At 40.8% G+C, this 72089-nt stretch overlaps 1 pseudogene; it reads right to left on the reverse strand.

Annotated features, from left to right (window-relative positions):
- Positions 1–17434: 17434 nt before the first annotated feature.
- LOC147442207 (uncharacterized) lies at positions 17435–38799 on the reverse strand (annotated as a pseudogene).
- Positions 38800–72089: the final 33290 nt, after the last annotated feature.

Below are 72089 nucleotides of genomic sequence, written 5' to 3' on the forward strand. Positions count from 1 at the left end.
TACTCAGAGACACATCAGATACCGGGACAGCGTATGCCACATGTGAAGGGTTATTTATGGGAAACAGCTGGTCGACCAGACAAGAGATCTCTACAGGGTAGCCGGGGTTTAGGAGGAGTAGCAGTCTTATTTAAAGAGGAGCTGAAACCACTACTACAGATTATCAGGAAAGATGAGCAAGCAAGGTATATGTGGGTGAGAATGAGAGCCGAGACAGGTAGATTTCTATATATCGCTATATGCTACTTCCCTCCAAGTACCTTGGTCTACTCCTCACCTAAATGACATTCCCCTTTCTCCACATTGAATAATGATATATGGGAGTTCTCTAGAGATGGATACATCATTCTCTTAGGAGACTTTAATGCCAGAACGGCCAACTCTCAAGCAGTATTCTATGATACTTCAGAGGAAATGCTCAGAGAAGTGGATTTATCACAGAGGGGGCTTACTAGAAACTCACAGGATAAAGAACACACTGAATATGGGAGACATCTCATGGAGATGGAAACTATACATGGTTTGGCCATACTTAATGGTCTATAGAATTTCCCATTATCTGGTGGATTCACATGCTTCCCGCACAAGCATGGGGCCAGTACAGTGGATTATGTCATGACTTTACCAAGCTTTATTTCTAGTATCAAGGACTTTAAGGTGGGACCCAAACCGGTTGGGATTGCAGTGGATCATGCTCTGTTGACCTTATCAATCTCCTTCCAATACAATGCCTCTCAAGTACAAAGGAAGAAGACACACACAAGATATACTTTCACGCCAGAAACTGATTTAGTCTATGTGGAAAAGATCTATAATAGGATGTGGGCAACCGAGCCAATATATACTGTAGAGGAGATTACTTCTCAGTTAACAAAGATACTACATGGAGCAGCACAAGAGGCATACCCACATACTCAACCTGATTAGAAGAGAGGAGCTGGGAACATGCCTCAAAATAGTTGGTATGACGAGGAATGCACAGAGACGAGAACCCAGGTCCAGAAAGAGCTTACACTTGGGATCATCACATATAAGCAGTCTCGGATTGCTCTTCGGCGTATAGTACGTCGCAAGAAAAGGGCATTTTTAGCCAAATTGGAGAAGGATTTATATCAGCTCTTCTTGAGTCAGGACTCACATGAGTCATAGCGCTTATTTCAATAGCACTCACCGCCTCCGACCATTACTTCTCTTGAGATCTGGGGTCAATATGTAACATCATTATATATGGTATCTGGACAGCCTCCATTACCAGATCTGCTAGAGCCATGCCCTGCTACTAGTACTTTCTTTACTACAGAAATGGTGGGAAACGCCATTGATAAGATGAAGACAAGAAGAGCATATGATCATGATGGTTTAGTAGCAGAACATCTGATCCATGCCAGGGATCTACTTTCAGAAGTCCTTGCTCGTCTGTTTAATCGGGTCATGTGTGAAGGATTACCTGAATCTTGGAAATTTTCTACTATCGTACCTATTTTCAAGTCAGGGGATCCTATGATACCGGGGAACTACCGTACCATTATGGTAGGTCACACTTTGACCCGCCGGTACGCATCCATTCTTGAACAAAAATTGAGTAGATGGGCAGAGAATGAGGGCATAAGAGCAGCAGGACAAGCTGGATTTAGAAGGGCTTATTCCACTTTAGATCATATTCTTACGCTCAGAGCCATTATTGAGGAAGGAAGAGCAAATGGGAGAATGATGTATTGTTGCTTTGTGGATTTTCGGAAAGCTTTTGATACAGTACCAAGGGACAGATTGATGCGCAGGATGCAAGAGTTAGTGGTCCCCAAAGAGATTATTTGGGGGATCATGGCCTTATACGGGTCAGTAACTGGTTATGTACGTACTCCAGAAGGAAATTCCGACATTTTTCATTCCACCATTTGAGTAAAGCAGGGATCCCCTAATTTATTTGGTATGTACATAGATGAGGTATTAGATTACATTGATAGAGAGGGTGACAGAGGGGCTAAACTTGCAGGGTCATGGATCCCTTTGTTGTTGTATGCAGATGATATTGTATTGATAGTAGAATCTCCAGAGGGAATGCAGAGGCAGCTAGATGCATTACATAAATTCCTGGAGGACAGTGGACTGTCGGTAAACTTGGGTAAAACCAAAGTTATGGTGTTTAACACCACACCGCAGTGGGTTAGCAGATCGGCACCTACATTTGCATATGGCCAGGATACAGTAGAGTACACAGATGCATACACATACCTTGGGGTGGTACTTGCAGGACCAAAGTTTACTCTTAAGAAAGCAGCGGATGCTAGATTATCCAGAGCCTCTTCGGCCCTCAGAGGGTTGGAGAGGATATGTTCACAAGTGCAGTTTCAAGAACCACGAACAAAACTTTGGCTCTTTGATACTGTGGTGGATTCGGCTATGCTTTATGGGGTCTAGATTTGGGGACCATCTCTGGATCATGATAATTGGAAGTCAATGGAGAGACCTTTGGTATCTATGATTTCCTGAATGATTAGATTCAAGGCCTCCGTACCATACGCGATTACCCGGGCGGAACTAGCAGCCCCTCCGATAGAAATTGAAGCTCTTACCAGATCAGTGTCCTTTATACATGGTTTATGGGATACAAATAATGACCGATATACTAGACTGGCACTCGAATCCTCTCGACAATTGGCAATGAAAGGGGATACATCATGCTGGTATGCGCAACTGTCCTCGTGGTTTCAAAGACACGGGTTCAGTATGGAAAGATTACCCCCTTCCAATACTCTCTTGAGGCTCCATCACTGGCAATTACACGAACGGAGATTATTAAAATCATCCGACAGGATATTATACAGTTGGATACTAAGAGGACATGAGTAGACCCTACACAAGAATTGGGCACGAAGATGGCCGACTACAAAGAAAACTTCCTATAACTATCTGAAGATGGATTTGTGATTCGCCCGAGTTACATGGATACCCACCTATCTCATGGTTTGAGATGTGCTATTGGTCAGATTCGTACATCCTCACACCAGTTGGAAATTGAATTTGGTAGATTTAGGGGAATCCTACCTGAGAGCAGAATTTGCAAGTTATGCAGAATGGAGCTGGAGACAGAATTACACTATATATGCCACTGCACAATATACTATGAGATACGTGGGCGTTTTCATTGCCTCTTTAAAGAAGGATTTGGACCTCTAGATAGAATCATGCAATACCAATATCAAAGATGCTTAGGCTTGTACCTACTGGAACTACATCGGCACATGGATAATCTAATGAGAAGACAAAGAACACTACAGCCCTAGAGGCAGATCACAGATTTCTTCGGATCGAGAGAAGCAGGAGTGGAAGGGGAAGCAAGAGGCCAACAGCCAACACAAAGGATCAGAGTACCCACATTCATACCAAAGGCACCCTAATTGACAGAGCGATTGAGCTTAGGAAATCGAGACGGCCACGACCACGACCAAGATGCAGAAGCACACTTTACCGGAGGAGACTACAACAAAGGATTAGAAGCATTCTAGCCAGACACCTAGAATCCTCCTGGGAAGTTTATTCAATACTTTGTATTTAGTTTTTCACATTTACCTTCACACTTTTCACGTTTCACACTTAGTACTTTAGTACTAAGGTACCCAGACATTGTAACAGGTCCACCACTTTTGTATCTGTTTGGTCTCATAGGTCATTCTGGCCTTTTGAAGACGTTAATATAACATTTCATTTCTCTCTCTCTCTCTCTCTCTCTCTCTCTCTCTCTCTCTCTCTCTCTCTCTCTCTCTCTCTCTCTCTCTCTCTCTCTCTCTCTACCGAGGGCCAGATTGATGCACAGGCTACTGAAGTTGGGAGTACCCACAAAGATCATATGGGGGATCATGGCTTTATACGGCTCAGTGACTGGCCAGGTACGCACTCCTGAGGGGATTTCTGACATTGTTCATTCCACTATTGGAGTGAAACAGGGGTGTCCTTTGTCCCCTACACTTTTTGGTATGTATGTAGATGAGGTCTCTGACTACATTGACAGAGAGGGTGACAGAGGCGCTTAGCTGGCAGGGACATGGATCCCTTTATTATTATATGATGAGGATATTGTGTTAATGTCAGAGTCGCCATAGGGCATGCAAAGACATTTGGATGCATTGCACAACTTTGCAGAGGATAGTGGACTGTGTGTGAACCTTGGTAAAACCAAGGTTATGGTGTTTAACACCACACCACAGTGGGTCAAGATATCGGCACCTACACTCGTATATGACCAGGACACTGTGGAGTACACAGATGAATATACATATCTGGGGGTGGTATTCACGAGACCGAGGTTTACCCTGAGGAGAGCAGTAGAGACTAAACTATCCAGAGCCTATGCTACATTAGGAGGGCTAGAGAGGATGTGTTCGCAGATTCAGTTTCAAGAACCACGAACAAAACTATGGCTCTTTGATACTTTGGTTGCTTCAGCTATGCTTTATGGGGTCCAAGTTTGGGGACCATCTGTGAATCATGACAGTTGGAGGAACATGGAGAGACCCTTGGTATTTATGATATCCCGGATGATTAGAGCCAAGGCCTCTGTACCACATGCGATTATTCGAGCGGAGGTAGCCGCCCCTCCTATAGAGATTGAGGCTCTTACCAAATCAGTTTCCTTTATGCACAGTCTATGGGATACACATAGAGGTAGATATACTAGACTGGCTCTTGAGTCCTCTAGACAGTTAGCGATGCAGGGAGATGCATCATGTTGGTATGCACAGATGACCTCATGGTTTCAGAGGCATGGTCTCAGCATGGATAGATTGCCTCCCTTTCAGTATTCCCTGGATGCACCCTCCCTGCCAGTCACACGGACGGAGATCACTAGACTCATTCGTCGGGATCTTATACAGTTGGACACCAGGAGGACATGGGTAGAGCCGATACAGGAGTTGGGCACGAAGATGGATTTCTACAAAGATCACCTTCTCCGACTTTCAGGGGATGGGTTTGTGACTCGTTTGAACTACATGGACACTCATTTATCTCATGGTCTGCGATGTGCTATTGGTCAGATTCGCACATCCTCACACCAGCTGGAGATTGAGAGGGGTAGATTCAGAGGGATACCACCAGAGTCTAGGATATGTCAACTATGCGGCAGAGAGCCAGAGATAGAGCTACACTACATATGCCACTGCACTGTGCATTATGAGATACGAGAGCGCTTCCATTGCTTATTCAGGGAGGGTTTTGGACCCCTAGATAGAGTCATGAGGTATCAGGACCAGAGATGCCTTGGCTTATATCTACTTGAGCTAAACCGCCATAGAGACAGTCTGTTGGGGAGACATGGAGTACGACAGTCGCAGAGACAGATCACAGATTTCTTTGGATTGAGGGAGCCAAGAGACTAACCACCAGCACAGGGTTGTACCCGCATTTATACAATAGGCACCCACATTGACAGGGCGATTGAGCTCGGGAGATCGAGACGACCACCACCGAGACACAGGAGCACACTACATTGACGGAGACTCTAGCAGAGGATCAGAGGCATTCTAGCACGACACCCAGATTGTCATTGAGGGCCTATTCTACATTTTCACATTTCACATTTCACACTTCATTTCAGTTTTCATTTTTACTTTCAGTACTTTTTGTACTTGTACTTCAGACATTGTATTAGATTCACCACTTTGTATCTGATGGTCTCATAGGTCATTTTGGCCTTTTGAAGACGTTAATATATCATTTCATTTCTCTGTCTCTCTCTCTCTCTCTCTCTTACTTGTGGACACGTTCTCTCTCATCCATTTCTGTTTAGTTTCTGCAAGTGGGCACCCGCCGACACAGACAGTAGCGTAGGCGATGTGTTACATTGATATCAGAGCATCGCAAAGTTTATCGGCCGCATTCTGCAGACTTGCATTTTTAGAGTTTGGTGGATTGCATATTTGCACTTTCTTATTTTGATGGGCTACCCGGCCTTGCAACTGATTCCTTCAATCACAAGCCACTCCCACCCTTTCATCCATCGCGCATCGAGAGCGGTTCCGTCTTCAGTGCTCCACCTTAGACTCGGCAAGCCAAGCAGCTTGGACCACAGAAAAAAAAATTTGTAGCAAGTTTCAATCATCCTCTTATAATGGCCACCATTGAGGATATCATGATCGCCATCCAGGCGGCTAATAAAGCATTAGAAGAACCATGTCAACGGAGTTTGATGTCTTAGAGATGCAAATTGGTACTATTCAAGTTCGGATACAAGAACAATTGAGTATCATGCAAACAGATTTGGGAATGCTTCAGGAGAAAGGCACCGACTTCACTGCCCAAATGTTAGGTGCAGTGGAATGAATGTTGTATTTTTCTCAAGATTAGTGATCTTCACTGCTCAAGGTTCCTTTTAGTTCTTATGGAAAGAGAGAGCTTTCCGTTTTGTAAAGTGCAGTGGTCACGAACGAAGTGAGTGGATTGTGCATGAAAGTGGATGAGACTGAGAGAAGGAGAGAGAAGAGATACGACACTCAAGAGGTTGTAAAACCCTCCTCCGAAGACCCCACTCTCGTCGGCGAGAGTGGTCTACCTGATTGCACGAAAGAGTACAATGCGAATGCAAAGGATTGATACTATTGGACTATGCCGATGACGACGATGGTGACGACGACGACTAAGGCTGAAATCTGTGATCTTCTAAGGCTGAATTCGGTGGTCTTCTTGATGGCTGGAAATGGCTGTTTTCATGCAGGTTTCATGGATGAAAATGACTACTTCCTTCGGGGTTCATGCTAAGGACAAAAAAACACTGATCTTTTTGCACTTTAGGCTGCGTTTTCTTGGGGAATTCGATGGCTGAAAAATTGCTGGTATAGCCGTGAAGTCCTGGCTGAAAATCGCTGCCAAGGCTGGTCCCAAAAACGCAACCAAGGCTGACTGTTTGCTGGCGTTAGCATCTTGCAAAAACGATGGCCTGAGCAATCCGAAAACGTTGGTCCTTCCTCTTGCTGGCAATCTCTAGCATGGAAGAAAACGCTAGGCAGTCCAAGTATTGGCGATGGAAGATTTGGTAATGCCGGCGAGAGGGAGAGGCTCTGTGATGGAAACGCTAGGCTTGATGGTTGGGCGATGGGGGGTCATGAAGGGGGGGTACTGCTGAGAAGTTGCCTGTTGAGCGCGAAGCTCCTGCTGCCTTTTCTGCTGTGGAGTGCTAACTTGGGTTTGCTTATATATTAAATTACCCAATTTGCCCTACTGACTACCCAACAAAATTCACTTAATAAATAAGTGAAAAATGTCAAAAATAGGGAAAATGGGATAAAGTCACTTGAAAAATCCCCTAACTGATGCTAATGGATTCTGATGGGTATTCTGACAGTCATGCTGTGTGCAACCGTAGGATATGCATCTATGCTAAGTGACTGGGCATGCACGGTCTATGAATAGACTCACAAAAGTGCTAGATCACTGCTAATCTAGACTTGACTGAACTTGACTGAACCCTACTGTGGTGTAGATTGTCCACGGACACATAGGGTTGGGATGTGTCACGTGACACCAAATGGAGTTACTATCCCACACGCAGGTCATGACCTAGCAACAGGTTACAGCCCTGCAAAAAAGCATTCTAGCACAAGGATCGGGGAGAAAAGAACAGCAAATACCCCCGCACCATGCCAGGTTGTCTCACATAGTAGAGGGGATTGAAGAGGAGGCCGTGGATGAGACCCTCTTTGAGGCAGAGGTTGATGACAAGAGTTTGAACTTCGTATCGTACGATGGATGAGGCGAACCCTTTGCAGAAATTGCTGGAGTAGTTTGAGAAGGCACGTCTTCAAGAGAGGCACCTTCGAAAGCAGGAACTCTCGGAATTGGCGGCAGCCAATAAAGCTCTCCATACTCCCAATAGCATTACCGCAGCACAACCTCCAGTTCAAAACGCACCCAACTTTACCAAGTATAATGGTAAGATCCACCATGGAGCAGTCAATCAAATCATCCCCATCAATTTGTGGCCCACTTCCGTTGGCCAAAATAAAGGACCCACAGGATAAGGTTCATATGGTAGCCTCACATCTTACAGGTGAGGTAGCCAAATGGTGGCAGCATTGGAACGGCGAGCATACAAACCCCTTGACGCATACAACAAAGTTCAAATGGTACATCTTTCTCTTAGACTTCAACCAATGGTTTCTCCCTCCAGAGTACGTCAGTGCATTGGAGGATGAGTTTGCCAAACTCAAGCAGAAAGGCATGCCCGTTTTGGATCAGCAGATTGGATCCACAAAAAAGGAAAATTTGCGAGCCTTCAATCGAGGGTTGGATGCCTCAATCAAGTACGGTGTTAGACACCTCAAACCAACAACCTATGAGGAAGCATTGGCATTAGCACTAAACAAGGAGTTGGAGCTTAACAATGGTAAGCCAAAACAGCTAACCAACAGTACTTCCTTGCAGCAAACAAATGGGAAGAGTCAAGCCAACAAAAACGCTAAGCCAAACAATTCCAGTAAGCCTAAGATGACTCTGGACAAAAAGGAAAAATCCGGTGTCATCCGTGGCTAGCTCTCACTAGAGGAGCAGAAAGCCTATATGGCTGACGTAAAGATGTTTTGGGTGCCACGTCAAAGGGCATCAAAAGCAAGATTGTGCAAAATGAAGGAAAGGCAGCAAGCCTCTACTTCTGCAAAATGGAAGGGCGGTGAATGTGCATTATTATATGTTTGAGTCCCTTTAGCACATTCTACATCTCAGCCCCCAAGCCAGATATGCTCTATACATGGAATAGACACCACCCCAGCTCAGCCAGGCTTGGAACCTAGTATGTAGGCACTCATCTCCCGGTTTCAGCACATCATGCTAAGAGGCTTGGAACCTAGTATGTAGGCACTCATCTCCCGGTTTCAGCACATCATGCTAAGAGGCTTGGAACCTAGTATGTAGGAACTCATCTCCCGGTTTCAGCACATCATGCTAAGAGATGGCCTTCATCCAAAACTTCCACCCTCTCGAGCAGAGAACCATCATATTGAGCTCATTCCTGGCGCAGAACCGCCCAACCAATTTCCATTCAATTGTCAAAAGCATTAGAAGGGGAGTTAGAGACACAAATTGCAGACCTCTTACGAGCAAGAGTGACTTGAAGAGTGGCTACCACTAGATTTGGATTTTTAAAGCTGACATTTAAAAAACAAATTTCAAAATAGAGCGAGGGTCACTACAAGTTTGTCGTGATTCCCTTTGGCCTCAAAGAAGCTCCAAGATCATTCAACAAACACATGTCCTATGCATTAGCAGTACTTATTTAGAAGTGTGTCTTCATCTTCTTAGATAATATGTTGGTATTTTCAATTACATATGAGAAACATTTTTTGGATGTAGAGAAAGTTCTCCAGATTTTTGAGGACAATCAATTCTAAGTCAACTCCAAGAAGAGTACCTTTGGGGTACAAGAGATTTCTTACCTCTATTTCATCATCAGTAGTGATGGCATCAAATTGGATCTCGAAAAGGTCACAGCCATTTTATCTTGGGAAATTCTCCAAACAGCGCAATAGATTCGCTCTTTTGTGGGTCTTTGTCAGGCCTATAGTAGGCACATGAGAAAATTTTCAAAGTTTGTAGCACCACTTACAGATTTACTGAAGGGATGCAAGACTAAGTGCTAGAGAGGGACAATAGAGAGAAAGTATCTCGAGGATTTCTATGTTCAAAAGTGTCAGGTTTGTCAGAAGGTCAAGAGTTCGCATTAAAAACCTATAGGACTCCTTCAATCCTTACCTATCCCTAATAGTCTTTTTCAAGACATCTCGATGGACTTTGTTGGACCCTGTCCAGCCTCACATCCTAGCGGTGTGTTACAACAAGTATGTCCGACTCCAATCATATCCCACGTCCCAGTATAAATGGGAATATGAAGAGTCAGATGCATAAAAATAGGCACCCACCCATCTGGGCCCACAGTGACCAACCTCGCCCTACTCCAGTCACACCCCCAAATGCCTAGAACTTGGAAAATACCTCTTAAGGTTGGCAAAACCACGATGCCCTCACTCACCAAAATCTAGATGAAGACTCGGGAGATGACCTCCAAAACTCTATCAAGGGTTTTGGAGATGACCTCCAAAACTCTATCAAGATCATGGATAATTCATCAGCATTTAAAACCTATTTTGCATGATCACGAGGTCTTATGAAACTTTTTGTTTTAAAGCCAGCACAGAATATACCATAGGACTCGCACAGAACCCAACTTGTAGAATACGTTCAAGTGACAATACTTGTGCCAAAAGCTACAGATGTGTTGACACAGTAAGCATCCCTCTCAAGGGCCCTCCATCCCGTTTTCCCGGAAAGCTATTTGCTTTTCATTGCATAAAGTGAGGTACAACTTCCTGATGATTCATGTACAACTACTATACTTGACTTGACTTGACTTGAGAGTAGAGAGAGGGTGTTGCCTCTATTATGCCTCATAAGAAGCACCTTTGGGGCTGATCTGATATACTTGATGGTTGTCCTCGATGATGGCCTCGTAGGACCACCAATGGAGATTAATTACGTGACCAAAGCTTGCAGATGGAGAGGATCTTCCTTGCTGGAAACTGTCCGCACAAATGCAGCAGATCTCAAGCTAATTTGATGTCTTTTTACCACCAATGATGCCGACAATGATGGGCTGAATTTACATCAATGTGGATCTACCTTTAATTAAGCAAGGGAATGGGCTGAAAAGAGAATTCCAATGGGCTGAAAACCAAGGACAAATATCTAGGGCTGATGAGGCAGCAAAAGGAAGTCTCGAACCTCAAGCCACAAGCCATCATAATCCTAATCTCGCTATCATAAGCCATCAGAAACTTAACTGGATAATCTTAAGATCTCTAGGACATAATCTTGGACCTCATTAGCCATCACTATCAGGAGCTCACTAATCTGAAGCCTAAGCTATCTAAGCCGCCTAAGCCCAATCAAATCCGTAGATAAACCATAAATCCTAGCCGAACCTTCTCAGATCAACCAAGCGAAAGCCTGGATATCATTAAGCCTTGATTAGCTATTTGAATCAAACCAAGCTTAATGCGGATCATGATAAACCCATTCAAATTAGAGATTTACGCCATAAACCTTAATCCACATCAACGGGTATTGGAAGAGGGAAGTTCCTGAGCCTTACCGGGAAGAAGCGGAAGGCGATACAAAGCAGGTCATTGATAATTTCTTGTTAGCACCTGGACTAAGGCAAGTTTTATCTTGTAATGGGCATTAAGACTCCATTAATAGTTAATTAATGATGACTACTGTGGATTAACTAGAATTAAGAGTATCGTTTATTTTGAGCTCTGTCTTGTTAATTGTGCATGCTGCATCTCTTTTCCCCACACCTCTCACAGCCAAGGGCCCGGTGCCTTCCCCGCTCATCTTTCACACATTTATCCCCCGACAGCGTGTTCCCTTTGCTTGCTTCAGCTCACGCCGAAAACTCACATCTGAGATCTGAGTTTTTGAACGCTCTCAGTTATTTTTTTACCCCTGACGACGTTGCTATAGGCGTCACTATGAGCATTGCTAAGTTACGTATAACTTAGCGACGCCCATAGCGACGCCCATAGCGACGCCGTGGGTTTTCACATTTGAGCGTCGCTAATATTAAGTACCTCTTGTAGTGAATTAGATGTTTATGGAGTGCAAGCTACACAATTTCATAAATTTCATGTCTTTGTGGATAGTGACAAAGATGAGAATAGATTTGATGATCTAAGGCAAGTAGTCTTTATAAGTGTTTCCACAGTTCAAGGACATCCTGACATTGAGTGCATTAACATTGGGATACCTACTTGCTTTCCTTTTAAAACAATAATAATTGCAATCTTCTAGCCTACCTAGAGTGATATCAAATAAATCTTAATTAACATCCCAACCTTGTAAAAACATTGTCTTATCTTTGACCATTTTTTCAACAACATAGGATTTTTCCAATAGCTCGCACTCAACCAAGAAGACCACAACCAAAAAGGCAAGGGGTGTTACAGCAATTGGTGTTGCAGATGTAGATGAGACCATTTTGAGATTAGAGGACATAAGCAATCAACCCTTATTAAAGTTTTTGGAGGCTGAACGCTTAGAGAACAAGGTCTAGAAAGCAAAGAAGCATGCTACAAGAGACATGGAAAATATTTATGCATATTGATCTTTCAAGTATAAGGAGTACGAGATTCCTGTCACTAATTATTTTGTTGCTCCTGATCAATATAATTATCGTCAACTAAAGCCTAATCATACAAAATTGCATGCTCTTCTTTGAAGCAAGTGCAAATTGACCTTCATCGTGTGATTATCTAATTCTTGTAACTGATTGTTTCCAAAATTCCGTAGTTCCAATGACACATACTAAGGTAGAATAAGAGAGACTTGTCTAATACAAGTTTTGAATCATTGATGACCAACACTCAATTTATGAAGTGCATCCTATGTAAAGAGTTACCTCTCACTTAAGTAGCATTGCTATATAATTTTTTGATGCTCTTATCACTTTCTTCTTAGTATTTTTCTTTTTTCAGGTGATGAAAACTACCAAAATGATGTTGACAATTGATAGTGCTATAAAAATGGTGTTCTATCTTGAAGATACTATACTCCTTACACTTAGTACTTTATTGTACATGAGATAAAGTCCATAAATTTTAAAAATTGAGTTGTTGGAAATCATTGTGTACAACCCTTATAGATTTGGTGTATTCAATTCATATGCTGCTTATTAGTCATATCAATGGTGTTTTTAAACACCTCCTTTTTTAGACACCACCTATAGAAGCAGGTATTGATGAAAATATGGCATGTTAATATAGATTATTTGGCACAAACATATATTCTTTGGCACTATGCCATACATGACTAGTTATGGTCTTAGGACCATAGGCTAATCCACAATATTATTTAGGTTTTTTAATTATCAAATATTAATTTGAGTGTCGTACATACTATAGTGTAGTTGAAACTTTATAGTGTTTTAAAACTAGGACTAGCTATTTTCTTGTACTTGACTCTTTGAGGGTGTCAACCTCAAGTAGTGAACCTACAGAAAATGATATCTATAGCACTACCAAATCCATCACTCTTTACCCACGCAATTTGCCTATGTCTTTTCTCACCGCTCTAGGTTTTCATGCAATTTTGACAGTCAAACAAAATCCAAATACAAAAAAACATTAAGAGGCCGTCTAAAAGGTCTAGGGGCACTATCCTACCAAGTCTACTTGCAATCCAACAAGGTACCAAAATCACGATCCATCATTATCAAGGTCCTAAAAACTAAAGTAGAGCTATCTAGAAAGGTGACTCTATGGTCTAGGAACTCTCTTCTATGGTTGAAACATTAAAAGATACCATTTATTCACTCAAAACAACAAATTTATCTTGCAAACAGGCCATCATGAACCATATTGAAATTGAAATATTATACTTAACTTGAAGAGTATAGGAAAAGTAAGACAATGCAATTGTTGGAAATAAATTTGTATTACCAAAGTTTGAGAAAAATCAACTACAATGTGTAAGAGAGTAGCTAATCTCAGTCGTATGCTGAAAAGATCCAGAAACTTTAGATAATGATACAAAGCTATGTTCAATCTTAAATAATTGAGCTTTATACCTAGGGCTCTTTTGGTTAGTGACCCACTTACAAGGCTCAAACTTAGAATCAATAACTACAATTCAGATTTTACAAAGATATCGCTCAGTAATAATTCGGCTCAATAATCAGAGTTTCTCATATTTACAAATATTTCCTTAGAAAAAAAAAATAGGCGTACAAAATTGATGGCTTTGTGAAGAGGTGCCCGATTAGGAGGGTACCCATTTGGTCCATGTGCTTACATTTCCCCCTTCCTAGCCCTTGCACGTCCTTGTGAAAGCTCAATCTCCAGCTTTGTCTTCAACTTTGTGTGCATCTTTGTCTTCAGTAGTTGAACGCTCTCTTTTCGAGCGTCTTGGTGAACATTTCTGAACTGGTCTGATTTGGCCACCATGTCTAATTTGATTGCTAGAACTTTGAATGGGTTGTTGAGGATTGCACTCTGATAGGTGATGTATCAAGCTGCTAGATCCTTTATCATGGGGGTTAAATATGGTGGAGTCCATCTCAAAGAACCTGCTCATGAATGTCTCTACAAAGGTTTGCATATAATGCAAAGGAAAAAACATGACCCGGGCGTACATTCCCATGATAATTTTTATGTTAGGGACTTCTTTCTCTAGGTTCCAAGCAATGCCTTGTGTGCCTTTGAGGAACACTTTCCAAGGGTGTTCCAAAACTATCTACAAAGCTGTGATGTAGGTGATGATCATCTTTGCAATCTTGACGAGCATCTGTAGGTGAGATTGGGAGCATCTCACATTTGAGTGATTACTGCCTATAAAGTGTGCACCATATATGATTTGGTTGGCCTATAGTTTTTGATTGGTCTTGATAGAACTTGGTAGTTCAACACTGAGGGTCACCTACTTTACCAAATATCATAAATGTCCAAGGATCGCCACCTATTGAGCGGCGGGCAAAAGGTTGGTTCAATCCTAAGATGTTGGGGTGAGCTCCGATAGGTTGTTTTATCTTGTGGTCACTTTTTGAACCACTTCTTGCAGTGCCATAGAGGTTGATCCTCTAGGATTGTAAGCACTTGATCTGCCAACATTGGCACATCCTTGTAGTCTCCATTCTTATTAGGTTCAAGTGATGGAAGGAGCTTCCTTAATTATAAGAGGGTTCCTGCTTCATCAAAGAAAATGGTATTATTTTGTGGCCGAGATTCTTGACCACCTCGTCAGACAGGCATGATCATTAATAAAGCTATAGACGATGATGGGGCTTGGGCAAACACACCCAGACACAACACTCACACTCTTTCCCGTAGCCTAAGCATGCACACTGAGCGGCCCTTATAGATGAAAACCCTTACAAAAAATGAGCTCTCACTCTTGAGCACACAAAGATGGGACTCTCTCTCTCTCTCTCTCTCTCTCTCTCTCTCTCTCTCTCTCTCTCTCTCCGTGTGCACACACCCACAAGCTGCACACCCCGATGGACCTAATGCTCAAGCTTTATACAAAACAACATTTGTGCATAACCCGAAAGCATATTACGAGGCATATTGAGACCAGAAATGATCGCAATCTACATAGAACACCAGGAGTTTTAGACTAGTTACCATGATAAGAAAAGAGGGTAGAATGTGTGTTTTCATAGACATAAAGTTAAAGTTCAATCACAAATTGGAATTTTTACAATGAATATTCTAGTTCCTTCATGAGAATGCTTGTTCTAATGTTAACAATTCTCCATGTTAAGTTTCATTCTAAGAATACAACATTCCATTGTGGAAAATTAATTCACATGATGTTAAAAAAATTATGATCATTAGAATTTTTCTCGTAAATTTCATAGTAGTAATTTCCACTTTACATGATGAGAAAATAACTTTCAATGGGAAAGTGACTAACATAAGAAAAATTCATAGGACCTCCCAATGATAAAAATAAAAATTAACAACATAAACACAAGTTTCACATCATCATAAAAGGGATTCTGCTATGATAATAAACTTTACCATTTTTTATGCTAAAAAGAGAATGTTTTACTCTTTAATGATATATTAGCTAGAAATGTGGTGCAAAGACCACGACGTGCTGGATCGACAGTGCTTGCTCACTGGATACGTTGGATCGATAGCAGCTTCAGAACACACGGTTGTAAAAGCTCGAGTTCGTCCATCGGCTATCAAAGCTACTCCATGGGCGGTTGAGGAAGCTCAAGCTCATCAACCAACTATCAAAGCTCTTACACGGGATTCAAATCCTCATCTTTTCTTGGACTTTTATCTTCAAAATCAAAAGCTTATCTTAAGCTTAAAAAACTATATCCCTATGTCATGCACGACCCCAAGCATCGGGTACCCATGGCACAACGCGGAGTCTCTTCAATCATCCCTATCAAGCGTACTCGCTTATTTGTCCCTATCCCGCAGGTGAACCCAATAGAGCGTCTTCAGATCCAAGTCAAAGAGGTTCAAAGAGAGAATGCCGACCTCAAAGCACAGCTTGCCGAACTTGAGGGAAACTTTACTGCCGTGAAAACCCAAAAGGCCCTCGACCATGAGCACATCTTTGCCAAGGCCAAGGAAGTCAAAAACAACTTCATAGCCCCGCTCAGCTGCATTAGTCGTTGAAGTCAAGGAAGCAGCTAAAGCGATCCCCTCCAAAGTGGAAGAATACATGCAAGGGCACTGACGCCAAGAAGGGCTCGCCCTTTCACTTTGTATAGGGGCTTGCCCAAGAGGGGGAGAACAACAACTTTCTCAATACTGTAGAGAAAGTCAATGAAACCATACAACCAACCAACTTCGATTTATCTATGATTGAGAAGTTCAACCATGACAGTTGTACCAATCACACACTTACTCAAGGGTACTAAGGTATGGATCTTACTCCGGCATAACTCAAGATGAAGAAACAAGAGCTTGAGAAAGTGCATGTAGCTTGAGCCAATGGTAAATGGATTTCTACCGCGGTGGCAAAGCCATCATCCAAGAGTTTTGATCTCCAAAGTAGCCACTATACTCCCCCCCCCCCTAGCCCTCTCTAAGTGACATGGCCACACTTTTGTTATATCTTTTCTTTTGGTGTCGTTTGTAACTCACCCTCACCTAGAGGGATCGATTTCCATGTACAACGTTTCAGTTCCATGGGTCATGTTTGAACCCCGTAGAAGATAACCAAATCTCTCTCTCTCTCTCTCTCTCTCTCTCTCTCTCTCTCTCTCTCTCTCTCTCTCTCTCTCGCTCGTTGTATATGTTTATGCATGCATGGATATAAACCTCACCATGAACAAATTTTTCCTAAATTTTGTAAAAGCAAAATTGGTATAAAAATAACCATCTACCCACAAATCACACAAATATATGTTTATGTGTCATGAGATGTTATCATCACCCAGTAGTTTGTTTAACATCTTGAGCTGTCGTAGTGTTAAGGTTGCTCTCATCATTAAAAAATCCATGAGTTAATTTGCAATGCATCAGCGTCCAAATAAGCAAGCCATGATCACCATGAGATCATAAAGGACATCCTCATGCGTTTAATTATTGAGTACATTAACAAAATCATTTTACATAATTTTCCCTAAAAAATTTTCTATAATATGTACACACTTTCATCAAATTTAAACTCTTCATCATGCAATTTAATAACTTGAGAAGGTATATGCATAAAATTATGAAAGATCCAAGTGTGAAACACATAGATCTCATCTAGCTCCATCTTAACTCCAGTATATACAAAAGCATATCAATTCTTGATTGGTAAATAGAGAAAAACATATTGTAAAACATTTAATGTATTTACATTGCAGTATTAAACCATAAAGTTCTTATCAAAACATTATAACCATCATTTAGTTCCACCATTCATTCCTAGTAGGAATTGATTAGGATAAACAAATCACATATTGACTCACAACAAACCCTTTACGCTGCTTAACAATTACTTTTCCCATTGCGAGTACCCAAGAAACTATTGTGTCTAACATGACAAGCTTTGATGTAAATCCTTTTACCTCCACAAAATGTACATTCTTTGCCTCTTGTAATTGCTTTACTTTAGAAGGTACATGGCATCCACATCACTTTCGCCTAAGTATTTCATAACAATTGCTTCCTTGTCCTCCTTTGATAAGACATCGAAATCAACACTACTCTTGCTTTCGGCACGACACTATTGAAGACCCAAACAAGCAAGAGGATTTGGATAAGTTAGAGAAACAACCAAGTTAATATGTAAATAAAGAAAAATAATGAACACAAATCAAATCACACACCTTTGCAAATTGTTTGAAAAGAGATAGCTTCCATACTTGTGCATCTTTATGTTTTTGTTGTCTCACTTTCAGTTTAAGTGCTCTTTTCTTTGAAATGTCAATGTTTACAATTAAAACCATGTGTAAGTCTTAGCTTTCAGGCAATATACAAATACCTAAAGCTCCATACAACACTAATTAATTAATTCTATTCATACGACTGCAATTGACATAGGCAAATACATGATATGAATTTTGAACACTAGAGTTTGAATTCCAAAATTAAAGTCCAAAAAGAGTGAGAAATCAGCCTATATTGATAAGTATAATAAGTTTAAGTATCTCGTTAATAATTGCATTAAACATATATCTTTCGTAGAATAAGTCCCACCAAACCAAGAAAAAAGCCAAAAAATAGCTCAACACTCAATCTCTATATTTGGAAGGAGCTCTCACAACCCACCCACATCGTCCTCTTACCATGAAATTTTGCGATTCCTGCAAAAACTTGAATTATTTGCGAACACCCATTATAAAAGACAATCTATATTCAATTTAGTAGAGAGAATGAATAATCACCGTAGTATCTTGTTTGGTGTTTTGAAGACCTGTGATGTTGGTATTTGTTATATCACTCAAAGCCTACAATAAGAATTTATTTTGACTCATTTGCTCTTGAAAACCAAAAACATAAGCTCAATTTACAAGTAGAACCTTTCTCTTCACTCTCTTTTCAACTCCTTTGGACTTTAATTTCCTCTTTTTGAAACCACCTTCAACCTACAAGAGACATGTGACAATCCTTGAGTATAAAATTTGAGTTTATTGAAGTAAACACATGCATCTCCAAATGTTGAAGAATGCAATAAGATAGAAATCTTACAAGGTTACCATTTAAATGCAAAAACTTCTTCCTCCTCAACTTTTATCTACTTCAACATTCTACAAGATTCAAGTAAGATAATCACATTAAGTTCCAAGACATTTAGATAACTAATACATACTTATCAACTTACATTCTCAAAATCGCTAGAAGCTTCGATTTCTTGAATTTCACTTTCAACATCTTCTTTCTTCTTGAAGGCTTCTTTAGTGCAAAGTGTTGCTTGTTTTGCAAGATTAGAAGTCATGTCAATCTATCAACGAGATAAAAGCACACACATTGTTGAGAAAAACTAATACCACAAATCAGCCCAACTAAGTATTTTGTATTTCACAATGAAACATGCTACACATTACCGATTGATACTCATGAACTAGCTCATCAAGTAGTAAGTTCGATCTACCAATTTGTTTCTCCAAATCTTTTGAAGCATCAGCAAACTTAGCAGTATGATTGTTGACAATATTGTCTTTGTTGAACCGAAGGGAGAGAGCGCATGTAGACGAGAGGAGAGAGAGACGACACCAACATGTACAAGCCCCAAAAGTGTGTAGAGAGTGCACACTGAGCACACATATATAGTGGGGACTCCTAGCTATATATAGCATAGGGTTTGGTATATATAGCTCCAACACCCCCACTCAAATAGGAGTCCCTAACTGTGACCCTTGGGGTAACAAGGAAAAAACCCACAGCACCATATACATGCACTGTTATATTAACAATTATCAAAATTTACAAAATTCATTTTTGAGGAGCTACATCACTCCATAATATACAATGTGCACTTTCAAGCGTCTTTTAATGATCCTATATATAAAATTGAATTGATAAAAACTCTTCAATATCTTTAAGCAACTTCAACATCTCTAAGACCTGTACATGCTGCTTGACGTGACTTTTATCCTATAAAGAACATCAACTCAAGAAACATGTCGAAATATGAAGGTTAGAAATAATCACATCACATTGTCCTTAGAGACGGTTCGCGACGCCGCTCTAGAGATAACGAAGAAACAAATACTAATGCCACGGGTATACATAACAAGAATTCAATACGTGTGCACACATGAACACAAGCCCGCACGCAAATGACATGAAACACTAGTGTTGTATAATCACATCTGCCAAATCCCTGATGACGACGAGGGTTCAATAAGACGATAACAACCATAGCACCAATCAAGAGGATGATAACAGGCTCCCAAGTACGCTAACTTTGTCACATTTCTTATGTTTATTGCCGAGAATATATGCACTTGAAATATGACAAAATAAACATGATACGAATGGTAAGTACGAGGCACCGAGCTCTCTCACAAAATAAAGCATAATACCAATGGTAAGTTCGAGGCACCTAGCTCTCAAGTACACAAACATAACACCAATGGTGAGTATGAGGCACCAAGCTCTCAAGTGCACATACAAGGTCTCTGCCACATCCATCATCTATCACATCATGGAGGAAAGTATTAGTAAAACCACGATGTAAAATTATCGATTGACCAAATATAAGCGACAAACTCCACCAGATCCATGTAACATTCATGACAACGTTTTATGACGTAAGAGGTGAACAAGCTGACAAAGGCATATATATATATACAGAGAGAGCTCAAAACATGGTCGACAACTACACTAACCTATATAAAAATAAAAAATAAAATAAAAACGATGGACGACACTCATTGAACTGCAGAGCGGAACCAGAGAAAGAGTGTAGGCTTGCGGCTAGTATAAGGAGGACCGCCGATTGATGGAAGACACTCATGATTGCCTGTTTATATATTTGATTTTGTAAGGTAGCAAGAGATAGATAATCTCAAGACTCTGTTCTCCTAAAAAGAGATAATTTGCACCTGGTGGAAATCCCCCAAACTTCAAAAGCTGCAACTAGTCAGAATAGTGGCCGTGCATCCCATACTTCTATAAAATGATGTATAAAATCATCTAGCGCAGCATGATCCATCAAACCCTAGAAAAATCGCAGACTCAAAAAGCTTGCACGAGTGTCAAAAGACAGGAAAAATCTTCTATCCTCATCTATGGGCAAAGTTGCTTGATAAGTTTGATTCCTCGCGTGATGAAAGGAACCCTTCGTGGGGATTAGGAAGAGGCAGTCTTGAAGTAGCGCCAAATCAGACTGAGCTGTCATGTGTTGGAAGAGGCAGTCTTGAAGTAGCGCCAAATCAGGCTGAGCCGTCATGAGTAGTAGACATGAGTAGTTGTTAGCAACCGTTACTACAGTCTACTGCCACGGAGTGATATCAAAGATATGACAGCGCCATCTAGCGAAATTGACAAAACTGGCTGAATCCCGATTCGTGGGGAGGAAGAGGTAATCTTTGAAATATCATACACAAAAATCAAAACAAAATAGTATACGTAGAAAAACAGCGATGGCGATCAACTTTTCAAAGGCAAAAGTCTAAGAAAATTTATATGTCTTGATCGAGAGTATGTAGCCTCAGTTGTGCGGCACGCCAGGGAGAACAACTCTTTCACCATCTGCTGCTTTTGAAATCTTGGCTGAATCCCGATTCATGGGGAGGAAGAGGTAATCTTTGAAATATAGAGAGCCATTAACCATGCACGACGTCATAACCAAGAGGTCTCTTCGACCTCCTGTGCATACACAAAAATCAAAACAAAACAGTATATGTAGAAAAACAACGATGGCGATCAACTTTTCAAAGCCAAAAGTCTAAGAAAATATATCTGTGTTGATCGAGAGTATGTAGCCTCGAACCATGCACGACGTCATAACCAAGAGGTCTCTTCCTTCTACGCATACACAAAAAACAAAACAAAACAGTATACGTAGAAAAGCAGCGATGGCGATCAACTTTTCAAAGGCAAAAGTCTAAGAAAATATATCTGTGTTGATCTAGAGTATGTAGCCTCGGTTGTGCGGCACGCCAGGGAGAACAACTCTTTCACCATGTGCAGAACAACTCTTTCACCATGTGCTGCTTTTGACATCCATGGCTCTGATACCATGTTGAACCGAAGGGAGAGAGCGCATGTAGACGAGAGGAGAGAGAGACGACACCAACATGTACAAGCCCCAAAAGTGTGTAGAGAGTGCACACTGAGCACACATATATAGTGGGGACTCCTAGCTATATATAGCATAGGGGTTGGTATATATAGCTCCAACAATCTTCACATGTCCTTGAAGCTACAAGCGCACTTAGAGACATACTACTCATTTGACCATGAGCAAAGTTGTTTTCCTATATAAAGGAACAAGAGTTTAACAAGTATTTAGGTATGCAATACAACACAAAAGAATCCAAGCTATTGCTTTTTAAATCAAAGACACAAACCATTTGAATGCCATACCACATTATTTTGTTGATGATAGAAGCTCTCTTTCTCAATCTCATTAATGCTTGGTTCATCATAAGCCTAGACAAATAGCATTTTCATCCATCTTTAGTGTAAGATTCTCCTCTCACAACTTATGATTTTGCTAACGACTTATAAAAATCAACTTTATCCAAAGCTAAATTGCATTACCTCTTCAATTGTTTTGTTTTCATAACTAGGCATTTTTTCTTCACTTTCGCTCAATCCAATCAATATCTAGACATTAAACAATTCCAAACTCATGTCTAATATGTAAACTTTATCATAAGGTTCAAAACATGCAAAAGATTGCTCTAGCTTTGTGCAATATCCTATCTCCAGTTTCATGAAGGATGCAATGTTAATATTTAGCTATACTCATCTAGAAAACATATAAGCTTTGGCAAGATACATAACTACCACAATACTTAAATAACAATTTGACTAATCAACAATCACAAGTACGTTTACCTCCTCCTTCTTGGCGATATTGGCATCACTTAATTGTAAGTCACTCATGTTGTTATGATCCTATATAACAAAATTAAGAATAGTTAGTAGATTGAAACATAATCTTTAGCAACATCTCACCATATATATTTGTTCCATTACATATCTAACGTTATGCCAAAGTACTTCAAGTTAGAAGCATAGGCGATAGTTCTTGATAGGCCTCATCGCTTCGTACTAAAGCATAGACATATCCTACAAGTAGAGATGACCACAAAACATTCTGTTAATGGGAAGCTTTTGAAATACGTGGTACTCTCAGATAATTCCACCAACATATATGTTGGAAACATGTGTTTCCCTATGTATCATTCTTCTTGACTTAATTTAGCCTTTTATTGGTGTATATGTTCTCTCTCTTTCGTTTTGGTTTAGTTTCTGCAAGTGGACACCCGCCAACACAGGCGGTAGCATAGCACACCGCCACTCAAGGGCTATTTTGTTGCTTGCTCAAGACTATTCGATCAATATGAGAGATGTGCAATAAAATCCAGCTAGAGGATCTCCTTTGGATTGCCAAATGCATCTTATGCGTCAACAACAGGAGATGTTGACACTACAAAGATAGTGGTTATGTGAGGGAGGGAGTGTCGCGTACTTATGTGCATCAATCGTAGGCAACCTTGTGGCATTTGTAGTTTCTTAGAGGATTACTTATGTCCATTGGTTGTTGACTCACATGGGATTACCAGTTGGCTCAAGGACCGCTACGATGGGTTTTGCACCTGATGCACCATTCACGTTGTGGAGACTCCCAGTGCAACAATCTCGAAGCAAAAGAACTGCACCAAAACTGGAACAAAACTAAGAGAACACATGCACAACAGACACAAAAGGACGGAGTTCCCTTCACAGAAGCATTGCTCCCAAGACAGGCACCCTTGGCAATATTTATTTATTTCTTCAATAGTTAAAGTATAAGGGACGGCGGGAAGTCTGTCTTAGAGCTCCCAATTTCCTTGTTTGAGTCTATAATCAATCTGTGATACACTTCCCAATGAGGGGACTCATTTAAAGGCCTTGCTGCTTCAAAAAGCAGTCTATAAGCTTCTAAGAATTGACTCTATTGGAAACTCCATCTCAAAAGCATCTAGAAATGCCCCTTGCTAACATGGCATCCGTACAGTGCTGACGTGGGGTTTGTACAATGTCTTTGCGATTCTCGTTGCGACTGGTTTCTTGGGATTTTACGATGGCCTCTGCTGCTTACTGTATGTTCCCCTTCGATTCCAAAGTTAGGGTTCTATGCTTTGCTGCACATTTTAGGGCTTTTATAGAATCAAGGTTCCTTGAAATTAGGATTTCTATTAAATTAGGGTTTTAGTTGGAAATTACAATTTGCTATATTCAAGGTTCTTGCACGATCTCGTGCTAGGGTTCACCTTTGCAAAGCCATTTGCACTACTTTCAATTACACTTGTAAAGAAAACACGACAAGTGGTAGGCTTGTTCCAAAAATCAACATGTAAAGGTCACTCTCACAACATTAATCACAACTTATAGGTGGTCACACAGGACGTACAACAAAATTCATTTTGAATCATCATAACTAAGCATATCATGAACTTTTTCATGTGTTTCACATGCAACCAAGATATATCTAGTCATCAAACCAAGTTCTCATACCATAATATTTACAAATGTTACCAATGGACCAAGATTTATTTTAGACATGGATTTTGTATTCACATGTTTGTTGCATCAAAACACATATATGCATGTATATACATACCATCCATTAGTGGTTGTGCCATTTAATAGGTAAAAGCCCTCCATTAGTGACAAAGCCAACTAATATGTATAACTAAACTTATGAGATTCCATTGACAATTCTAGGAACAATTTGTCCATAAAAGAACAAAACAGCTGGCCTCTGATATCGTAGAAACAACCTCAAAGTCAAAAGAACTACCTACAACAGAACTGGAACAAACTAAAAGAACACCCTTAACACGAAAGGGCGGAGTTCCCTTTCCAAAAGCACTGGTCCCCAAGACGGGTACCCTTGGCACTGTTTATTTATTTCTTCAACAGTTAATGTACAAGGACCGACGGGAAGTCTTTGTCTCTCAAAGCTCTTGGTTTCCCAGTTCAAGTCAATACTCAATTTGTGGTACATTGCCCAACTAAAAGGACTTATTTATAGGCCCGGTTGCCTAAAAAGCAATCTTAGAAGGTTTAAAAGTCAATTTTATTTTAAAAAGTCCATCCCAAAAGCATTAGCTAACGCCCATGCTGATGTGGCATCCGTACGGTGCTGATGTGGCATACGTCGTTGTGTTTTGCGGTGAAATTTTGGAATTTTACGGTGGTCCTCTAATGCAAGCTGTTTGCTCCCCTTCAACCCTAGGGTTAGGGTTTTATGCTCTGCTGCACTTTTAGGGTTTTTGCCAAAATTAGGGGTTTTTAAAACTAGGGTCTTTGCTAAATTAGAGCTTCAACTAGAATTAGGGTTTACTATTTTTGAAGTTTTTACACCATATCGGGCTATCACCACCTCTGCAATGCCATCTGCATTACGTGCTTCACAGATTGTGACACCCAACCACCACTCTTTATAGATATGCACTAGATCTCGCCATGTTTGGAAGGCTGTTGCATAGCTCTTATGTGGGATGTCATTCAGTTTGATTTTCTCACTTGGAAAATGTCTCTTGGTTGATGCATCTTTTAAAACTGAACTTATACTTAAAGAGCTTAGACATAAATATGTTATTTATACTCATAGCTACTAGATATTAGCGAGGTGTCTTGAGCATGATACTTTCCATGGATATACAGGATGCTCCTCACTTCAAAGATGAGGTGTTTCGTAAACCAATCAGCATCACTCTTTGGAAAGTTTGGCGAGCGCGTTTCTGCCACATTTCAAGTGCCACACCGTCTATCGGTGTCGACATTCTCGTAGACACTTGGGTTGACAATTTTTACACTCTATGCAACCAATGGGACTCATTAGCAAGCTCCTCAAGGGCAGCCAAAGAGCTTAGATATGCTTTTCTTGAGCACTGGGCTCAATCAACGGTGTCCTTCACCTTCATCAGGGGACTCTAGCTGCCTCCTCAATGGTTCATTTCCCTGTTCTCATACGCCACCTTGAGGAGCTACAAGTAGTGGACGTAGTATCATCCACTATGTTCCCTTCACTCAGTCTTTCACATCCTGAAGGACTGCTATATTTAGCATCTCTAGACTTACTTGTATACAATTTCATAGAGAAGATCTTTCCTTCAGTAACAAGAAGGGCTGAAAAACAAGAGCATACAATGCCATAGACTTGATCCAAAAGTAGTTGGATGCACACCTCTCTGCTTCAGACTTGTCATGCCTTTACAACCCTCCACATGGCATCAGACAAAGAAAATGCAAGCCAATTTTGTATACTTATGATCTCAATCTACACATGAAGATTTGTTTTCATAAATGCTGCATTGGATAGCCTTCAACATTAAAACGTAGATGTAGAAGGGAGAGATGTTAACACAATACCATGTTTACCCTTGTATACAAAAAGTGCAGCCAAATCAGAGATCTCCAATTTTCAGTAACTTGGAGCTCTAATATTGTGAGTGCCCATTCAAAAGAGTGAGAGAGGAGAGAAGAGAGATAAGGCAACGGGTAAGGAAAATCACCTAAGGCCGAGATAATGCAGCCCAAATTTGAAAATTACAAGAGGTCTCTGATAAGGGATGTGGTGCAAATGACGAGATGGGATTGCAAGCTTGTTGGTTGCCACAATAAATCCAAAAAAAAGGCTGCAAAATGGAAACACTCTCAAGGCTAAGAGAGATGTTGAGTAGACACTTCTCTTGGGCTATATAGACGACCACTTTTGGGCATTAGACTGCCAAGTGCATCGGCTCTTTTATGGTGCCCACAAACGTCATGACCGATCTAATCTAAATGTCCATAAAGGTAACAACTTCTGGAGTAGTTCTTCTCTACAATCCTGGGACTGAAAGTACGTAACCAAACTTTGACATTTTGGAAGGTATTGTTGTTGACAAGGCTGAGTTGTGGGCTTGTAGATTGCCAAAGAAATCATAAAATGATTCCAAATTGAAACATATCAGGGCTTTAGAGAGATGGACTGCAATAACGCAATTGCATTACCCAACTGCTGTCTTAGAAATCTAATACACTTCTGTGCACAAACTGCTGGAATGCTGAAAAAATGCAGGTGCATTTCTGAACTGTGGAGATGCGGAGCGCGACTGTTGCTAATTGGACTATTTTCTTATTTTTAATGATTAATCTCTTTTTTATGATATTTTATGTGCACTAAGAACTGTTAAAAGATTGTAGCTACAGGAACTGCCATCAAGAACAGACAACTCTGATGTGTCATTTGATGGATGATAGTAAACATCGCGAAGGAGTTTCCGTAAGTTCGGTGGAAAGGGCTGGGTTACGAGTGCCCCTGATGTGTCACATGATGCGTGACGGGTGCATCAGTAAGGGGGCATCCCGTAGGCTAAGGAGGAAATCAGAACTGAGTAAGAAAGTACGCGTAAGAACGCAAGCACAAGAATAAAGATGGGTTCAATGATGCTTTTTTACGAAAAGCAGGAACGGTCACGGGAGGACAGATGTTTTCCCGCGAGGAGTCTGTGTCTGCATTGCATCCGTGTCGTGTCCTACACCCGGGGACGCCTGAAATGTGTCCATGTAGCATTGTTTTCATTGACTAAGTGAGTTTTTAAAGTTTGAACACGTTCACACTTTATTTTATTAAAGTGGCCAGTCACTTTTAAGTGACCGGGCCTTTATTAATAGAATAAAGCAAGTACTTTAAAAAAAAGGCAGCTCTAGAAAAGCTACGCAGAGGGGGGGGGCTGAAATTGCGATCTTTCTCTTTCCTCTCTCTAGGAGAGCTGGCTCTGCTTTCTGGGCCGCTATTCCCGCCAGGTGCCAGAGCCTATAAAAGGGCAGCAAGCGTTCCAGTTTTCATATGTTGGGAGCAGCAGCAAGAACTAGCGCTGGGATTCTGGAGCATGTGCTGGTGACAGAATTTGCAAGTGATCGCGTGACGACTAAGTACGGAGGTCGATTCTCTGAGCAAGGAGCGACAGGTATAAGGTGTTGATACGCATTGAGAATTGTTGCTTTGTGTGGTTTGTTTTGCAGGAATCTCGCATCTCACGGGAAGGCCCTTCACGCCTAAGTCCCTTACGGGAAAGTACGGCTTCACGCCTAAGTCCCTTACGGGAAAGTACGGCTTCACGGGAAAGTACAGCTTCGCGCCTAAGTCCCTTACGGGAAGGAACGGCCTTGTGTCCAAGCCCTTTACGGGAAAGCACGACCTTCGGGTCTAAGATTACAGAACGGAGGGGTTTCCTCGGGTTCTCATGCTTGTATAAGAATTCTCCCTGAATAAAAGAATACTCTTAACGGGGGGGGGGACCAGCCCATCTTCTGGTCCCCAATACTGTGTCAATCTTCTCCCTTCTCTCATGTTTTCAAAGAATTATAATTTTCAGATTTTCTAAGTGCTCGTGTACGCTCCCGTTTTGTGACAGCGACTGTGGTGTGTGAGTCCTTCGCGAGGAGGAAAAAAACATAAGACTTGACTGCTTGATGAATCATGATGAAAAGTGTAGGCTAAGGCTACCTTTTATATGGCTGGATGTCTTTTGCCTGACCAAAATGTGGCAAAAATGACATGTCTTTATTTTAGCCTAAAACAAATGTTTATAAGTTTATGCTCTAACTTGCTCGTTCGGACTTGGAATCGAGATAAGAAACTTGCGGCTAAATGGTCCTATGTAGCTCACTTGGAGACTCTCCAGAGTGGCGTACAACAGCTCAAGAATGGTCCTATAAATGCATGTGTGTGCACAGAATGTGATTGTTTGAGCAGGTCATCGTGCATTGATAGGTGGTGCACATGATAAGCGGATTGTTGGTTGTACATTGCTTGCATTTTTAGGGCAATGAACATACAAGCATTCTCACTCATTGAGTTGTGTGCCTTATGGTTAAGATGATGCGTAATAAACTTGCAATAGCAACGTTTTTTTGTTGAGGATCTCTATGAGCTATGATCCTCTTCCAAAGTTCATGTACATGCTCCTCGAAAGCAAGGAAAATGTCATCTTTTCCTCCAGTATTGTAGAGGCCATGCCTGGTAGGGGACATGAAGTTTTTCCCTTTAGATCAAGCCTCTCTCCCACCCTTTGTCTTGTCATTCTTGTAAGAGTAATGTTCCTTTCTTGTTGCGATCTATGTCTTCTCCCCTCTCACACTTTTGCAGGCAAAAGCACGTGATATTACAGCTCCAAGTTACAAAGCACCATCGATCTTAGATCTGGAGAGAGTGTACATTGTTGTTTGAGCATATTTTACTCTCCCATGTCGATTGGGCACACTCAAGCACGTTGTTTTTCTGTACAGCAGTAAATTTTTTCCTTTAGCAGCAGATTGTTTGGTGAACATCAATACATCACTTGTATTTTGTGATAATGCTGGTGCGAGTGGAGTCTAAAACTCTCATCAGTGATGTGCCTTCTGTTGAACTGCAACAACCTTGTGAGAATAGTGTTCTTTTATTGGAACTTTTTATGAGCTTTCATGTCAACATCACATCTTATGGGACTCTATTGCACCTCTCCCATGTCAATTGGGTAAATTCAAGCATGCTGTTTTTTCTGTGAAGCAGCAAATTTAGCCCCTTAGCAGCAGATTGTTTGTTGAACAACAATACGTTATCTGTGTTTTTGCACTATTGCATATGGGAGCAGAGTCTAGAACGCTCATCAGTGGTGTGCCTTATGTTGGACAGTCTAGAACGCTCCTCAATGGTGTGCCTTGCATTAAACTATAATAACCTCGTGATGATAGTGATTTCTTGTTGCAAATCTCTATGAGCTTCGATGTCAAGATCCAATTCTATAGCTAGTTCTTGGTTTGATTGGTTTTGTGCTTGAAAAGGGGCCTTGAATTGTGAATCACACTAGATGTTACAAGAGAGGAGTTATTTCAAGAGAGCAACTGTCTTCCCGATCTTAGATTGGACAAACATACACAAATGCATTTTGCGAGGGTTTTAACTATTCTAATGGACTTGTCCGGGTGGTATTTTGAGAGGCTCATAAAGTTGCCGGTACAGAATTCCCTAGGTTCAAATAACTTCTAGACTAGGGTTTGGCTCTAGAAGTAAGGGTAGCGTGTCCACATCGCACACAAATCCATGTGCACGTGATAGAAGACCACACACCAACCAGTCCAATACCCTCTCAAGGGCCCCCATCCCCTTACTAGAATGGTAGTTTCTTTTCTTTGCATAAAGTGATACAACTTCTTGATGCTTCATGTGAGATAATACCGCCTCATTAACTCTCTCGTAGAAGCACCTCCACGGCTAATCTTACAACTTCTTGATGCTTCATGCAAGACTACTACTTGACCTGACTTGAGACTATTGAGATGATACCGCCTCGTTAACTCTCTTGTAGAACCACCTACGCGGCTAACCTGACATACAAAGCTATATGTCTCGATGTTGGCGCCAGTGGAGGTTGATTAGGTGACGAAAGGTTTGCCGATGAGACGAGTGTTAGGTGCATCGGAATGAATGTTGTATTTTATCAAGATTAGTGATCTTTATTGCTCAACATTCCTTTTAGTTCTTAGGGAAAGAGAGAGCTTTCCGTCTTATGTAGTGCTGTGGTCACGAACAAAGTGAGTGGATATTGTGCGTGTAAGTGAATGAGACTGAGAGAAGGAGAGAGAAGAGATACGACACCCGAGAGGTTGTAAAACCCTCCTCCGAAGGCCCCACTCTCATCGGCGAGAGTGGTCTACTTTGATTGCACAAAGGTGTACAATGTGTATGCAATGCACTGATGCAATGGGACTATGCCGATGACGACGACGGTGGTGACGACGATGACTTGATGGCTGAAATCTGAGATCTTCTAATCGCTGAATTTCGGAACTATTTCGGTGGCTGAAAATGACTGTTTTGGCTGTGTTTTCTTGGCTGAAAAATGAGGTTTCTTAGGGCTAGAAACTGATGGTCTTTACGGACTGAATCTGCTACACTTTAGGTGAATAATGCCGGTCTTAATTTGCTGTTGAAATCCAAAAACGCGAGAGGCTGAAATTGGTCCTTCTGTCGCCGGCGTTCTGCAAATGCAAAAACGCTAGGCTGATCTGCTGTGTCGTGATGACGCCGGGGCTGATCTACTGTGCACAAATCTCCAAGGCTGATCTGATGCAAAAACGCTAGGTCTTCTGTGGAGAAAACGCCAGAGTAGTCGCGGGGGTTGGTCTTGCTGAGAAGTTGCCTGTTGAGCAAGGTGCTCCTGCTGCCTCTTCTACCAGAAAGTGTGAACTTTGGTTTGCTTATATATTAACTTAGCAAAATTGCCCTACCTACTTTTGTAGGAAAGTCACTTAAAAATTATAAGTGAAAATCCCAATAAATAGGAAAATAGGCTAAATGCACTGGAAAATTTCCCTAACTGATGCTAATGGATTCTGATGGGAATTCCGATGATCATTCCGTGTGTAACCGGAGGATATGCATCTATGCTAAGTGACTGGGCATGCAGGGTCTACAAATAGACTCACAAAAGTGCCAGATCATTGCTAATCTAGACTTGATCGGACTGACTGAACCCTACTGTGGTGTAACTTGTCCACAGACACATAGGGTTGGGATGTGTCACATGACAACGAGGATCTTCTAGGCTGAGATCTATCCGCACAAAATGCCCCAGATCTAGGGCTGATCTAGGGCCCATATTATGCCGAGAAAGAGGTCTAAATCTGCAGATATGTAGAAGGGCCTTCAAAGCCAGGGAATAGAATGATTGGAGGATTTCCAATGATGAAATTCTCGATGACAGAGAGCATTACAATAGGCGATTAGTTTTGTTAAGAGCGGCTTGTTCTCGGACGATTTACTATACAATCTCTTCTTTTTGTGTGACCAAGTTACAAAAACCTCAAGATCCGGGGCAACCAAGAAGAGTTGCACCGCTACTACAGGCAAGGCAAAGTTCACACAAGGGTAGAGTTTGTCAGCTTTCCTCTCATGTTGCGAGTTCAATCCACACCCATTGAGCCTTCTTCACAGACATAGCAACTTCAGTCTTACATTTTGAGGTTGGCTATGCTTGATAAGTTGGTGGACTCCGACAACTGGAAGCAAGCTGTGCTTGCTGAGTTGGACTCCATCAAGGAAAAAGGTCCATAGATACTCGTATCCAGACCAAAGAAGCAAAAAAGCATAGATATCAAGATATTAAATGGTCCAACAAAGGCGTCCCTCTTGCTTTCATTCAAAGGCTGAAAAATAGGTGCAAATAGTAATGCATACATATAGGGAAAGTGATCATATGCATGTAAATCAGCTAGAAATATGCATCAACACCTTGGCTGCAGACAACATAGTGGGTATTGTGGTGTGCTCTTTCTTTGAAATTCTACACAAGGCTCGACAAAACAAAAAAGGCAAATGCACACAAGGTTGGAGTGTACTCTTGCTTCAAAAGTCTCCCATAGTCCTTCTATGCTTACTCTTGACTGTTTGCTATCACTAATTTCTTAATCCCTCACTTGGCCAACTACACAAGCCACCTATGCCTCCCAATAGTTGCTGCCATAACAACCAATATCCAACAATATTGGCTGCCATAACACCCAATTTTTAGCCTTGTCTACTAAAATTAAATTTCTATCTACTATACGCAAGAAAATGTACATGTACTTGCACCCCCATCCAAAGACAAGGTTAAATAGTGGCTATTATGGCACTAAATTATGCTCGATTCAACATCCATTTATACAACTTAAAACAAAGAGAAACTACAGAGATCTTATCTGTGCATGCTCAATCTCTGTTTCTGGGATACTCTCAGCCAATAGAAGAAACACAGCAGGAAGAATCAACCTCTCACCCTATAATCAACATCAGTGTAAGTGAAAAACATATATAACAATTTAAATTCAAACTTTAAATTCCCCATGTGCTTAAATTCTTTCTTATGTTAAGTATACTTGCCAATTTTTAGAAAAACGAAACTTTCAAAAGTATACAGATATGGGAGCCACAGTCAAAAGCAATACATCTAGATTCACAAATACTAGCTTTTCTTTAAGCCCTAACCAAATTAATTTTCAAAATCCATCTTCCGGACATCATTTCTCTATGCTAATGATTTAAGCATCCAGATGAGCACCATACATTGAACCAAAACAACAGTCCGTTAGCCTTAAATTCCATCAGTTACCAAAGAGCCCATCCCCTAAGTATGTTGGAGCTATATATGGCTCACTCTACTGAACTTGGTCTCACCTATATATTTGTATCTTGTCCTCAATATGAATAAGTCTTTGGGAGCGTATATGGTGTGTCTCTTGTCTCGTCTCTCTCTCTTTCTCTCTACATCTCAACATGGTATCAGAGCGGTAACGATCACGCGCCGATTCAATTCATGGTGACAACAGTATGTGTATGCGATTCGCATGTAAGATTCAAAATTGTTACAAATTTTATTTTTGAGCATTGATTCTTGTTAACTGTGGTTGTTTTGTGTTAAGAAGAATATGATTAGTGTTTTATGTGGTGTTTATTTATAATCAATCTAATCGTTGATTACGTTTTCTTGTTAATGACACCCTCAACTTCATCTCAATTTTTCTTGTTGTTCTGCTCAAAATTTGGAGAAACGGGAAAAGAGCAATGGAGCATAGCGCAATGGCACTTTTCATCCAAAACTTGTTCGTCTCCTCGAGCTCTTTGATTTGAGTTCTAGGTTTGCGTCAATCGGAGTTCGCAGCAGAAAGTTATGCTGTTTTTACTGCAATAGAGCTTGACGCAGCTTTCTTCGTCCTAGTTCTTCATGAAGCGTCTGCGATCGTTTTTCTTATTTTGGCATTAAATTTTTTGAGAAGATTTAGCTTTTTGCTATTCGTATTGTGGCCATCAATCTTGCATCTCACGCCACTCTATTTTGAGGACTCGTTTATTATTAACGTCTCCTTTACCCTGTCTTTTTTGGGTGACGTCTCTCACATCTTTGGACGTTCCTTGAGCATCCTTCTTACGTTTATCATTGATAGAACGTAGTACTCATATCTCTCTCATTCTCAATTGCGTCCTTCACCATATATGGTGTGCAGATTCTGCGATCTTATCTTATACGTCTTCTCGCAACAAGATATGGCTATGAATATTCTCGTCAACGGCTTTCCTTCTGGCCAATGTTCTGTTCCTCCTTTCCAAGGTCAAGGATTTCCAGGCTGGAAAGCAAATATGTTGTTAATTCTTGAAGGCGATGGACTCTCCGATGTTGTTCTTGGAAATCGTGTTTGTCCGCCTCAGCCTGTTGATACGGATAATGATAACGTGCTTATCACTGAAGGACATATATTTGAAGATTGGAATGTTGCCTATACGGATTGGCAACGACGTGATAAAGCAGCTCCTCGGTATATTCTTTCTGCTCTCAGTGATTCCCTTTTTCTTGATATGTATGAACTGCCTACTTCCCATGACGTATGGAAGTACCTTATTGCAAACTTTCAGAAGAAATCTGTTACAGAAATACTTTATTTGAGAGGGTTGCTTAACAAGTTACAATATGAAGTTGGTACTGCCATGACGGGACATATTAAGTCTTTCAAATCTATTATTAATCAACTTGCTGCTGCCGGTGATCCTGTTCCGCAAAAGCAACTGATTACACTTCTCCTTGATACTGTGAAGGACTCTTCTTATGATAACATTGTTACTATTCTCTCTAATAAAGATGGTCTTTATTTCGACCAAGCTTGCATGTCTTTAATTGAATACTCTCAACGTCACGAACGTCGGAATGCTGGTCACGATACAGCTATGATTTCACAAGAGGAGACTGAGTCACAACAGATGGAACGTGCTTTTTATGCTCGAAGGCGTCCATTTCAATGAGGAAACCACAGAGGTGGCCGTCGCGGTAATATTTTCTCTCGTCTCAAATTTCCTAATAAGCAATGTTCTTACTGCAACAGAAATGGCCATACTGAAGATGATTGTTGGGCACGTCAATATGATGAAGAACACAATATTACCACAAAACAACCACGTTTATCTAGAGACTCTTCTTCTTCTTCTTGTGAATATTGTGGACGATCTGATCATCCCACTCATATGTGCTATAAGCGTCGATTCGACACAGATCGGAATAGAGCATATGCTATTGAACATCGAAACAACATTGTACCAGAAACAAGCTGTGTCCTATGTTCAGTTGCTCCAGACAGAATACTTCATGTACGTGATGGATCACTTTTTATTGTCGATTCTGGTGCTACAGGAAATATGACATATCAGTCTAAGTGGCTCCATAACTATCATCCACTGCCAGTTCAACGTGTTGTTTATCTTGCTGATGATACTACTTGTCAAGTAAAGGGTATTGGAGACTTATATCTTGATACCTTATCTTCTTCCACTCGAATTTTGCGAGGAGTATTATATGTACCAGATCTTTAACGTAATCTTCTTTCAGTTGCTAGACTTGTTGATCTTGGTCTGTTTGTTGGATTTGATTATACCAAATGCCGAATTGAGAAAGATGGACAGACTATAGCCACTGCTCCTCGAAACGGTAATTTGTTTGAACTCTCTCTCAACGATGTTGTAGCAAATATTGTCACTGCTCCAGGTGATCATGATTGCAAAGTATGGCATCACCGTTTTGTTCATGCTGATTTCTCAAAACTCCTTGATCTTCAACGTCGTGATCTTGTTCATGGCATGGATCTTAAAGCCCATCCCCATATGGGAATTTGTGAATTTTGTGCTCTTGGGAAACACAATCGTAAACCCTTTCCTCTTTCAAATACAACTCAATCTCATGACATATTGGATCTTGTTCATACTGATATATGTGGACCTCTACCTTCTTCGAGATCACAATATCGCTACTTCATTACTTTCATTGATGATTTCTCAAGGTATACCACTGTATTTCTACTTAGACAAAAGCAGAAGCCTTATCTGTTTTCAAACAATTCCACAAGGCTGCGGAACTTCAAACTAGTCGTCGCCTTAAGAATCTTCGTAGTGACAATGGAGGCAAATATGTTTCTCGAGAGTTTGTGAGTTACTGTGCTGACAGTGGAATTCATCATGAACACACTATTCCATATTCGCCTCAGCAGAATGGTGTTGCTGAACGAAAGAATCACACTATTCTCAATACTGTAAGATATATGTTGATTCATTCTGGCTTATCTCGTGTTTTTTGGGCTGAAGCTACTTTGATAGCAACATTTATTCAGAATCATCTTCCTACTACTGCACCCTCTGGTAAGATACCCATCACAGCATGGACATGTGACATTCCTTCTGTATCTCATTTTCGAACCTTTGGATGTATTGCTTATATTCATGTTCCCAAAGAAACACGAACAAAGCTACAAATTCTATGACCCTTCCTCCAAGAAAGTAATTGTGAATCGTGATGCTACTTTTCACGAACAGCTTATGGGAGGTTCATGGTCCATGGATGATTCTGATGATACTAAATCATTGCTTCAGGCTTTTCCATTTATTTCAGAAGATGAAACTCTTCCTATGGAGCAACTTTCCTCCTCACAACCATCCATTCCAAATGTTGCCAATGATGATATTGATATTTTTGTTGATCTGCCTATTGATTTTGAACATGGCTCATGTCATGTTTATGATGACGATATTGATGATAATGCTTTTTCTACTTCTGAAGATCTCGTTACTTATGATGAAGCTATCTCTTCACCACAAAAGGATCAATTCCAAGAGGCTATGGAAGCAGAGTACGATTCTCTTATCTCTAAAGGTACATGGATACTAACTGAATTACCTCCTGGTCGTACAGTTATTAAATGTAAGTGGGTGTATAAAACAAAAGTAAAAGCAGATGGATCTTTTGACAAGTTCAAGGCGCGTTTAGTTGTAAAAGGTTACTCCCAAGTAGCTGGTGTTGATTATCAAGAGACTTTTTCACCAGTTGTTCGCATTACAAGTGTTCGAGTTTTATTGGCATTTGCTGTTCAATTTGATTTAGAAGCTCATCAAATGAATGTGCGAACTGCTTTTCTTAATGGTGACTTGGAGCAGGAAATTTATATGGAACAACCAGAAGGGTTTGTTATTCCAGGTAAAGAAGACCTTGTTGCTCAACTCCATAAGGCACTATATGGTCTCAAACAAGCTTCGCGAGCCTGGTATACGAAATTTAATCTTTTTCTCACCTCTAAAGGATTCATCTCTTGCTCGTCAGACCCCAACTTATACATAAATCACCAAGGTAACAGTTTTGTGATTCTTGCTCTTTATGTGGATGATACCATCCTTGTTTCCAATGATTTGGGATTTCTTCAGCAAGTGAAAAAGTTATTGTCTTCTGCATTCGATATGGTGGATCTTGGAGAGATTCACTCTTGTCTTGGCATTCAAATCCAATGGAACCGTACAAAAGGTATTTTATTCCTTCGACAATCAAAGTTTATTGCAGATACTATTCAAAAATTTGGTATGGAATCTCCACATTCAGCCAACACACCTTGTCTTGCGAGCTCTACGAAGAATACTTCTGACAATGGCGGTCAACTTGTCACAAATCAACTTTATGCTAACTTGATTGGATGTCTTCAGTTTGTTGGCATGAACACTCGTCCTGATATTCTGTTTGCTGCTAACTATCTTGGACAACATCTTGCATGTCCTTCTCTTAAGCATTGGTCTGCTGCAAAGCGTGTATTGAAATACTTGAAAGGCACTACAGATTTTGGTTTAGTCTATCGACGACAACTCACATCGGATTCTATGCAATCTCTTTCTCTTTTGGGTTACACAGATGCAGACTGGGCAAGCTCACATTTATCTATGCGATCTACTAGTGGAAATTGATTCTTTATAAATGGTTGTCTTGTTTCTTGGACCAGCAAGAAACAACGTTGTGTTGCAATTTCTACGACTGAGTGAGAATATGTTGCGGCATCACTTGCAGCTCATGAGTTGATTTGGCTTTGACAAATACTAGTTGATATTGGTCACTCTCCTCTTTCTAGCACACCCTTGCGGTGTGACAACCAAAGTGCTATTAGTCTTGCAAAAGACTATGTTCAACATAGTAAGTCAAAGCACAGTGCTGTCCATTATCATTATGTCAGGTATGAAGTATGCAAGGGAACCATTATGGTTGAACACTGTCCAAGTGACCAGATGATTGCAGACATTTTGACCAAAGGCCTCAATGAGTCACGTTTCATCCTCTTGCGCTCAGAGCTTGGAGTTGCTTCGGCCTCATTCTTTCTAGATTAGCTTCTTTTCTATTGTAATAGCTTTGTACATATGACATTGTAATCTTTTAGGTACCATGCACTATGCACACTCCACATTTGCACCTTGTGATATCTAAGTCACTTGAATATTTGTACATAGATGCACAATTCACTTTCACATCATCACCGCTGGTTCATATTTCACATTGTATAGGGGCTTGGGTTTTCCCCTTGAACTCCCCAAGGGTTTTTCCATCCAAAGCTAGAGACCTTTGTTTGAGTGGGGGTGTTGGAGCTATATATAGCTCACTCTACTGAACTTGGTCTCACCTATATATTTGTATCTTGTCTTCAATATGAATCAGTCTTTGGGAGCGTATATGGTGTGTCTCTTGTCTCGTCTCTCTCTCTTTCTCTCTACATCTCAACAAAGTATACAACCAGGACCAGCAGAAGAAGTAATAACTGATGGAAGCATGGAATATTTTTCAACTTGTAAAGTACAAGCTGCCAGCAAGATGGCTATCCATCAGTTCAGTGAGTTCACCCAAAAATACCCATATATGACATATAATAAGAAAACAAACTCCGAATCAGGTTGAGCACTCAGGAAGCTTTGTAAAGGGCAGTAAAAAAGGACTAAACATCATCCCTATATCTAGCATGCAATTAAGTCAAGAGTTGAAATTTAATTCTTATAATGTAAAAAGAGCTATACACTTACCACTTTTATTGAACTTGCCACTCTCCTTGTTCCTGGAAGCAACAAGGTACTCATGCGAACACCAATGGCCAGCTCAATAACTTCAACCTCCCACCTTTCATAAGGACATATCAAGATCTTTTGTACAAAAGTACCACCTCCAAAGCCAATCATTCCTTCATTCAATCCTTGAAGACATGTGTACTCTATTGCTGCTCCTTTAGCTACAAGCCTATCTTGACGAAATTGAATCACTTGCTCGGGAATGAAGAAGGAACTACCAAACATTGTGATGGAGAGCAAAGTATTAACTTTTGCTGGGATTGGAAGAACCATCCCCTCCATTGATGTTGCCATTCCAACTAGACATGCATGGCTTGCTTCTTCAATGGTTGGAATGTAGACATCTTCATGGTGTGAATGCAAAAGCACACTCTTTGTTTCATTTGATGCGAACCCTTTCTCTACTAGCTGTGTTTTTTTCATGTAATTTCTTTGTGTAAGTACCTTAGCAAATAGCTCCTCCGTGCTCCAAGAGCATTCCTTCCCGTCTATGAATAGCAAAGTGAGTTCCCCTTTCCTCATCTCTATCACTTCAACAATGGCATCTCTCAAATCTGAATTTTTCTTTAAGTTTCCAAGAAGAAAGTCCTCTCTTGAAAATCTTCCAGCACCATTATCAAAACATTTTCGCATGTCTTTAATATTGTCATTACATATCTTTGCTTGGGATCTATAGCTCTCCTTCAAAATAGCTTTTGCTGGTACCTTCGTGTGTGAAAGGACTTCAAGTGTTGTATGTAAGTCACTTTGCTTCATAAAGTTCTTTGCTTCGAGGGTTGTGTGCGTGTCCTTTGGCTTCACTAACTGCTGCTCTTGAGCTTTATTTGTTGATTCCATGGAAAAACGACGATGCATGCTGACCTTCTCTTGATGAAGATTCACCTTTCCCTGCACCCAACCATACAACGCAGCTCTATGAGGTAGTTGGTGTACTCCAAATCGCTTCAATTCCTCCAATTTGCAGCTGACCAAAGTTTTTCCATTGACATTATGCATTTTCAAAGGCTTGCTGTAGATGTCTGTACCCAATAGTTGACTAGAAAAATTAGCCACTTGATAAGGACTCCAATTGTAGATTCTTTCCAAGCTTTTGAATTGAATTGTTGCCTGAAATAAGAATCTTTAGAGGGTTGCAGAAACAATGTAATCGAATACTAATACTGTGCAAGTAGAGTTTTTTTTAATTATGAAGGAAAGGTTGGAGATGAGAGGACCATCAAGGGTTGATTTTCTTCTCTCACATGTAAACTCTTGACTCCTTACTCCTCTGCTTGTCATTTATCTGTGTTTAAAAAGATGCATAAGAAAGAGGAGGAATGCTAGTTGCTTGAATACTCGTAAGGGGAGTGAAGAGCGACAACGGGCTAGGCCTATTGAGAACTTTTTAGCCACCATCTCGATCTATTCTACAGCACGTCTTTGTGTCTTTAAGACCTGTAATCATAAATCAAAATTTGCAGCTTGCCTTATTATAACTTGAAAATTGTTTATAATGTCAAAATACGTATTGCTTTCAAACGTTGGCCCACATTGTATCTAAATCTTGAAAATAGTCCTAAAGTCAATTACATACTGTCATTATTTATCAATGTGGAAAATGTTGTTCTTCACCCAATTTGATAGATTTTTTTCACCCAAGGTCAATGCAGCTTGAAATGTTTTCCCTTGCAATCTCATGAGAAAACTGTTCTTTTACCATGGTAAATGCCTTTTTATTTTAAAATTGGATAGTCATGACGTCATGAATGTTTTTGGATAAAAAAACTTGAATTTAGTTATGTGTGAACACTTTTTGCCATCAAACATTTGGCTTCTATGAAACTTCGAAAAGTGTTTTCATCAATCTTTGGGTGTGAATCCCGTTTTCTCACTCATTTCGACAAGTTTCAAAATATATTAAAGTGGCTGTGACTTGAGTCTGGAATTGTTCTTGCATTCTTGGTGCTTTCATTATTCTATGGGGATAGAGTGCATGTTTTTATTGTTTGCAGATATTGTGTACAGGTGTACGATTTGAAAGATTTTGTTCAACAAAATAATGCCAAGGGACAACCAACATTTTTATTTTGTGGGTTCATTGATGTCCTTTAATCCTTTGTAGTTAGTCCAAAGGTTTTTTTTTGCAATCGACACCATTGCTAGGAGTGTTTGTGCATCCACTTAAAGCCTTTTGCCCCCTTGAAAGCTCCATTTAACTTTTATAGCATCCCCCATATTGAATTCATGCAGTACGAAACTTTCATATCAAATTTCAAAAAGCTAATTTTGAATTCTTTTAGCTCAACTTTGATTTGGGGATTCTCAGTGGCTTCATTTCAAACACTTAAGCTTCTTGATTGTCACGATAGTGAGCTAAAAAGTACTTGTACTTCCCATAATGTCATCAAATTTCATTTTTGGTCTACTTAAATATATTTTCTCTCTCTAGAATTGGCCATTCTAGTGAGAGAAAATAAAAATAGTAAAAAGACCAACTATGTACAATGGGCAAGATGATGCATCTAAGAAGTTGAAGTTGAAGTTGAAGTTTCTAATGGAAAAGTATTCTTCACCTTTACCTCTTCCTCTTCTAGCTAGTCCATTGGTGCTAGCTTCCTCATTTATCTCGTCAGGCTTAGTATCCTATATTGCTAAATTTGTGTTTGTCAGGGCTATCATGTATCAATCATTCCCTTCCTTGAAATGATGCCTTCTGATCTCGTAATTACTCTAGAGATTATGGAATGCCTTAAAATCAGTACACTAAATGCATTCACCAACTCTAAGATTCTTTGATCAATGTCTTATGTACCAAATTTCACCTCTACTTACTAGGATTCTTGTTCCAGTCATCTCACATATTTGTTTGGACATTCCTTTAATTTTCTTTGACTAGCTAAACTTCTTCCTACTATTTTGCTTTTCATCAAATTTTGATTCTAGAGAGCTAAAACTAGTAGTTGATCCTTTAGATGAATCACTTGAGTTGAAACTAGACTACCTTTACCTTTCTTGGCTTTCTCCTTTTTGACTGCTTATTCCATTTTTAAAGCTCTTCGGACTAAATACATAAACTTTTTGGTTGGTGCTACTACTTTCTATTCCTGTAGCTTTTTCTCCTTGAATCACTGAGAAACCATGCACGCATGGGTTTTCATGATGGCTATTCATTTAGATGTCTAGTTAACTCTTTTATCTTCTCCACATAGCTCCTAAATAACAACTTTCCATACTTTAACTTACCCAAGCTTTAGAGGATGTCTTCATCCCTTTTGTTGTTGTTTGTATATTCTAGCAAGAAGGCTTTCTTGATGTTGTTGTATGTTTTGAGCTTTGCGGTAGGGTAATGATGGTACCATTTACAATTGCCTCTTTGACTATACGTGGAAAATACTCTTCTTACTCATCCTTATCAATATCCTATAGATCAGCAATTTGTTTGAAAACTTGGATGTGAATTTTTGGATTGTCTCTTTGTCTTCCTTTGAAAAATGGAAAGGCTCTCTTTTGATGAGTTGCTTGCTCTTTATGTCTACATCTATAATGGTCATTCTCCTAGCTTCCATCATCTTTTGAATTTGTCATGGTAATCTTCATTTGTGTCGGTTGCCATATCTACATCCCTCCCTTTTTGACATTGGTGTTGAGACCTTGTGTGCTTTGCACTACTTTCACTTCCTTTACTGGTATCAAATTGAGCATCATGTCCTCTCTTAACTGATGAATGCAATTTTGATACCATCTTTGTGCTCTTTTTTCTCTTTGTCATGTTGAATGCTCAAAACGTTCAAGCACCTTGAATGCCTTTGTATCAACATCAATTTGTTTCTCCTTGAATTTGTTGATTGTATTTTGGTTCTCTCTCTTCATTTATTGTTGTGATACAAGTTTTGTCCATACTTGATCTTGTGGTTCTCTCCCACATGTTTAATTGCTGGACAACATTATCAGAAATTGATCACCAAAGAACCTAACTTCAGAGAGCCCGTTTCCCCGTTTCTTGCCAATAAGCTCTTGCTCACCACCATGATCACCAAAATGGAATGAGCGGCCCTTTGAGTTTATGGCCCTTAGCCTTTGGGCGGCCGGATTCCTTCATAAGGACACTACATTAGGTAGATATAATGGCCAAGGCACCACCAAGGTTATCCATTGGGCGGCCACAGCATTGGTAAGGGCACCACATTTAGTATACATATCCGCAAAGGCATTGTCAAGCACAACATTTCTTCCCCGGCCAAAGCTTCCTTCATTGGCGGCATTCGGACACACTTACCAGCCATGCACTGTTGTATACATTCGTCCAAGGCAATGCCAAGCATGATAACATTATTGATAATTTTAATTCCCGCATTATTTTTGTACACATACCGACCAAGGCAGGCAATGGAATTCCAGACATGATACTCCTCAAGCACTTACCGTTCCTGCATCGGCCCACATTTGGCATATACATCGGCACCACACTCCATAAGCCAGATGAATGTGATTAAACAAGGCGACTAGGCCGGTTCGAACCCGGCCCCCGGTGATACTTAAGTTGGCCATAATTTGCCACCCGAAATCCCGATCACCGATCTGAAAAGTCTGACTCGCTCCAGAAATTGAGCACTTCAGCCTGATGCATTCATTCCAGTTTTGTCCCCTCAGCTGTAGTTGCCCAATCCGGTACGGATCTGCTACTGACTCAACTTAAAATTGTCATAATTTCTTACTCATAGCTCCGATTGACGAGCCGTAAAGACAAGCATGTAGAGATTTTTGAGTACTTCATCTTGGATTAATAAAACCCCAGCTATGACCACTTCAAGAATTCTCACTGTTTGGCATTACCAAGACATCTTTTGACCCTTAGAGCTGCATCTGGCACACTTTCCGCTTAAAATTGGCTTGTTAGCAAGCCCTTATAACTGCTGATTAACCATGTAGGATCAAATACTCTTGATCAGCATTCCTTTGCTCATTTTCTTGTCATGGAAGCGGAGCGGCACGACATTCACCCCGTCTGAACCTGCACAGCCTCCGGTCTGTGCCAACTGGTCTTCAAGTTGTATCTTCTATAAATACCTTAAGCTACTTGTCATCAAGCTCACGTAGTTGATAAAGCTATGTAAAACAAAAAGAAGGTACAAATCATAAAATCAATAGTCTAGCTCAATTATCTGGTAGATGTCCCATCACAAATCTTTGAACCGTAGTGGTCGTATCTCCAAAGCATGCAATTATGAAAATCTGTTTAGTGAACCCCTCCAGACTCAAGTGCTCCAGTTACCTATGCACACGGTTTGACCATCAGCTCTCTTTAAGGAACCCTGTCAAGCTCAAGTAGGCCTTACTCTATCTGCACACGAAATTGTAGCAGAACCATCTCAAAAGATGTGAAGATACTATAACAATTGTCCAAGATGTCAATTGGAAGCTAGCCATGTAAGCTTATTGATCATATAACCAAAAACACATCTGTAACATACATCCAAAAACAAATCTACTGCCAAGTAACCTGCTACAGGAAAATAAATGAAGTCTCTGAATCTGCAAGTTGCTCTTCAATAGCTCCCAGGATCAAATGGGATAATAAGGAATTGCCCCAATAGTGGAGCAACATAATATCCACATAAGCATACACATTCTAAATCAATCAACTTCAAGAATTTTTGCTCCAAATATGCTATTCCTGGATATAGCAGAAAGAAACCACCATGTAGACCCAAAAATACCCATCCATAGAGTACCTGCTTTTGAAAATCTTTTGAATCACCTGGGTCAAATACCATTAAAATCACATAGCATTGATGGCCTCCGCAATATACTAGAGCTTCACCTGAAGCATAGTGTAGTAGCCACATCTCATAAACTTCTGGTAACTTAAGGTCGTTACCAGCAAGAATCAAAGAATTCTGACTCCCTTTTACTGGTAGCCAGGACATCACTAACATAAGAATTATGAATAATATCCAAATCCAGCAACATTTGGCACATTGCCGAAAGAAATAAAAAATCTTGAGCACTTTATGCATTATCGGGGATGATTTAGCATCATCACCCCTTCTAGCTTCACAGCCATTACGAAAAATCTGAGGACTTTCTAGACTTGTATCATCAGAGAGATTTTTACCTGTCTCTTGAGGTTGATAATGAATAATATCTTTGTCTTGAAAATCTTCATCCATAACATCCTTGGTAATATCATCCTTGGAAGCCTCTGCGTTCTTCAAAGCTATAAGAGTTGGCTCCTCTTGTAGCCCATATGTAAGCATAGATGTAAAATCCAGGTCAATATCCTGCTCACAATCAACATGATGTAGGCAATCTTCAATATTGCCCATGCTTTCTCATCTGCATCCATGCTACTTAGCAAGACATTATAACTTGAAAAAGGTTCATCAGGCACCCCTTCTGAAGGGGTACATGCATTACAAATCTCCTCTATACCGCTATAACCTTCTTCTTCAGATTGAGCCAAAAAACCTTCAATTATGGAATCTGCTTCTATGATGATTGAATCAATAAACATATTTCCAGAAGCAACCATAGACGCATCGACATTATCAAGTATATCTTGTGTTAGGTTCATAGTCTCACCCAGTTCATCAGCTATTACATGTATAATAGATTTGTTTATGCAATCATCTGCAATGAATCTGTTACCCTGCTCAGCTATAGTGCAGATACAACCATTAGAAGCCTGTAGTGGCTCATATTCTTGATAAACTTGTTGAGAGCATCCCATTCCAAGGTCAGTAGCTTGAAAACAAATTTGGTGTAGAGTCTAGCTCTTCACTATAACCATTATTCAAAGTAACTTCCATGCGAGAAATCTTCAAAAAAAATTCATACATTTGTGTTTCAGTAGTAAATTCATTATGTACCTTTGCTTGGTTGCTCAAAATATGGTCCTTTGAAGTTGAATCTGCTTCTTCCAAAGCTATATTTTCCTTGGCTTTACTTCTTGCATAAATATGGTCCCAAAATTGATCATAATTAAGGAACTGCATCTTCTCCCCTTCTTCTTTATAGAAAATAATCTGGCCTCGTTCATTAATCTCCTTCATTGTTAACTCGATAATTTTTGAGCTTTCATGAACAAACCCTTCTGCAAAATAATCCCACTGTGTGGGGTATGTCTCTGCCAGTTCTCGAACCTTGTCTTTAAACTCGGAGGTTACAACTTCTTCAAAGGTCGAAATCATCCGATCTTCTGGAATTCCTCGGCTCTTCATCTCTGCTTGCTAGATGACCTTGAAAAATCCATCTGGACTATGACCTTGAAAAATCCCATACTCTTCATGTACAACATCAAGTGCCATCGCCACTACAGCATCAATCTACTCTTTCATCTTCATAACTTTTACTTCATGCAAACATATCTGAACCAAACCCAACATTTTTGAGAGATCTGCTGGTACTAGATTTTTATCAAATCTATCCAGGTTGTAATCTTCAATAAACTGCATTAGCTCTTCTGGAATCTCCATCCTGACCTCCCACCCCGGCTTGTTTCGCGTCGGGTTCACCAAGAATGTAGGTGGATAAATGTGCGAAAGGTGAGCCGGGAAGGCACCGGGCCCCTGGCTGTGAGAGGTGCGGGGAAAAGAGATGCAGCATGCACAATTAACAAGACAGAGCTAAAAAAAAAATGGTAATCTTAATTCCAGTTAATCCACAATAGTCATCATTAATCAACTGTTAATGGAGGCTTAATGCCCCTTACAAGATAAAACCTGGCTTAGTCGAGGTGCTAACAAGAAATTATCAATGACCTGCTTTGTATCGCCTTTTGCTTCTTCCCGATAATGCTCAGGAACTTCCGTCTTCCAATGCCCGTCTGATTTGGCTTAAGGTTAATGGCTTAAATCTCTGATTTGAATGGGTTTATCGTGATCCGCCTTAAGCTTGGTTTGATTCGAATAGCAAATCAATGCTTAATGATATCCAGGACTGGTTGATCCGAGAAGGTTCGGCTAGGATTTATGGATTAATTATGGATTTGATTGGGCTTAGGCGGATTAGATAGCTTAGGATTCAGATTAGTGAGCTCATGATAATGATGGCTAATGAGGTCCGAGATTATGGCCTAGAGATCTTAAGATTATTCGGTTAAGGTTTTGATGGCTTATGATAGCGAGATTAGGATAATGATGGCTTGTGGCTTGAGTTTCGAGAAGCTTGGCTTAGAGAGCTTGGGGAAACTTTCATTGGCGAGCTTAAACTCGAGAACTTTAAATCAGGATGGATTTAATTGCTTAAGCTTCTGATTAGAGAGCTTAGGCTTGAGAGCTTTAGATTAGGATGGCTTTCAGAGATTAGCCTCGAGCTTATGAGGAGGATTAGCTTACGTTATCAAGCTTATGAGGAGGATTAGAATAAGGGCCAAGAGCTTATGAGGAGGATTCAATTAAGGCCTTGAAGGTATGAGGAGGAGGAGAACTCCCGATGATGAGGAGAAGGCTCGAGAGCTTACGGAGCTTGGCCTCCAAAGAGCCTCCTCATGAATGATGATGAGCCCCCAAATCTTATGACCTTCCTTTTTTTTCTATTGCATGGTGAAAAAGAACCTTTTCTGTTTCCGGCATCCCATTAGTGATATTGCTAATGGGAATAGCCGCTTGATGACGTGGCAGGGTTGGACCGGACCTGCACCAAATGTGCTGCGAGTGGCACCGGAGCGAGCGCATTTCCCTGGTGCTTCATTCCCGTTTCATGCTCACGGGCATATGAACCCTGCCAAGCCCAGCGCGAGATGGTTTTCCTTCCCTGCGCCCTCGCCATCTCCTTCTTCTTTCTTTTATTGGCTTCACACTTAATTAAAAAGAAAAACTTCCTTTTGTAAACGGGCAGCCCTTTGGGTTTATGGCCCTTAGCCTTTGGGCAGCCGGCTTCCTTCATAAGGACACCACATTAGGTAGATATAATGGCCAAGGCACCACCAAGGTTATCCATTGGGCGGCCACAACATTGGTAAGGGCACCACATTTAGTATACATATCCGCAAAGGCATTGTCAAGCACAACATTTCTTCCCCGGCCAAAGCTTCTTTCATTGGCGGCATTCGGACACACTTAAGTGCCATGCAGTGTTGTATACATTCGGCCAAGGCAATGCCAAGCATGATAACATTATTGATAATTTTAATTCCCGCATTATTTTTGTACACATACCGACCAAGGCAAGCGATGGAATTCCAGACATGATACTGCTCAAGCACTTACTGTTCGTGCATCGGCCGACATTTGGCATACACATCGGCACGCACTGCATTAAGCGAGATGAATGTGATTAAACACAGCGACGAGGGCGGTTCAAACCCGGCCCCCTGTGATACTTAAGTTGGCCATAATTTGTCACCCGAAATCCAGATCACCGATCTGAAAAGACTGACTCGCTCGAAAAATTGAGCACTTCAGCTTGATGCATTCATTCCAGTTATGTCCCCTCAGCCGCAGTTGCCCAATTCGGTACTGATCTGCTACTAAATCAACTTAAAACTGTCATAACGTCTTACCCGTAGCTCCGATTGACGAGCCGCATGTAGAGCTTTTTGAGTACTTCAGCTTGGATTAATAAAACCCCAACTATGACCGCTTAAAGAATTCACTGTTTGGCATTACCAAGACATCTTCTGACCCTCAGAGCTGCATCTGGCACACTTTCATCTTAAAATTGACTTGTTAGAAAGCCCTTATAACTACTGATTAACCATGCAGGATTCAAATACTCTTGATCAGCATTCCTTTGCTCATTTTCTTGTCATGGGAGCGGAGAGGCACGAGAGCGCGCCTCTCTCTCTCTCTTTCTTCTCCACACACACACACACACACACACACACACACACACATGACTCCTTCCCTCTCCTCAGTCTCATGTTCCCTTCCGCTCTTTCTCTCTCCCTCTCTCTCTCTCTCTCTCTCTCTCTCTCTCTCTCTCTCACACACACACACACACACACACATTGTTTTTTTTTGAGAGAGAGAGAGAGCACATGCATAAACAAAAAACGCACACACACATGCATAAACAAAGAATGCACACAAACATTGAGAGAGGAAGAGAGAGAGAGAGAGAGAGAGAGAGAGAGAGAGAGAGAGAGAGAGAAGAAGAAGAAGAAGAAGAGAGTCTTAACGTCGTAGGAAACTATCCCAAGAGACCTTAAAGATCTAGCCGACGAGGAGTTGAACTCAAGACATGTTATTCACGAGGGAAATGGCATAACCAATCTATCACACTTGGGTGATAGAAAAGTTATACCATTTTTCTCCTTTTATTGGCGTGCACACACACACACACACACACACCCGAGAAGAAGAGAGTTTATTTTAACATCGTGGGAAACTAATTCAAGAGACCTTAAAGATCTAGCCGACGAGGAGTTGAACTCAAGACCTGTTATTCAAAAGGGAAATGGCATAACCAATCTACCACACTTGGATGATAGAAAGGTTATACCATTTTTCTCTTTGTATTGGCACACACACACCCACACACACACACGAGAAGAAGAGAGTTTTAACGTCGTAGGAAACTATCCCAAAAGATGCTAAAGATTAGGTTAGATGTAGACTTACGCTAGATTAGACTTAGGTTTATTTAAGTTAAATTAGATTAGATTTAGGTTTATTTATGTTAGATTTAGATTTACGTTATATTAGATTAGATTTAGGTTTATTTTGAGTTTAAGATTAAATTAGATATAGATTTATGTTCGATGGACTAGCTTTTTTGAGAGAGGTTAGATTTTAGTGCATGTCAATGAAGGTGCACTCATGATGGTAAGAATTGTATGAAAAACACTTGCTCATATGAAAAACATTGAAAAAGACTCCGTTTTCCTACATGAGAAAATTTCTTGCGCTCAGAGCCTCAACAGTCCATGCGGACAAGCAATTTCACCTACATGTTCGACTACCGCTACCATACAATAGGCCGTCATGATCAGTCAATGGAAGAGAAAATTGAGCCTACACAGAAACTAGTGATGCAAGATGACGATTCCAAGGGTTTCACACACACACACACACACCACAACCCGTCAAATCTAGAGTAAGAATTAAGTGCTTCGAGCAGGCATCAGATACATTGCAAGAATGGCGTACCTGCATGCTATAGACAAAGATCTACTTATAAAAGATGTTAAGATGCTGTGAAATGCTATAGCTAGTGAAGAGGCAAAGGGGTTTTGTCCACTACATGCACTCTCATGTAGACGTGGCTGTCTAGATTTCTTGTACCCACAAATATAGGCATTGACCAATTAAGATGAGATTATAACCCGGTGGTTCTGATCTCCGTGCACCTCTAGATCGAGGTGTGTGGGGATTGGACATGACTAGAGCATGTGAGTTAGTTTACAGTGTGAAGAAAGAGAGAGAGAGAGAGAGAGAGAGAGAGAGAGAGAGAGAGAGAGAGAGAGATAAAAGATGAAGAATGCCAATAGAAGATTAAATTTGTTGTCCAGGTTATAAGAATTTTACCCTCATTATGAGTACCGACGAGGATGTGGGGCCGTCCAACTGAAACACCTATCTCTCAACGAGGATCTTATGTCCTTGTAATCAATGCAAGCATGTTGTGCGACGGACAAGACCCATTTCTTTGCAGCACGTTCACAAATTTGGAAAGTTCGATCCATCTATTATAGATCGAGTTGTTGCCAATTATAACTCGTCGGACTCTGATGCTGGCCAACAGGTAGCAATCTTGAAATCCAATAGACGTGTTCGCAGGCACTTTGGTCAAGCAGCATATGTGAAGCCACAAGATGTAGCCTCTGACAGCTCGGGGGATGATCATGCAGACCACATTCCCAACAAGGCAATGTTTGAGCCCAAGATTGATGAAATGATCGAGACGATCATGGATTCAGAAAGGCTTATCTATGATGATATGAAAAGTGAAGCTGATACACCATTGTATAATGGAGCACGTGTATCTAGATTGAAAGCGCTCCTAGTTCTTCTCAACATGCAAGCAAATTTTGGATGTAGTGACACTAGCGTCACATCGCTTTTCAGGTGATCTATTACAATTAGTTTACTTTAATAAAACTCTAAAAGTATAATGATCTGATATATTTTTACACAATTGTAACGTATTTTTATGTTGTGTAGATTGATCAAAGAGCACATAGTACCAATTGATAATGTGATGCCAGATTCCCGAGAGGAAGCAAGAAAGATTTTGCGAAACTTGGGGATGGATTACTATTCGATCTATGCTTGTCCTAATGACTGCATTCTTTTCAGAGGGGAATACATAGACATGGAGAGGTGTCCGAAATGTGATTCCAAGAGATATCGAGTAGATCTCCACGTAACAAAAATAGGCTTGGCTATGGATGGCGTAAATCCATTTGGTCAAAGATCAACATCTTAGAGTGTATGACCCATTATCATTGTCAACTAAAACATTCGCCCGTGGTTGACTACGAAGAAGGGGCACCTATGGCTAAGCTTGATTGTGCCGGGACGATATAAAGTGAAGAATATAGATGTGTATCTTCGTCCAGTATTGGAAGAGCTACAACAATTGTGGATTGGCATAGAAGTGGTGGATATGAGCCGACACGTAGGTCGACGGAATGCTTTGATCAGAGGCATTCTAATGTGGATCAAAGCATGACACGTAGGTCGACGGAATGCTTTGATCAGAGGCATTCTAATGTGGACCATGCATGACTATCCCGGACTAATAGAATGCTCAGGTGATTTACACTCCTCACTCAAACACTGTAAATCTTGGTTTTTCTCAAGCTGATCTATTATCACGTGTATACATGCAGGGCTTCAAACAAGCAAATACAGAGCATGTGTCTCATGGGGGCCTAGACTGAATGCACGTAGGGCGCCCTCATTGAAGAAGCAAATCTACGAAGATCATCAAGCATATCTTCCAGAGAATCATGTGTTACACAATGTCTTTTTGGGAAGAGAGCCACTGAGGATGTCTGCACAAGCATGGTTAGAGCAGAAGGAGATGTGTGATGACAGATTGCCCCCAGGGATGAAGAGACTATCTCTATGGTACAAGTTACCATACTGGACCCGACTCATGATCAATCACTTGCTCCATCCAATGCACATATTCAAGAATGTGGATAATCTACTATGGGACCATCTGACCGGCAAGAAAGATACTTTGGGAGCCAGGGTTGACCTTAGAAATGTGGATCATATGGAGAAATATTGGCCGCAAACAGCATCCGATGGATCGATACAACTCCCTAAAGCACCATGGATTTTCACAGGAGCCTAAGAACGCAAAGTAAATAAGACCATTCAATCTTTGTGAACCCCCACTGGTGTAATGAACTCGCTCCGAACGTGTTTTACTAAAGAAGGAAAGCTTACCGGTTTGAAGTCACACGCCTAGCATAAAATGTGTCAGGTATGCTCATAGTGGAATATATCATAGTGGGAATTGTGGACTTTATATATCATTGTTGCATGTCTTTTGCAATTTATTTTACCGTTTTCCATTGAGGGATGCTTGTCTCTTGACGTCCGTAACACAATCTACAAACTAGCCAAGTTGGTGCAATCGACCTCACAAAAGGAGATCAACATAGACTCCATACCATTCGCCAAACTAAATGCTGCGGAGGTTGTGTGCATGTTTGAGAAAAATTATCCTACTACCATGCTAACCATTCAGGTGCATCTTCTTGTTCACATAGTTGATGAGGTGGAAATAGCTGGCACAGTACATTCCAGATGGATGTTCTTTTAGAACGTTTCATGAAAACGCTCAAGGGATATGTGCGTCAGAAGGCACGTCCAGAGGGTAGCATGGCTGAAGGTTGGCTAGTATCAGAGTCCCTAGTGTACATTGGAGAGTGGCTATATGGATTTGATAAATCCCGGGACACGCTATGGCAAACCATAGATGATGAGCGCATATCTGGGATTGTCATGTGCAATCTCAGTGTTGAGAAGAAGATGACGAAAGATCTAGAGGCTAAAATCAATCGATTTTGCATGCTTCACAATCGAGTGATGCAAAAGTGGATTTCACAATATGAGGATGCAAAGCAAGAGAGACAAAGGGCACGAATCGAGTGGAGACGGGGAAGACGACCATCGATGCACTATCCGACGGGTCTGGAGAGACTACCAATATTCATGAGCTTAAGATGATTGAAAAGCACACAACAGTGCGGTGAAGAAGTGACTGAGGAAGAGTGGGAGTACTCTCAAGGTTGCGCGACCAAGGTAAGTTCGCAATGTACGACTAGTGACTTTCTAGATGTTTCAACGGCCACTCGTAATCTTTGTTCCTTGTAGTATAAGTCATACACAACAGCAAGGTGTAAAGGTCGACATTTTAGGGTGGAACAGATCAACAAAAAGCGTTTTACTCAAGATTGTGGAATCATGGAAAAATTTGAACAGTCTAGTTGACGATGGTCCTCTGATGCAGATCCTGTGGTGGCGGAACTCACTTACTTCGGCACGCTACAAGAGATTTTGAGGATCGATTATAGAGGATTTTTTTTCGACTTTTTCGACATGCAATGGTTCAAGATAATCATGGAGGGTCGCAATGCTTCTTTGCGTAGATGAGAGTCTGGTTTTCTTGAGGTGGATTCAACTAAGAAATGGACTGACCTAAGAGAAACTTTCGTACTACCCGAGCATTGTGAACAAGTAAGTATGTAAATAGTTAATATCCCATTTTAGAATTTATGTGCTTGGAAGCTCTCATGTAAGTTATGTGGCTCTGGCAGGTGATATTTCATCCCACAAAGTCTGCATCAAACTGGTGGTACGTCATAGAGGTAGCCTCTCGTAGTGCACGAATGTATGGAGGTTACCATGTGCCAATCATAGCGGCATCAATGGAGGAGATCGGAGAAGATGATCAGTCAGAAGCTGCTGAGGTGGTGCCAGACGAGCATCAAGCTGCTACTCTCTATGGGGTGCATGCAGAGGATCTAGAAAATGAAACGGAGGACATCTGTTTAAACGGAGAGCTCTATATAGATATAGGAAGTTATGCTGAGCTATGTGAGGATGAGAGAGAGACCTCTTAAGACATAAATATTGTATTTGAACAATTTTGCTCCATTTTGTAAAAACTTTGGCTCTGTAAGTACCTTCCATGTTGTATAGCGCTCTTTTGATTTTGCGCTCATATCCTGGGAAATCCATGGCCACATGCAGCTCCACCACCTGGTCTTTCGACTGCAAGATTTGATTTTGTGCGTGCTCTCTCTCTCTCTCTCTCTCTCTCTCTCTCTCTCTCTCTCTCTCTCTCTCTCTCTTTCGATTGAAAATTTTGAGTTATCAACTTGCCTCTTCCATCACTCAAGTTGAATAGAAGAAGCACGTGTTCTGTTGTTGCTAGCCTTTGAACATTCCACAGCTACAAGCACCTTCAAGTTCTACGTCAAAAAAGAAAGAGATAGTTGGGATTCTTGTAGGATTCTCTGTTTTGAACAATTTTGCTCCATTTTATAATATATATTGTGTTCACATGGCTTTTTGTCCATTTCTATTTATATGCATCATTATGTCATTGTATTTAATGGTCTTTGCGTCCACTCCAGGTACGTATGCTCTAGGTATGTTCTCAGAAGCAGGGACAACGAGCATTGTGCTCCGGGTGCGATGGAGACTGAAGAAGCAATCGTGAAGAGAGTGATGTGTCTTTGCTCATAGATGCAGCTCGTCTCACCGCTAGATCTAATTGATCAGGTGAAAGAGACACTAAGAAGCACTACTACTGCTTACTTAGCGTCTCTTTCATCCGATCGACTAGATTTAGTGGTGAAAGAGACGCTAAGAAGCACTACTACTACTTCTTAACGTCTCTTTCACCCGATCAACTAGATTTAGTGGTGGGACAAGCAACATCTATGAGCAAATACGGACTTCCTTTGCGATTGCAACTTCAGTCTCCACCACACCCGGAGCGTAGTGATTTTACAAATTCACCCTCATTCAACGAAAAACTCTTTACACAGGAATCGCTCCTCTCTCTCTCTATCTATCTATCTGCTTGTCCATGTTTTCTACTCCATTCATTCAATATTAAGTTTAAATGTTCGTGTGTTTAATGCAGGTATGGATGATGAGGAGTTTATTTCTTCTTTGTCACCCCAGCAGAGACAGTGGTACGTGGAGCGTCATCGCTCTGGTGCACCATCACGCGTTCCTACTCCACCCGCATCTCCCTCTGTTTCGGAGCATTCAACACGCTCCGAAGCTTCAGGGTCGACGAGACAATCTTTACGCTCGTCTAGGCACCAACGCTCTAGTGGTGGTGGTTGTTGTGGGGATGCCACCGCCGATGCTTTGACACTGCCTCGTGTTCGACGAGGCTCTTTACCCTCCCCTTATGTGCCCGCCCCGACACCAGCCAAGACATCGCCATCGACACCAGGTTTTGCACGGCTGACGGCCGTTCCTAGCGTCTCCACACCACCAACTACTCCTCCAGGAGTCACTCCAGTGGACACTCCTCACTTCGGGACTCAGACTCTAGTGGAGACACCTGACGTCCGTACCCCCGTCGACATGCCGATAGAGACCCCTTCCGGGACACCTAGGTTCACACGTCAGCGGCGAGAGGGCTTGCCTTACTCCGTTGACTTCAACGGCGGAATCATCTTGGATGATGAAGGCAAGAAGGTGATTTCGCGCATGCACGATCTTTGACCTTAGGTGTTTAGACACTACATAATAAACACCTGGAGTGAAGTACCGAGTGATTTAAAAGACAGAGTCATTAGCATGCTTCATGACGAGTTTCCCGTTTCAACATGGGATGAGCACTTCAATGAAGACCTGATGAAGGTTTGAATGCGCGAATACTGCAAGCACACGCGTTCCGAAGTGCAAAAAGAAATCAAGCATGGGTGGAACATACCAGATTGGCTGGCCGAAGAATATTGGAAGCATGCGAAGAAAGCAACGTGCGAGAATCCCGACAAGTGGAAGCAACAAAAGGAGGCAGCCAGAGCGGGAGTAGAGGTAGGGAGCTCGAACCACTTGGGGAGCGGCGGGTGGGCATCATTTGAGGCCGATTTTGTAAGTGTTTTTGCATTGCTATTTATGTTGATAGTTTAGGGCTTATGGGTTTTTAAATTCTAACATAATGGATTCTACGTATGTTTTGACAGTGGTCGATCACAAGACGTGATCCCACACAATACGAGCGCGAGGCAAGAAGGGCTTAAATGCCCTGATGGACATTCTGAGTTCTCACGACGGCATGGTTAGTATTAGGGTTTACTCTTTTCTATTTGTTGTATTGTTTTATAAACGTCGCTATATGTTTATACTTACAAAAAGCTGTCTTACTGTTTTTTTTGCAGAATCCGACAGATACGCCGCGTGGACGTGATGAGACGTCTGATTAAACGATGTCTGTCTAGTCGTAGGTAGATAGCATTAGTTTCTTTTTGTCATAGCTTATGTATCATGCGATGACTTTTATACGTCTTTTTGAAAACCATGTATATTTTTTCAATAATGACAATAGTGTTGTAACTATTATATTTGCAAATTTTAACAATCAAGTGATTTTGCCTATGATGTGTACAATTGTCATTGATTTACTTTCATCAATTCACGCTTGTCAGTTTTGTATCTTTGTTTTGCAAACAATACGTACTATGGATGATGGAGTTAATGGTTATATTGTCTTGTGGGTGACTATTTTGGGTCTATATCTACCTTTGCACTTTTTTTCAAAGGTGAATCAATATGGTTGATGGGTGGCAGGGAATTCAATGCCCTTCCACCAAAAAGTTTTCCTCTCGGGCATCGCTATGACCGTCGCTATATAAGGCTGTGCAGCGTCGCTATAGATGGCCTGCAAACATTGCTATAATCGTCGCTATAGACGTCGCTATATAGCAACCTTTATAGTGATGCATATAGCAATTGTTATAGCGACGCTTATAGCGATGTTCTCGTATCGATGCTGTTAGCGACGTCGGGGGTTATAAAAACCCAATGTATTTCCGTCGCTAACAACGTCACAAGAGCACACAATCTCTTGTAGTGATAAGTACCATTTTCTCTTATCATCACTTATAAAGTCAACATTAATAGGAACCGTCACAGAGGATTCACAAATAGGTGGATCTAGGGTCTACTCATCCCACAAACTTTGTATAAATTAACAAGTGGTAATTTGGCCAAGTATTGAATGCACCTAAGTTTAAGTCATGTCTAGAATGGCCAAGTGGTGGATCATGGATGCACCCACCTACCAATACTTGGTTAGAATGGCCAAGTGGTGGATCTATGGTCAATGCAAAACCATATTCAAAATTGATAGATGGTGGACATATGAGAAACCAACCATTGCATCCACCTTGCAAGACTTGGATAGAATGGCTAAGTGGTGGATCTTAATTACGTCCACCTTCAAGACTTGGTGAGAATGGTGCGGTGGTGGATCTAAGGTCTATATATTGAGCATTCTTTCTAAAATGGGAAGCTGGTAGATTCATGAGATACCAACCATTGCATTGACCTTACAAAAGATAGTTAGAATGGTCAATTGTATCTTGGATTCACCCACCTTCCAAGACTTGTCTAGAATATCCAAGTATCTATGCCAAGCATTGTAAGTGGCATGAACTCAATGTCACTCCTGTTGAGATGTCGAGCTCTACACCTTGAGCTGGAATCCACTACGGGTCTTGGCCGCTTACGGCATTTACTCACTGGCGCGTTAGGGGACTGACACGGAGGATCTCTGTCAATGATTCTACAGCTGGACTACACTTATAGTGCCAGCCTAGTACGCTTCTAGCGTGTTCACACTTAGTGACCACATGTACATATGTGCTACTTTTCAGCTTTAGCACTTAGTCATTTTTGTACTCTCTTTTCTGTGAAGAAGAAGAAGAAGCTTTCCATCTCTCTGTGCTTTGTGCTTGTCTTGTGTAGCTCTCTTGCATCCTCATTCTTTACATGGTATCCGAGCCTGGTGCAGGCAAGAGAGGCTAAGAGAGCAAGAGCATCACAATCCCTTCGTTCGCAATCCACGACCAGATGCCGATAGAGTGGCTTAATACAGGCAACACTTATGTGGGGCTATATAAACTCATAATGGATAACAAAAACTCTATTTATATGTGATAAACCCCGCATCAAGGAGGTGGCTGACCGCAAAAAACTATACGTTTTTACATACACAGAGGGGAGAAGTATCCAAGTGGTTGTAATGGATAAGCATGGCTGAAAATACTCCCCAATGGACCGTAAGGAGCTAGAGCGATATACATATTTTGGGGACCACTCCACCAATACTATGTAATTTCAGAGGAAGTTAAAACCACTACTCACACGAGACCATAAACTAGGAATGTAAGTCCAGCAAAAACCAAAGTGGAATATTATTTTGGGCACCAACAATTCCTGAACACCGGGCCTATGTGATCAACAGGGTCTCGGGCTTCTATGAACACACATAGAGGCAATGGAGGACTTGGTTTGACCTACACAACTAGAATCCCTCTGATTATTACACGAGATCAAATAGAATGACTTGATGAACGTATGGCGGAAAATATACCGATTGTAGTGCCTAAGGGAGAATATGAAGCTAGAGAGACCACATCAAGAGGACCAGAGATAGTGAGGATGGTTGCGGAGTTCAGACGCATGACACCGTCTCACATGGAAAAGTGTGTACCCAAAAAGTATAGTGGATTGGGAGATCCATAAGCTCATGTTTCTTCTTCAAACAAGTGTTGAGGGCCAAACATGTAACCAATTTCCATACTCAATATGAAGGAATTGGGTTGAGCTTGGGAAAAACGTCCTTGACCTGGTTCCAACCTTTAAATAGCCTGGAATTTCCAAGCATCAAGAAAATTCTCCAAGAATTCGTTGAGGAATTCTCAAAGAGAGGAATAAATCATAATAATGTCTCCCAGATCTATGCATTTAGACAAAAGGACAAGGAAAAGGTGAAGGAAGCCTTGGTTCCATTTAAGCAATACATAGAAAGATGTCGTGCTAGAGAACTACCTCAGGATGAGAGACTATCAGTACTTTTCATAGAAGGATTGCGAATTGACACTCTCAAAAAGGACTTGCACTTAAAGGCATGTGTTATTTTTGAGCAAGTCACAAAAGAGGTGTTGTATTTGATAGACAATTATAAAGAATATGGGGAGGTGACGGAGGACACAGACCAAGGGATGAGTAGCACCTCTTCAACCACAAGTAAATCCACAATGAAACTGGGTGGGCAAAATCCAACTGAGCCGGATGTTGATCAAGTGATCAAAAGGATGAACCAAGAAAACAAGACGAACCCAAACACACAACAACAATCCACATGAAAATGTGACACTTGTGGAGATCATACAACTCAGTGGTGCAACATCCAATAGAGGCTAGGAGTAAATGTACAACATGTATTGAATTGGTGTGCTACTGAACAAAAATGGACAAACCATGAGACCCACAAATGTTTCTATAATAGAAGCTATGTTAGAGAAAGACGATATGGGCCACATGGAGGGCAACAATTACCACCCTCTCCAAGATACCAAGTAGTGAAAAATAACACCATCCAAGGGCAATAAAAACCTCGTCTATGTTTGGACAGTAGCCTCTCTTACCCTAGGAAAATAGGGTCATGGTAAGGATTTCACAACCTATAGAGGCACCTGCTTATCACAGTCGGGTCCATGTAGTTTCATATAGAGAAGATTCAGACGATACGTATGAGAGAGGGTTTGATGAAAATGCCTATGCTTCTAATGGAAAAATCCTATGGATGGTTTCTAAGGAGATGCCAGAATCATCATACATAGTACAACCAACAAAAAACCATTACTTGGTTGATGAAAATATGCATATGTTCATGGAAACCCAAAACTACAAACCTAAGGGATATCCTTCAAGAACCGGACAACCGCTGGGGGCTCCACAAGCTTCTCCACCACCAGTAGGACCATGCTATGAATGCGGTGGTGATCATTGGGCAAGAAGATGTCCACACAAAGGAGAGCATATCAGAATCTTTAGGTACTATGGGGGGTGTACAAATGACCATCTCATTCCGCATTGTCTAGAAAACCTTGATAACAAAGGGAAAGCAACCATGAACAAAATCAAAAATTGTATCAATCTCAAGTGGATTAGAGATTGAACCAACCATTCCAATAAACACGGTAACGAGAGCACAAGCACAAGAAGTTGCAAGGAACATCCCAACAAACCAAACTAAGATAGAAAATCTGTCTATTAGAACCCCTAGGAAATCCTAGAAGGCAAAACTAGACAATATGAAATCCAAAAGAGAGAAAGAAAAATCAGCCTTGGAAACCAAATTGTTGCAAACAAAGGAAAAATTGAGAATCGAAAGAGACGTTAAGGAAAAGGACAATGTAGAAAAATCATCAGTAATATAGTCGGGAGAATCTGTCTTGGTGGACAAGGTCTTTGAACCTTTGGATGCAATCTTAAAAGCTTATGAAGCTAGCTTAAAGCCCAACCAAACCCAGGATAATAGATGGCTAATGTATCCTCACCTAGGGTACAAAATAGAGAGGTTAAAACTGAGCAAGGAGCTCATCCAGGCTGCTCAAGCTCTTATGGAACCACCAGTTTTGAACGCTCCAAGGACAGAGGTGATAATCCGCAAAATAATCCAAGAGTGAAAGGAGCAAGGGATCGAAGATAGAGACCAAAAGGTTTTTGGTAAATAAAATTCCTTTGGATACAAGGATGGTAGCCAATGCAACATAGGGAATGTATTCACAGGCGCGTATGCCAATTCCTGAAGTGGAAGAACAATGGCCACATGATCTGTGGGAGGATACCAAAAATAGGAAAGATGGAGGTGCAACGCTTCAATCACCTCCTATCACTAAGATCCAAATCAAACATGAGCTCTACCCAAATGATATCTGATCAGTGTATGGTGATGCAAGTATGGAAATGTCGAAGGACAACAAACCTCAGTCGTTGAAGACGTTACATTCATTCATTGGCAACCATGAAACCAGATCAGAAGTAAAACAAATACAATTTCAATGGAAGGCTTGTCCTAAGATGATGGATACCAAAACTCTTCATGAGCTGATGTCATCCCCTATCCGTTGTATGCTAGCTCTATCTGAGTTACTGCATGCAAGACCTCATCTTTGGGAAGAGGTGAAAAAAAAAATGGAGAAAAAAGGGTTGGTAATCCTCCACCAATTTTTTCTCCAGAAACACTGAATAACTAGACCTTGAAACCAACTAAACATGTGACAGTGCCAATTGTTGAGATGTCGAGCTCTACACCTTGAGCTGGCATCCAGTACGGGTCTTGGCCACTTACGGCATTTACTCACTGGCACGTTAGGTGACCGACACGGAGGATCTCTGCCAGTGATTCTATAGCTGGACTACACTTATAGTGCCATCCTAGTACGATTCTAGCGAGTTCACACTTAGTGACCGCATGTACATATGTGCTACTTTTCAGCTTTAGCACTTAGTCATTTTGTACTCTCTTTTCTATGAAGAAGAAGAAGAAGCTTTCCATCTCTTTCTGCTTTGTGCTTGTCTTGTGTAGCTCTCTTGCATCCTCATTCTTTACATGGTATCAGAGCCTGGTGCAAGCAAGAGAGGCTAAGAGAGAAAGAGCATCACAATCCCTTCGTTCGCAATCCACGACTAGATGCACAATTTTAGGGGTTTTTTACTGTACAAGTACAATAGTTGTATGTACGCTTGATTGTGGACACTCGTTAAGTGTAGAAATCGTTACAGGTACCATGATAGCAGGTTCAACAGATTTTGTAGGTTTTTGCAGATTGCAGCTATTTTGTCTTAGTGCTTCAAGATGTCTGACGGTTTCAGTCAGATTGTTACTGAGAAGCTTGAGAAAAATAACTACCCTGCATGGAAGTTCAGAATAACAAATTTTCTAAAAGGAAAAGGTTATTGGGACTATGTAGAAGGAGACAATGAAAAGGAACCAGAGATTCCTGAGGCAAATGCTACAACAGAACAAAGGAAAGCTTTGAGGGACTGGCAACAAGGCCAGAGCAAAGTGATGTATTGGATTTCTATGAGCATCACAAATGGCATGATGGGCTATCTACAGGATGCTGAAACCCCCGCCATTGCATGGAGAAACTTAGGCAGAGTGTTCGAGGTGAACACCAAGTCCAAGAAGCTTCAACTAAAGTCGGAGCTAAATCAGGTTAAGAGGAACAACCTCTCCATCAATGATTATGCTTTGAAGATCAAGAGTATCATTGAGGCTCTTGGATCTATTAAAGTCTCAGTGGAAGACGATGACATTGTCCGTGCATGCTTGGATGGTCTAGGAGATGAGTATGTACATTTTAGGTCTTCCATGAATACAAGAGACGACATCCCCGTGTTCCAAGATTTGATTTCTATGCTTATTCTTGAGGAGAAGAACCTTGACACATCTTCTTCTCATGGCAGAAATAATTTTGAACAGGCCTTCTATTCTAACTCCAACAAAGGTAGAGGTAGAGGTCGTGGTCGAGGCCCAAGGGGTTGCAGGGGCCAATTTTTGGAAGGCCAATCAGATCAAAACAATACAGGCGGCAGGGGAAACCAGTCTCAAGGCAGGGGGAGTCAAAGAGGTCGTGGTGCAAGATCAAGCAGGCAACAACATACTCCAGATAGCAGAGAATGTTGGACTTGTGGTGAAAGAGGTCACATGTCACGTGACTATCCAAAGGGAAAAGCAAGTGGAAAGAGAGAACATGGCAACTATGCATCTACTAGCAGAGATGCAGATGACAGCAAAAATGAGCGCATGTTTGTTATGGAACATGTAATGAATACAATGACTGCAGAGAATTCCACCCAAGATGATGTTTGGTATGTGGATTTAGGTGCCTCTAATCACATGACATCTCGTGGAGAGTGGTTTAGAGATATGCGCAAACCAGATGTGTCAGGCTATGTGCAGACAGGAGATGGCACAGCTCACCCCATTGCTCATGTAGGGGACATACCTCTAAATACGAAGAGTGGGAAATCAAAGTACTTAGCAGATGTACTTCATGTCCCAAACATTACAAAGAATCTTGTTTCTGTTGGACAAATGGTTGAGCAGGGTTTGCAGGTTCGCTTCAATCCAAATGGCTGTTATGTAGAAGATTTCCAGAATGGCTGTAAGCTGATCACAGAGGGCAAATGTGTGGGCAGAATGTTTACGCTGAATGTAGACATGCCTGAGGTAAAAGCTGCATTATTTGCACAGGGCACAGGTGTTGTGGTTGATGTTGACATTTGGCACAAACGCATTGGCCATGTCAATGAGCAGAGATTGTGCAGCATGCAATCAAAACAGATTGTAAAAGGTTTGCCCAAATTCAAGGTGGATGGTATGCATAAAGTGTGTGCAGCATGCTAGTTTTGAAAACAGTTAAAGGGCTCATTTCCACATGAGCGCAATGTATGTAAAAATCCACTTGAGGTGGTGCACACAGATGTTTGGGGTCCCAATCGATACTGCAAGTATACATGGTTGTAGGTATTATGTCTCTTTCATTGATGACCATACAAGGAAAGTATGGGTCTACTTCATGCGTAACAAAAGTGAAGTGTTTGGTCACTTTCAAGACTTCAAAGTCATGATTGAGAAGGAGACAGATATGCAAATCAAGACATTGACGTCAGATGGAGGGGGAGAGTACTTCTCCAATGATTTTTGAGATTTTCTGCGAATGCATGGTATATGCAGGCAGTTTACATGCAGATATACTCCACAACAGAATGGGGTCGCAGAAAGGAAAAACAGACACATTGCAGAGGCTGCACGTGCATTGATGAATGAGAAGAACATGTCTCATCATTTCTGGGCTGAAGCCGTAAATACAGCTATGTACATTATGAACAGGACACCTACAGCTGCGGTGCATGATGTAACACCTGAGGAAAAGTTTACAGGTACAAAGCCTGATTTGACACACTTAAAAGTGTTTGGCTGCATAGCTTACGTGCATGTACCAGATGAGTTGTGTAGGAAATTGGATCCTAAAGCAGAGAAATGTATTCTTGTGGGATATTTCCTTGAACAAAAGGGGTACAGTTGCTACAATCCTACTACACGAGAATTACGAGTGAGCAGAGATGTAGTCTTTGATGAGATGAGCAGCTGGTACAGTAATGCACATGGCACTATTGGGGCTGATGTGGTTGTACAAAATGTGAGGCCACAGTCACAGGTTTTGAGTGGACCACAAGAGTCCTCTTCTCGTGGCTCCGTTGAGAAACCATGGAATGGTAGACTACGTACGCAAGTTACTCCACCAACAGGTACAGGGAATGTATCACGAAAAGGAAAGGAAAAGGTTGATGAACCTCCCTTTATGGCTGATGCATCACTAGGTTTTTCACATGTAGACATGGATTTAGATGGTTCTGAACAAAGTCTTGATGAGGAATCTGGAATTCTGGCTGTCAGGACACCTGGTGTAAGGAAAGTACAAGAAGATGCTAGAGCGCAAAGGAGTGACCCAGGACCGCGCAGATCTAATAGAGTCAGAAATCCAGTTCAGAAATTGACTTATGATGGGTATCTAGCGCATCACCAAGCCTACGTGGCTAAGGTGATACAGGATGTGGAGCCCACATGTTTTGAGGATGCAGTTGGAAATGTGCATTGGGATGATGCAATGAATGAAGAGATGGCTGCATTGGAAGCAAACGACACATGGGAGTTGGTGCCATTGCCAAGTGGCAAGAAAGCTATTGGCTGTAAATGGGTGTATAAAACCAAGCATAAGGCTGATGTTAACATTGAGCGTCATAAGGGAAGGCTGGTCGTAAAGGGTTATGCACAGACGTATGGCATAGACTATGAGGAGACCTTTGCTCCAGTGGCAAAGATGACGAATGTGAGAGATGTCATAGCAGTGGCTGCATCTAGAGGATGGATTATGCATCAAATGGATGTAAAGAATTCCTTCTTGAATGGTGAGTTGCAAGAGGAAGTGTATATGGATCAGCCACCTGGTTATGTCGATCCAGGTTACCGAGATTATGTATGCAGACTTCTCAAAGCTTTGTATGGTTTGAAGCAGGGCTCTAGAGCATGGTATGACAGGATTGCCAAGTATCTTGTCAGTATTGGGTTTAGGAGAGCTCATGCAGATCATTCACTTTATGTACGTGAGAGTGATGTGGGGATTGTGGTCATTACCATATATGTAGATGACCTTATTATTGTGGGTGACAATGCTATGGAGATTGACCATGTGAAGGGTCTTTTCAAACAGGAGTTTGAAATGAAAGATTTAGGCGAGTTGCGCTACTTTCTTGGCATTGAGGTGATCAGGACTCCAGAGGGTGTATGGATATCACAGAGACAGTATGATTTGGACATGTTGTCAAAGTATGGTATGGATGATTGTAAGCCAATTGGAAGGTGGATGCAATGATTGATGTGTCATAAATCTACTAGATTTGAATTTCAAAAAAAGTGTGTGGGATAGGTAGACACTAGATTCACCATTTGGACTCTCTAGCCATGCCTTGAAAGGTAGGTACATCCAAGAATAAAAAATTGGCCATTCTAACCAAGCCTTGCAAGGTGGATGCAATATTTGGTTTTTTCTACATCCTACCATTAGGAGATTTTGGAGGTCCTTTTGGAAGAGAGAGGAAAATAAGCTCCTCCAATGAGAGAAGAGCCTACGTTACGTAGAAAAATAGATTGATATTAACAAAAATATAAAAGGTGTCCCTCTCCTCATTTAATAATCTAGTGGTCCTTGAAGACGATCACTCTCTTTCATTTAATGCGAGCACCTTTTTCAGAAGGTAGATGCGGTGCATTTGATACAGCTTACGTCATCACTAGAACTCAAAAAGTTACAAAACTATCAAGTGGTGGAAGATTTTGAAACTTTTGATACTGTCAATGCGTCCGGAACGCCCAAATATCCTAGAAATGAATGTCCAATTGCCTGGCTCCGACATCCAAAGAGGCAAAGAATGTCAAAAACCCCTAAAAGAACATTTTACTTGTTGAGCTTATATGTGAAGCTACTCAATATATGGCTTCTCTATATATGGCACCCAGGTCCCCTCTATATATACATCATCTCATGTGTGTATTCTACACACTTTGGGGTTCTACTTCTGTGCTCTCTCCTTCTCTCTCAACATGGTATCAGAGCAGTCCGTTTTTGTTTTCAATTTTTCTCCTGATCAAAATCAATTTTGCAGAAACTACGTGCAAGAGAGATCGGAATCGATGTGGTCTACAACTTTGCAGAAGGAAGTTTCTTCAAATTCTGCACCGATTTTGAGTTATCGTTCGCGGACTGGGTACATACCTGAAAAACAGATTCCGCGTTTTGTTTTTGCTTTTTCTGCTAATTGGAAGCGATTTTGCAGAAACTTTTTGCGAGAGAAACCGGAATCGATGTGGTCTACAACTTTGCACAAGGAAGTGTTTTCAAATTCTGCACCGATTTTGAGTTATTGTTCGCGGACTGCGTACATACCTGAAAAGCAACTTCTGCTTTTTGTTTTTGATTTTTCTGCTAATTGAAAACGATTTTGAAGAAACTACTCGCGATGGAGACCGGAATCGATGTGGTCTACAACTTTGCAAAAGGAAGTGTTTTTAAATTCTGCACCGATTTTGAGTTTTTGTTCGCGGACTGCGTACATACCTGAAAAGCAACTTCCGCTTTTTGTTTTTGATTTTTCTGCTAATTGAAAACGATTTTGCAGAAACTACCCGCAATAGAGACCGGAATCAATGTGGTCTACAACTTTGCAGCTAGAAGTGTTTTCAAATTCTACACTGATTTTGAGTTATCGTTCGCGGACTGCGTACATACCTGAAAAGCAATTTTTGCTTTTTGATTTTGATTTTTTTGCTTATTGAAAATGATTTTGCAGAAACAACCCGCGAGAGAGACTGGAATTGATGTGGTCTACAACTTTGCAGAAGAAAGTGTTTTCAAATTCTGCACCAATTTTGAGTTATCGTTCGCGGACTGCGTACATACCTAAAAAGTAATTTTCGTTTTTTGTTTTTTATTTTTCTGCTTATTGAAAACGATTTTGCAGAAACTACCTGCGTGAGAGACCGGAATCGATGTGTTCTACAACTTTGCAGAAGAAACTACCCACGATGGGGAATGGAATCGATGTGGTCTATAGCTTTGCAAAAGAAAGTTTCTCTAAATTCTGCACCGATTTTGGGTTATCGTCTCGGACTGCGAATATGTTTGAAAATCAAAATTTTACTTTTTGCTTTTGATTTTTCTCATAATTGAAAACTTCTCAATTATATTTTTCTTCATCAATCATATATTTGTTACTGACGTAACTTTGCTGCAGAAGCCAGTTACACATCGTTCCGATTCAGTCGAGCCGTTGATGATCGTCCAAATTCTATCGAGCTACTGTTGGTACATGATCTTTTGTTATATGATATACTCGTTCATTGATTCTCGTATAATTATTCTTTTAGAGATATAGTTTACGTCGTTTTATTGATAATTTCTCATTGATACCATAGTGATTTTGATGGTACCATGATGATGTTTTGTTAATACTATGGTCATGGTGATTTTCGTTGATACCATGATGATATGTCATTGATACCATGGTTATTCTCGGTGGTGCCATGATGATATTTCGTGGATACTATGGTTATTCTCGGTGATTCCATGATGATATTTCGTTGATTCCATGGTGATTTTTGTTGATACGATGATGATGTTTTGTTGATACCATGGTTATTCTCGGTGATACCATGATGTTGTTTCGTTGATACCATGGTTATTCTCGGTGATGCCATGATGATGTTTCGTTGATACCATGGTTATTCTCGGTGATGCCATGATGTTGTTTCGTTGATACAATGATTATTCTCGGTGATATCATGATGCTTTTCGTTGATACCATGATCATTTATTCATTTTTATTGATATAATGATGATATTTCGTTAATACTTTGATGGTATTCATTGATCACTACATTGATAAATGTTGTTTTATGTAGTATATACACATATCATTTGTATCACGTAATCACACATTTTGTACTTTTACGTTTATACTTTATGTACCATATGTTGTCGTGCGTATATATGTCGTCAAAAGAGTGGCGTCGCGAACCATCTCTTATGGCATTGTGAACGTAATTATTTCATTAACGATGCTAATAATTTTCATGACATGTTTTTTTTGGAGTCTATGATCTATGTAGGATTGATCAAAGAATTGATTTTATGAAGACAAACTTGCTGACAATAAAAGATTTATGAAGATATGTTTGGTGATGCCATATTGATGACAACATGAAGACATGTTTGGTGATGCGATATTGATGACAAGCTACACAACAGATTCACGGAGACACTTTTGATTACAAGCTAATCGATAGCTTTTACACCTCTTTATTGAACCTTTGTATTCATTATTGTATTTGATAGGATAGGAGTAATGCAACTCCTCATAAAACATTCATTGTAAAAGGAGTGATGTAGCTCCTCGTAAACATTTGTATATTCAATGATTTTTATAATATAACGGTGGGTGTATATAAAGCTGTGGGTTTTTCCCTTGATCCCCCAAGGGTTTTTTCATCCACAGTTAGGGACCCTTATTTGAGCGGGGGTGTTGAGCTTATATGTGAAGCTACTCAATATATGGCTTCTCTATATATGGCACCCATGTCCCCTCTATATATACATCATCTCATGTGTGTATTCTACACACTTTGGGGTTCTTCTTCTGTGCTCTCTCCTTCTCTCTCAACATTACTAACGGCGCGCGAGGGGGCATTCCAAAATTTTGGAATGCCTCATCGCGCGCCGTTAGTAAAAAGCCCCTTTTTTCCTCTTTTAGGGATCTTTTTAAGAGGAAAATGTCAAAAAATCTCTAAAAAGACCTCCATCTATCACATAGGTTTTTTCTTCATCATCTTAGCCTTAGAGATCATAATTTCGGGTCTATAAGAGTGAGCACGCACACCGATTGTTACAATTCTACAAAGTGCATTTTGATCACACACACACACACACAGACAGACAAATATAACATACACACAAACACACAGAGACACAAATATAACATACACACACACACAGACACACATAGAGACACACACACTCACAAACACACAGACACACAAATATAACATACACACACACACACAAAGCCTCTCTCTCTCTCTCTCTCTCTCTCTCTCTCTCTCTATACTAAAGGCGCGCGTAGAGAGGCACAACCGGTGTGCATGTCTCTATGCGCGCCTTTAGTACTGTGCATCCACCAGTGTATGTGTTTATGTGTGAGTGTTATAGAGAGAGGAAGTAAGGCGGGGGAAAGAGAGAGAGAGAGAGTCTTTCTGTTACCTTATACTAACGACGCGAGGAGGTGTTTTTTGAGGTCAAAACATGCTCCACGCGCGCCGTTAGTAATGGGAGTCTCTCACTCTCTCTCTCTTTAAATATGCTAAGCTATAGAAAGGAGAGGAGAGAGAGAGAGAGAGAGAGAGAGAGAGAGAGAGAGAGAGAGAGAGAGCATGGTTCAAAAGTGCAATAGAGAAACATGGGTAGGCTTTCATAAAAGATAATTGTCCAAAAATCACTAAAAGGATCTTTTTACTAACGGCGCGCAGAGGGGCATTCTAGCATTTTAGAATGCCTCCTCACGTGCCTTAAGTAAAAAACCCATTTTTTGGGGTTTTTTAACATTTTTTGCCTCTCCGGATGTCGGAATGAGACAAGTAGACATTCGTTTTTAGGGTATTTTGGCGTTTCGGACGCATTGGTGGTGTCAAAAGCCTCAAAATCTATCACTATTTGACAGTTTGTGACTTTTCAACTTTCAGTGATGATGTAAGCTGCCTTGAATGCGCCGCACCTGCCTCCTGAAAAAGACGCTCGCATTAAATAAAAAAGTGACCGTTTTCAAGGACGATTGGGAAAATAAATCTACTTTTTAAAGGGTCAGGTTGTCCTTTTGGACGTACTCACAAGGTGCAAGTGCATTTTAAAAAAAGTTTCTAGAGAGAGAAATACAATTTCTTACAAGGCCCTCCAAATGACCTCCGAAATTTTCTAATGATCTTGTAATTTTAAACAAAGTGTGTGGGATAAATAGACCATAGATCCACCACTTGGCCATTTCGACCAAGTTTTTGAGATGAGTGATGCAAGATCCACCAATTTTTTATTCTAACCAAGTCTTATAAGGTGGATGCAATGGTTGATGTCTCCTAGATCCACCATTTGGTCATTATCACCAACTTTTGAAGGTGGATGCATCCAACATCCACCACTTACCCATTCTAACCAAGTTTTGGGAGGTGCCTAGAATGGTGGGGTTTTGCTAGATACACCACCTTGCAATTTTAAACAAAGTTTGTGTGATATGTAGACCTTAGATCCATCAGCTAGCCATTCTAATCAAGTCTTGAATGTGGATGTATCTACAATCCATCACTTATGCATTCTAATCAACTCTTGGGAGGTGGCTATAATGGATGGTTTCTCCTAGATCCACCACCTTGAAATTTTAAACAAAGTGTGTGTGATATGTAGATCCTAGATCCAACACCTGGCCATTCTAACTAAGTCTTGAAGTTGGGTGCAATCTTGATCCATTACTTGGCCATTCTTATCAATTATTGCAAGGTGGATGCAATGGTTGATTTCTCTTGCCTACCACCTATCAATTTTAAACAAGGTTTGTAGGAAAGATAGACCATAGATCCACCAGTTGGACATACTAACCAAGTATTGGTTGATGGGGGTGGTAATTCTAACCATGTCTTGAAGTTGGAAACATTCATCACTTGGCCATCCTAACACATGGAGTTTTAAATAAAGGTTGTGAGATGAATAGATCCTATATCACCACTTGGCCATTCTAACTAATCTTTGGAAGGTGGGTGCATTAAAGATCCACCACTTGGTCATTCTAGCCAAGGTTTGAAATGCGGATGCAGTCATTGATGTCTCCTAGATGCACCACCTTGCAATTTCAAAGAAAGTGTGTGAAAAAGGTACACTCTAGATTTATCACTTGGCCATTCTACACAAGACGTGGAAGGTGAGTGCATGCGAGATCTAGCACTGCCATTCTAGACAGTTTTTAGAAGGTGGGTTCAATATTTGATGTCTCCTAAATCAACCAGCTTCCATTTTCAAACAAAGTGTGTGTGGGATAGGTAGACCTTCAATCCACCACCTAGGCATTCTAATTACGTTTTGAACGTGGTTGTATCCATCATCCACCACTTGGCCATTCTAACCATGTCTTGCAAGGTGGATACAATGATTGGTTTCCCCTACATCCAACACCGTGTAGCTTTTAACAAAGTGTGTGGGATGAGTAGACCATAGATCCATCACTTGTCCATTCTAAATAAGTCTTGAAAGGTGGATACAATGGTTGATGTCTCCTAGATCCACCACCTTGAAATTCTAACCAAGCCTTGAAAGGTGGATACATCAAAGATCTACCACTTGGCCATTCTATCCAAGTCTTGGAAGGTGAAAAAACATCCATTGCTTGGCCATTCTAACCAAGCTGTGGAAGATGGGTGCATTCAAGATCTACCACTTGGCCATTCTAACTAAGCCTTGGAAGGTTTATACAATGGTTAGTATTTTCTTGATTCATCACCTTGCAATCTACCACATGGCCATTCTAGAAAAGTCTTGAGAGGTGGCGTATTCAAGATCCACCACATGTTGTAACCAAGTCTTGGAATTGGGTGTATGAAACACTTGGTCATTCTAACACTAGTGATTCTAAAAAAATGTTTGTGGGATAGGTAGACACTAGATGCACCATTTTGCCACTCTAACCAATCCCTAAAAGGTGGGTTCATTTAAGATCCACCACTTGTCCATTCTAACCAATTCTTGGAAGGTGGATACAATCGTTGGTGTCTCCTAGATCCACCACCTTGCAATTTCAAATAAAGTGTGTATGATAGATAGACCCTAGATCCACCAATTGGTCACTCTACTTGAAAAAATGGTGTATCCAAGATACACTAGTTGGCCATTGTACAATGTCTTGAATTTGGATGAGTTTGACATTTGGACATTCTAATAGAAGCAATTTTAAACAATTTTTGTGGGATAAATAGACCCTAGTTTCACCACTTAGCCATTTTAACTAATATTTGAAAGGTGGTTGCATTAAAGATCCACCACTTGTCCATTTTAACCAAGGATTGAAAGGTGGATGCAATCGCCCGTGTCTCCTAGATTGTTGTGAGAGCGAATCACACCACCCATAAAGTGCATGCAGCACAACCTAGATAAATTGTAAACATAATGTCAACCTAGGACATAGATGACACGATAGCCTGATAAATTCACCATGGAAAATTTACTGCACCACGTAACTGCAGGGGAGGTTTTTTTTTACAAGTTACATAAGCATATAAGTTAGAGGTAGGCCCCCAATACTTTGTCTCTTGGGTTGATTACTTGTGTAGCAATTGTTGGAATTAGGGTTGTAGAGAAACGCACACAGCTTGGAGAAGACGAAGGAAGCTCAAGGCACACAATAGAGTGTGTTACTTAGTGTGCAATGGAAAGATAG

Source organism: Adiantum capillus-veneris, chromosome 14 (genome assembly GCF_014529385.1).
Source record: "Adiantum capillus-veneris isolate H3 chromosome 14, ASM1452938v2, whole genome shotgun sequence".
NCBI classification, from domain to species: Eukaryota; Viridiplantae; Streptophyta; class Polypodiopsida; order Polypodiales; family Pteridaceae; genus Adiantum; species Adiantum capillus-veneris.